Here is a 72089-nt window from a genome sequence, read left to right on the forward strand (position 1 = left end):
GTAATGATTCTTGCTTGTATCTCTATTATGCAATCATGTAGGGGACTTGTGGGGAATGTTTTGAATTGTTGTATGCGCTAACCCATCCAATTCAATAACGTTAGGAAGATTTGAAGGTTAATTAGTGCATCACGGTTAACTTGGGGTGTTGAGAATTAATGATTTATTGAAACGCAATTGGAAATCATTTTATTATACAAGTGTAACATATGTGAAGATGAACCCCTTAGCTAGCATTCATTCATTTCAATTCCATCCATATTTTCATCAAATTCATCTTTACAATCTATTTTAATTACAATATGTGTATTTTATTTAATTTCGTCAAATCTAAATTCCCCCTTTACTTTAATGTTCAAATTAGTTAGAAATCAATTTAGTTTGTGTTTATGAGTGTTTTGATTCATTTTATTTCCCAATTTCGTCCAAATTCACCAAAGTGCTCAAAACTGCCTAGAAAGTGATTTTAAGGCAGTTTTGAGTGTTTTGGGTGATGTTTGAGTCTTTTGGTTTGTTTTAGTGTTTCAAGCATTTAGTTTTACATTCTTTGAGTTAGTTTAGTGATGCGAAATATATTAAGCACACAAATTAAACCCTCTTCTGACAATTGTAGCAAAGTATGTAAGTAGGGATCGTTCAAAACCGGGGATTAGGAGGGATTGCTAAACTCTTGAAAACTGACCTAAGAACTCCAAAACAAAGTTAAAAACACTAATTTGGACTCAAAGAATGAAAAACCAAAGTTAAAACACTAAAACAAAACAAAAACTCAAAACAGCAACTAGAAGACTCAAAACTGCCTAAAAACCACTTTCTGGGCAGTTTTGAGCACCTACACTAATTTGGACGAAATTGGTTGAAAACTTGACTCAAAACACTTAAAAACATGAACCAAAACAATTTCTAACTAAATTGAGAGTTCAAAGTAAAGGGGGATTTGATTTGGACGAAATTAAAGTTGAGAAAACAGATTGCAAAGTAAAACTGATTTTGAAACGTTTTTGGGGTTTTTAATGGATGATGGACTAGTTAGGGGTTCTTTCTCCACACATGACAAGTATGCAAATGACTCGATTTCCAGTTATTCCTTCATAGAATTATGAATGACAATGCCCCAAATTAACCGTGACATCACTAGTTAATTCTCAAGTTTTCCTTGTGTTATTGAATTGGATGACATCATACGACAACCCAAAGTATTCTTCAAAAGTTCCTTACATGACATCATAATAAAGATACAATCAAAGATCATTACGTTCAATGAAAACTATAAGCATTGACAAAGCACTTGTGACTATGACATCATGACACTTATGCTAGGAATTGAACTTAACGCGATTGTGACTAGCAACCTTCACTACTTGTGAATATAAGTGTGTGACAATTATGTGAAACAAACTTATATTCTAGCATCATATTCATGCAAGCCAATTAAGTGTCGACCCCTAATTAACAAACACAAATACGTTATTACTCGCACAGTTAAGCCAATTGCATTCGAGATTCAAGAACTCATAACTGGAATTTATCAAATCAACTTGCACACATAGTTATGGCTTCGAAATCACCCCTAACCAATAGGGGTTTAGCCACTCATGTTCATAGCAAAATGAAAGGAAAATAAATTAAACATTGAAATCATAAAACGAATTACACCTAGAATGCACCAACGACGAAGCTTGAGCATCCAAGAGTCTTTCCTTCTTTCTCCTTGCTACGGCACAAAGGTGGATGGGATGGTTGGGATGTGTTTTAGGATCAGGGATTATGGAATTGGATGGAGGATAGGCACGGCAAGGTGTAGTGTTTGGCTGGAATTGTGTTTCTAGGATTTTAGGATGTGTAGAGTGGTGTGGCTAGATGAATGGACGAAAATTGGGTGAATGAGTGATCCCCCCAAGTGCCTTGCTGCAAAGCCTTATTTATAGGGCTAGGAAAGGTTTTGAACTTAGTTGAAACCAAAAGGTTTTTTGTACCAGAAATTCTATACATGAAACACTTAAAGGATATATGTGTGTAGCTTGGACAAGGTAGGAGACAAGATAGGACGGCTAGGAGACAAGGTAGGACGGCTAGGAGACAAGCTAGGACGGCTAGGAGACAAGCTAGGACGGCTAGTGACAAGCTAGGACGGCTAGGAGACAAGCTAGGACGGCTAGTGACAAGCTAGGAGACAAGGTAGGACGGCTAGTGACAAGCTAGGACGGCTAGGAGACAAGCTAGGACGGCTAGGAGACAAGCTAGAAATTAGGCACCATGTGTGAATAGATAAAGCCTTCTAGAAATAAGGTTTTTTTAGGCCCCCTTGCAGCTCCCTAACTGAATTCAAGCCTTCAAATTCGTCCATCCTCATGCCTCCATGCTTGCACTATCCAATCTTGGCCCAAAAATGCTCTAGAGTGCTCCAAATTGCTTCTTTTTGCATACTTTGACACTAAAACCTGAAATTGCACGAAAATGACTTTAAACACTTAAACTAACTAAGGAAAAACAACATAAATGCATGAGAACAAGCCAATTAAGTCGCACAAAAATGCTCCTATCAAATTCCCCCACACTTAGCTTTTGCTAGTCCTCGAGCAAAACAAAGAAATAAAACAAGACAAAACAAACAAACATAATCTAAACCTTCCAACGTTTGCCTCAGGGATTTCCAATGCACATGACATGTTAAAGATTATCATTCCCACAGATTTGAGTCAATTTAACACTTAAGCACATGATTAATCATAGTCACTACTTACTAGTTCACAATTAACCAATTAAAACAATGTTTTGAATGTAGTAACATGCCTTAGAGAATTCCTTCTATCCTTAATAGATTTGCACTCTATTTTCACTCAGATTTTCTAACTACACACCCTATACTAGTTATATGTGAGAGAATTGATGTAGATATAAAAACGAATGCTCACATATATGTATCACAAAGAACGCAATTTCCGGAGTTAATAGGCATGTTTAGATATGATCTCATGAATGGAATGCTACTACTTAGATGCGAGAACCAGTGACACCATATGCTCATACCAAATTCAAACTCAACAAATTGAAACACATAACACTCAAGATAGAAGTTTAAGGGTTGCAACGGGGCTTGGGGTATTGGTTAACAAAGAAAGGATAGGGAAAACAAACGTTACTTCAAGCATTAGTAAGCAAAGTAATGAAATTAAGACTTAGAATTCACTTAGTTTGCAGAAATTAACTTAAAAACACAAGGGGAAGACTTTAAACAACTTCTTGGGGCCGAATTCAACTTTTTGGACCATTTCTTCAACAAACAACACCTTGGAACTCTTTTTCTCATGTTGTTCAACTCTTTTCATACTTTTTTTTTTTTTTTACGAATTTTTCTTTTCTTTTCTTTCTACTTTCCCCACACTTGGTTTCTGCCATAAAGGAATTCCATTTGAATCATGCTTACTATACTTTAAGAACGAGGGTATGGATAGTCCTAATCTAGGCTAGGTGAGGGTAATGTGGGTTAACAAAGAAAAGGCTAAACAAGGCTCAATGGGGTTAACAACTAAACATATAATGGAGTAGGGCACACGGCTTTTTGGCTAAAGTGGTGGTCACTGATAGGAGCATATTCATGCGACTTAAATGGCTTGTTCTCGTGCATTTACGTTATGTTTCTTTAGTTATTTTAGTCCTTTATGCTTCTTTTGTGTGTTTTCAGGTTCTAAGGGCAAAGTATGCAAAAGGATGCCTTTTGGAGCCTTTTGGAGCAAATTAGAGATTGGAATGGATATCATATGCTTGGAGCCAAGAGGATGGACGAAATTGAAGGATTCCTCCTCCATTGCAGCCACATGCACATTCAATCATTCCCACCAAAACCTTGCACATGCTTTCCCATTTCATTATTCATTCACCTTGCAGCCACTCCACATGCATTTCTAGCTTTTCCTTTGCATTCCCCCTTTAATCAACACATGCATCCACTCACCAAGAAATCATTCATTCCACATGCACCCAAAACACCACCAGAAATCATCATTGCCGTGGGTACCTATCCCATTTCAGATTGTCATTCCACTTCATTGCACATGCATCTTCATAATTCAACACATGCATTCATTATTTATTTACTTTGCATCCTTTAATTTAATCACATGCACATTCAAACAAACACAATCATTCCAGCCATACCTTGCATTTTCAGATTGTTCCTCCATCATTGCACCACAATGCAGCCACATGCACTTGTTCCTCTAACATTTCAGCCACTTGCACTCCCATTCTCTCCCAAAACCGTGCACATGCCTTCTCCTTGCATTTCCACCCATTCCACATGCTATTTCAGCCACATGCACTCATAATCATTCAACCAACATGTGCACATGCAACCTAGCTGTCATGTTCCCCCCATTTCACCTATAAATACTCATTCATTCACACTCATTCATACACATTCATTTCACAACAGAAATTGGTCCCTTGGGGCCGTGCCTTTCACAAAGTCCATCCATTTCTTCCATAAACTCATCCATTGCAGAAATGTAGACCATCAAACTCCCTTGTGCCGTGCTCTCCCTTACAATCCAAACACCATCCTTCCATTTCCACCACTCCTCTTCCATATCTCCACCACTCCCCAAACCATTCACACCATCAAACTCACCTTAGACCTTGTGCCACAACGAAGAGGAAGAGAAGAGTGCCTAAACGTTCATACAATTCAAGTTTGAGTTGTTGGAATGTTTAGGTGTTTCTTTGATTTCAATGTTTAATTTCAATGCTCTTTGTTTTGTACGAATGAGGAATGGAAGATAAGAGGGCCTAAACGTTCATACAATTCAAGTTTGAGTTGTTGGAATGTTTAGGTGTTTCTTTGATTCTCTTTGTTTTGTACCATGAGGAACTAAACCCCCCTTGGTTAGGGGGTGATTCGAATATATGTTTATGCTTGCATTTTGATTTGAATACTTCTAATTGCGTTTCATAAGTTGTGGATTCAATTTGTTTAACCGTTTGATTGATAACTTATTTATGTATGTTTATTGAGAATGCGCGCTTAATTTTCATGCATGAATATGACGCTAGAATATAAGTAAGTTTCACCTAATCGTTATGAACTTATATTCACAAGTAGTGGAGGTTGCTTATAAACAATCGCGTTAAACAAATTCTTGGCATAAGTTTCATGCAATCCATAGTAACGAATGCCTCGTCAACACTTATAATTTTCATAGAGCGTAATGATTCTTGCTTGTATCTCTTCTATGCATTCATGTTGAGGACTTGTGGGGAATGTTTTGAATTGTTGTATGCGCTAACCCATCCAATTCAATAACGTTAGGAAGATTTGAAGGTTAATTAGTGATAGAAGCATATTTAGGCGACTTACTTAGCTTGTTTTCGTGCATTTATATTATTAATTCATAGTTGTTTTAGTCGTTTAAGCCATTTTCGTGTGTTTTTAGGTTCATATGGCTAAGGAAGCAAAAAGATGCATTTTGGAGCATTTTGGAGCAAAATTGGACTTGGAATGGATAGCTTATGTTTGGAGCAAAAGGAATGGACGAAATTGAAGGATTCCTAATCCATTGCAGCCACATGCATTCACATGCATAAATCAGCCACATGCATCTCCCATCACCATATCAGATTTCCATCATATTCACATGCATTCCATCCTTTAAAACATTGCACATGCACTCCCTTTAATTAATTAAGCCACATGCACTCCCATCCATTTCATCATTGCAGCCAACACATGCTTTCACATGCATTTTCAGATTGTCCCCTTGCACATGCAGCCACATATTCATTGCACATGCAATTCCAACCCACATGCATCCTTTAATCATTCAAACATGCAGCCACATTCCCTCCTAGCTGTCATGTTCCCCCCATTTCACCTATAAATAAGCATCCATTGCATTCATTCTCATTCAACTCTTCCATATTCCAGAAATTCGTCAAAACCTCTCCACACCCTTGCAGCAGCCACCAAAACACTTTTCTCCTCCATTGCAGCCACTCCAACCACTCCCCAAACCATTCACACCATCAAACTCACCTTAGACCTTGTGCCACAACGAAGAGGAAGAGAAGAGTGCCTAAACGTTCATACAATTCAAGTTTGAGTTGTTGGAATGTTTAGGTGTTTCTTTGATTTTAATGTTTAATTTCAATGCTCTTTGTTTTGTACGAATGAGGAATGGATGATAAGAGGGCCTAAACGTTCATACAATTCAAGTTTGAGTTGTTGGAATGTTTAGGTGTTTCTTTGATTCTCTTTGTTTTGTACCATGAGGAACTAAACCCCCCTTGGTTAGGGGGTGATTCAAATATATGTTTATGCTTGCATTTTGATTTGAATACTTCTAATTGCGTTTCATAAGTTGTGGATTCAATTCGTTTAACTGTTTGATTGATAACTTATTTATGTATGTTCATTGAGAGTGCACACTTAATTTTCATGCATGAATATGACGCTAGAATATAAGTGAGTTTCACCTAATCGTTATGAACTTATATTCACAAGTAGTGGAGGTTGCTTATAAACAATCGCATTAAATGAATTCTTGGCATAAGTTTCATGCAATCCATAGTAACGAATGCCTCGTCAACACTTATAATTTTCATAGAGCGTAATGATTCTTGCTTGTATCTCTTCTATGCATTCATGTTGAGGACTTGTGGGGAATGTTTTGAATTGTTGTATGCGCTAACCCATCCAATTCAATAACGTTAGGAAGATTTGAAGGTTAATTAGTGCATCACGGTTAACCCGGGGTGTTGAGTTTCATGGTTTATTGAAATGCAATTGGAAATCATTTTATTATGCAAGTGTAACATATGTGAAGATGAACCCCTTAGCTAGCATTCATTCATTTCAATTCCATTCAATTCTATCACACATTCACATTTACAATTTGCTTTAATTTACAATCTGTGCAATTTAATTTAATTTCGTATAAACCTCAATCCCCCTTTACTTTATTGTCCAATTTAATTAGAAAGTGTCTTAGTTTATGTTTCTAAGTGTTTTGATTCAATTTATTTCCCAATTTCGTCCAAATTCACCAAAGTGCTCAAAACTGCCCAGAAAGTGATTTTAAGGCAGTTTTGAGTGTTTTGGGTGATGTTTGAGTCTTTTGGTTTGTTTTAATGTTTTAAGTGTTTAGTTTTACATTCTTTGAGTTAGTTTAGTGTTTTATATTGTGTTTTTACGTTCTTGAGTCAAGTTATTACATAAATTCGTCCAAATTTGTGTTTGTGCTCAAATCTGCCCAGAAAGTGGTTTTTAGGCAGATTTGAGTGTGTTTGTGTTGTTTTGAGTCTTTTGGTTTGTCTTAGTGTTTTAAAGTTTAGCTTTGCATTCTTTGAGTCTAGTATAGTGTTTCATATTGTTATTTTACGTTTTTGAGTCTGTTTCCAAGTGGATAACAATCCCTCCTAATCCCCGGTCCAGAACGATCCCTACTTACATACTTACTACAATTGATAAAAAGAGGGTTTAATTTGTGTGCGTATAAATCTCGCATCAAATTTTGGCGCCGTTGCCGGGGATTAGTAAATTTGCTAATCGCTTGGATTGTTCGTTTCTGTTTTGTATTTTAGTTTTAGTTTTTGATTTGTGTTTTGTTTGTTGATTTTAAGTACTAGAGAAGAACAACATGGCACTTGATAATGCTTCTCTTTTGTCACAGCTCATGGAACGGTCCCAAATGCAAAGCGTTGATATATTTGATCTTCAATCAAGGAATAACGTGTTTTCCAATACTTACAATTCAGATTGGAGTGATCATTCAAACTCTATGTGGTGGGAACCTCAACATGTTCAACAAGAAGGATATTGGCAGCCACCACAACCTCATATTCAATATGCCCAACCAAATTCAAGTTCGTCAATAGATTATAATCAAAAGCTTAATGAATTAATTTGTTTGGTGCAGGGCTCACAAAATCAAGAGAATGTGGCTCAACAAGAAGGATATTGGCAGCCATATGAGGAGTTCTATTCAACGCCTATGCAGACACCACAAAGGTTGGACCTCTTGGAAAAGCAAATTGGGCAGATCGCGGAGTTCGTAGGACAGTTTCGAGACCAAGGCGAACTCCCTAGTTCAACCATTGAAAACTCGAAGGAAGATTTTGAAATCCATAATGCTATCACTTTGGGAAGTGCTATGGAGGTTGGAGCTGACCTAAAAATGTCCAAACATAGCCTAGAAGTGGATGAGGAGTTGCAATTTGAGGAAGGGGAATACACCCAACCCACGGCAAGGGTGGAAACACCTTTGCCGGAGGCACCTATTGCTCCTACGCCATCTAATTCAAGTAAGGTTGTTCCAAATTTAATTAATTCTAACCCCATTCCACCTAATATCCCTATTCCTTGCAGGTTCATGAATTCCAAGGAAAAAGAAAGTGAAAAAGACATCTTGGAAGCCCTTCCAAAGGTGCAAAGTAGGGAATATCATGAATTCATCAAAGATGACGTTCTTGAGGCAAACAACCCCAAAGAAGTTGAATTTTATGACACAAGACAAGGACCAATCCTCACATCAAATCTGTCCAAGGGCAAAGTTCCTGAAATGTTCAAAGAAGATGTGTTTATCCTTGAGTTCATGTCGGAGCACATAAGTAAGCCACCTCCTCCAATTTCAATTTTCTTTTATACTAACATGTTGTTAATGATTCAGGCATCCAATCTTGAATTCAAACCAATGCCGGTTCACTTCAAGTATCACCTTCCATTCAAGGACCAATTCCATGCCGTTTGATTTTATTTATGTTAAAAAAAAAAAAAAAAATTATTTATTAAATAAAATACTAAAGATGGAGCTTCACAAAGGTTGTTTACGTGAAGCCCCACTACGAGGCTTTGAAGCAGAAGGCATCGGAGCGGAAGGCATTGGAGCGGAAGGCATCGGAGCGGAAGGCATTGGAGCGGAAGGCATCGGAGCGGAAGACACTGGAGCGGAAGACATAGGAACGGAAGGCATCGGAGCTAGAGCATTCCAGGCCTCAATACTTGGCCAAGCGCTGGATGACCCAGGAAAAAGGTGCCTCTGGAGGAAAGACGAAAACCTCTGACGGTCGCTTTGAATCCGACCTTCAGACTCTTGCAGCTCATCAAGCTTCCTCTTCATGCCCGTCGAATAGTTGTTTGCAAGCACGTGCAAACTTCTATTCTCATACTTCAGCTGCTGGATCTCCTGCTTGAGACTTTCCACCTCTGCCATCAATGATTCCACCTGACGGGAGCGGGCAAGCAGGCGTTGGCCCATGTTGGACACAGAACTCGCACACTGAACACTAAGTGCGAGGGACTCTTGAACGGCCAACTCATCGGACCGTCCTGACAGCAGCCTACTATCTTTTGGAGTGAGGAGGTTCCTAGCTACTATTGTAGCTGTTGTGGCGTCCTGCATCACGGAGTCTTCACCTGTAAGAGGACCGTTAGAAGATAAAAAAGAAGGGCGCCATACGTTACCTTGACGCGGCGCGCCCGTATCACTGCTGAGACTCAATTCTAAGCTAAGGTTCGATGGGTTTGCCATTTTTCAAAAGTGTTCAAAGAGAAGGGGTGGATGGAGTTAAAATTTCAAAGGGCCGGAGACGATGTTCAAGAATGGGAAATCTTCAGAGTGTGTATGTTGGCGGTGATCGATACCTCTATAAGAAGCCAAGGCGACGCGTCGACCGATTCAAAAAGCCGGAATTTCCGGCGAAATTTAGGCGACGCTTTCTCGGCTTTTCAGAAGGCGCGTTCAACTTTGTCAAAAGATTTCTTCTTTTCAGACAACACGTGGAGGCCATCACCGCAACTACACATCTTTAGCCGACAAGCGCAAAGTTCGGCGACGCTTTCTCTGCTTTTCAGAAAACGCGTGCAGCTTTGTCAAAAGGAGCCGCATCTGCACTACCACGTGTCGTTCAGAAAGAGAAGGGGCGTCGTTCAGAAATCGAAGGGGCGCCTGCTCAGAAATCGAAGAGGCGTCATTCTGATATCGAAGAGACATTTGTCGACAAGGGTAAAAGAACAGTACCACCACTTGATATTATCTCTATATATGTCGACCTTCGTCTTTTATGGCAAGGCAAACCTGAAGAAAATGGCCAACTCTCCCTCACCTCTGAGGGCGCACTCCCAGCAAAGCCTTTCGAAATACTCAATTCTTTCTTCTTCCCCAAAGATGATACCAGATGCCTGGAGTACAGATGACCCAGGAGGAAACGGCGGATTGAAGTGTGCTGATTCATTCACCGCTTCTTCAAAAGCAAAGGTATCTCATATCATCAAGGTCAAAAGCAAAAGTATCTCATATCATGCTCTTTCCCTGTCTTTTTCTTTGTCCTTGTTCTTACTCGCATGGCAAAGTAAAAGAAGCAATCAGCCGGCACTTGGAGTCAGTCTTCCGATCTGGAGCCAACTGCTTGGAATCTATTCCTGATTGCTTACCTAGCGTTGCTCTCGAGTAGTCATCTTCAACGGTTGATACACTTCCGGAGAAGGGACCACTTCTACAAAGGGGAGCGAGTAAGGCAAGTGAAAATGATACATTGAAGCATGTGGAGACAAACATAGGCTGAGTTATCCTCCAACCCTTTTCAATACGAATTGGAAAGATTGAACAAAGAAACAGACCAAATGGGTAAGCTCAGACCTTCGGGGAAGACCAAAAGAATCCTCCAGCCCAGTAGCACAAAGGAAAATCAACAAGTGGAGGAGACCCAAAAGAAATCCTGCTGCCCAGTTCAAGAGTAGCACAAAGGAAAATCAACGATGGGCAGAAACCAGTTCAAGAGAAAGCCTGTGGAATCACCAAGATCAATGCCTCAATGCAATTACCAAGGAGAAGATGGAATTTACACTCCATAACCAGATTTGCGTCCCTAAACTCTTCTCTTTGTTAATTACATTCTGCCATGTTTAGTATGCTTAAGTGTTTTTTGTGTGTTTACTTATGTTTTGTGTGAATCTATGCTTAAAACATTTAGGACAATGTTTGATTTAAGTGGGGGGGGGGGGGGGTAACTAAGTATATTTGATGCAAATTCGTGGGATTTTATCACCCATAACTTCAAATGTTGTTCCTTGCTGTTTTAAGGTGTTTTTAAGTTATTTTAGAGTGTTTTAGTATGTTTTGTTTTTATAACCGAAAATCACATAAAAATTTGAAAAACATGTTTTAAAAAAGCCTAAAAAGAGTGTTTTGAGTCGTTTTTGTGTGTTTGTGTCTTAGGGTACCTTCCAACACAATGATAAGGATTTGGTTTGTAATTGCATGACGGTTAAAAAGAGTTATAAACATAGAGAAAAGTTTGATTTACTCTTGGTATATGCTTGGTTATGGTTATAATGTATGACTTCACATGCAATCATAAAAGAAAAATTCGTTTTTGTAACATGCTTGAAGGAAGGAACTCAAACAAACGCTACAACCCTGTGAAACTCGAGCCATTACCTTCTTTGGAGAGTTATAATCTGTGATTCTTTGTTTTCTAAAGTTGTTGCATGATCTCATTATTCCTTGCTTGGTTGCTACTTAGAATGCAATTGTCTCATGATAGAACTAAATGCTAGAACTTATATCCGTTTCATTCAAAGCATGATATTGAATTGCATAACATATATCAAGATGTAGTTGTGTAGTTGCCACCATAGCCAAATAGCCTTACTTCCCATATTTCGTATATGTTGTAAGTTTTACCCCCGTTGAGCCTTGTTTAGCCTTTATTCTTTGTTTACCCACATTATCCTCACCTAGCCTAGTGTAGGACAGTCCACACCCTTGTTCTTAAATAATAGTGAGCATGACTAAAATGAATTCCTTTTGAGTACATTATGAAAGAAAATGAGTGTGGGGGAGAGAATGTTTTGTTCTTAACTGTTTATGTATGTTTTGAGAGGCAAAAGAAAAGAAAAAATTGTGAAAAACATATGAAAAAAAAAGAAAAACAGAAAAGAAAAGAAAGAAAGAAAAAGGAAAAAAGAGCTTGTTCCCCCTTGTTGTTCAAAAGTTGAGTTTTCATTCAAAAGTGAATTCTAAGTTAATTCAAATGCTTTGCTCGCTATTTCTTTAAGAACCTTTGTTTTCCATATCCCTTCTTTGTTAGCCAAACACCTTTAGCCCCGTTTCAACCCTTATGCTTCTATCTTGATCGTTATGTGTTCAATAATGTGGAGTTTGGAATTGATATAAGCTTATGGAATCACTGGTTCTCATCCTAAGTAGTAGCATTCCATTCATGAGATCATATTCATGTCATTATCATAAATCCAGAAAATGCTTTCCTTGTTATAACATATGTGAGTGTTCGTCTACATGTTTACATCAATCTTCTCACATATACCTAGTGTAGGGAGTGTAGTCAGAAAATCTGTGTGAAAAACGAGAGTACATCTAGTGAGGAATTGAGGGAATTCTTGATAGGAGCATATTTACGCACCTTAGTTTAGCTTGTTTGTGTGCATTTATAGTGTTTTTCCTTAGTAAAGTAGTCTTTTAAGCTAGTTCTATGTGTTTTCAGGTTTTAAGGGCAAAGTATGCAAAAGGATGCATTTTGGAGCCTTTTGGAGCAAATTAGAGCTTGGAATGGACATCATATGCTTGGAGCCAAGAGGATGGACGAAATTGAAGACTTGAAGATGATGATTCCTACTTGAGCAAGGTTTCCTAGTTGAAGTAGGAAAGTCCCTAAATGGAAGATGGGTTTCCTAGTTGAATTAGGATTCCTAGGTAAAATGGGTTTCCTAGTTGAATTAGGATTCCTAGAAGAACAAAGTTTCCTACAAGGTTTCCTACTTGATGAAGGAAAGTCAAAATCCAAATGGTCTCAAGTGAAGCAACAAAGAAGTTTTCCAAGTCCAAGAAGGAAAAGGAGTCCAAGATGAAGAAGGAATGACAAAGACAAGGTTTCCTAATCCTAATAGGCAAAGTTTCCATGTACAAAGAGGAGTCCTAAACACTTTAGGACACCTTATCCTAATCCTATAGGGATGCCATGCACTTTACCTTATCTTGGAGGGTTTCTAGAAGCCTTAGATGCCCTATCCTATCTTTGCCGTGGGTTTTATCCAAATCCCCTTAGTTTTTAGGTTTTCTAGAAGCCCTAACATTATCCCTACAAAGGTGCTGCACCCTTATCCTTTTTTCCCTACAAATTTGGCCCTTAAAACATGTTTCTAGGAACCTTATCTTATCTCCTACAAAGGTGGCGCCCCAAATCCTTCTAGAAAGCTGATTTCCCTTGCCTTGCAAGGCATTCTAGAAGCCTTATTGATAGGAGCATATTCATGCGACTTAAATGGCTTGTTCTCGTGCATTTACGTTATGTTTCTTTAGTTATTTTAGTACTTTAAGCTATTTTCGTGTGTTTGTAGGTCCAAAGGGCTAAAGGAGCAAAAAGATGCATTTTGGAGATTTTTGGAGCACTTTTGGGCTAAGGATGGATAGCTTATGCTTGGAGCCAAAGTGTTGGACGAAATTGAAGACCTAATTGGAGCCAAAGTGTTGGAACCTTGTTCTCTTTAGTTTTAGGACATTTAAACCTTTCCTAATCCCAATCATGCCATGCATAACACACATCCATTCTAACACCTTGTCATTGCACATGCATTTCCTTCATTAATTAACCCACATGCTCCCATTACTTATCATAACCACATATCATATCACTTATCACTTATCACTTATCATCATCACTTTATCATATCACTTATCACTTATCATAACCACATATCATATCACTTATCACTTATCACTTATCATCATCACTTTAGCTTTAATTCACATGAACATTCACTCACCACAAACATTTCACATGCTGATTCAATTTGTTTAACCGTTTTATTGATAACTTATTTATGTATGTTTATTGAGAGTGCACGCTTAATTTTCATGCATGAATATGACGCTAGAATATAAGTGAGTTTCACCTAATAGTTACGAACTTATATTCATAAGTAGTGGAGGTTGCTTATAAACAATCGCGTTAAACGAATTCTTGGCAAGAGTTTCATGCATTCATAGTAACGAATGCCTCGTCAACACTTATAATTTTCATAGAGCGTAATGATTCTTGCTTGTACCTCTTCTATGCATTCATGTTGAGGACTTGTGGGGAATGTTTTGAATTGTCGCATGCATCATCCAATTCAATAACGTTAGGAAGATTTGAAGGTTAATTAGTGCATCACGGTTAACTTGGGGTGTTGAGAATTCATGGTTTATTGAAATGCAATTGGAAATCATTTATTATGCAAGTATAACATGTATGGAGATGAACCCCTTGGCTAGCATCCATCCATTCATTCCATTTCATCACATTCATATATACTATCTGTCTTAATTCGAATCTGTACATTTTATTTAATTTCGTATAAAACTCAATCCCCCTTTACTTTATTGTCCAATTTAGTAGAACGTGTTTTAGTTTATGTTTATAAGTGTTTTGATTCATTTTGTTACATAATTTCGTCCAAATTCACCAAAGTGCTCAAAACTGCCCAGAAAGTGATTTTAAGGCAGTTTTGAGTGTTTTGGGTGATGTTTGAGTCTTTTGGTTTGTTTTAATGTTTTAAGTGTTTAGTTTTACATTCTTTGAGTTAGTTTATGTTTATAAGTGTTTTGATTCATTTTGTTACATAATTTCGTCCAAATTCACCAAAGTGCTCAAAACTGCCCAGAAAGTGATTTTAAGGCAGTTTTGAGTGTTTTGGGTGATGTTTGAGTCTTTTGGTTTGTCTTAGTGTTTTAAAGTTTAGTTTTGCATTCTTTGAGTCTAGTATAGTGTTTTATATTGTTATTTTACGTTTTTGAGTCAAATCCAAGTGGTTAACAATCCCTCCTAATCCCCGGTCCAGAACGATCCCTACTTATACTTATACAACAATTTGACGAAAAGAGGGTTTAATTTATGCGCGTATAATTCTCGCATCAAATTTTGGCGCCGTTGCCGGGGATTAGAAAATTTGCTAATCCCTTGGATTGTTTTATTTTCGTTTGTTTTTATTTTATTCCAGATTCTTAATCTTGTTTTGTTTCTTGTTTTAGGTACTTGTTTATGACTCGGAGTTCTCATCCGATTCGTGAACATATCCTGGAGTGATTGGGTTCTTCGTCCGGCTGCAAGACGTAATAGAGAGCGCTACTTGGGAGGCAACCCAATGCACTGAATAAAACAAAGCATGTTCAAAAAAAAAAAAAAAAAAAAAAAAAAAAAAAAAAAAAAAAAAAAAAAAAGATACTAAACATGGAGAAAGATGGAGCTTCACAAAGGTTGTTTACGTGAAGCCCCACTACGAGGCGTCGGAGCGGAAGGCATTGTAGCGGAAGGCTTTGAAGCGGAAGGCATCGGAGCGGAAGGCATCGAAGCGGAAGGCATCGGAGCGGAAGGCATCGGAGCGGGAGGCATCGGAGCTAGAGCATTCCAGGCCTCAAGACTTGGCCAAGCGCTGGATGAGCCAGGAAAAAGGTGCCTCTGGAGGAAAGACGAAAACCTTTGACGGTCACTGTGAATCCGACCTTCATACTCTTGCAGCTCATCAAGCTTCCTCTTCATGCCCGTCGAATAGTTGTTGGCAAGCACGTGCAAACTTCTATTCTCGTACTTAAGCTGCTGGATCTCTTGCTTAAGACTTTCCACCTCCGCCATCAATGATTCCACCTGACGGGAGCGGGCAAGCAGGCGTTGGCCCATGTTGGACACAGATCTCGCACACTGAACACTAAGTGCGAGGGACTCTTGAACGGCCAACTCATCGGACCGTCCTGACAGCAGCCTACTATCTTTTGGAGTGAGGAGGTTCCTAGCTACTATTGTAGCTGTTGTGGCGTCCTGCATCACGGAGTCTTCACCTGTAAGAAGACCATTAGAAGATAAGAAAGAAGGGCGCCATACGTTACCTTGACGCGGCGCGCCCGTATCACTGCTAAGGCTCAATTCCAAGCTAAGGTTCGATGAGTTTGCCATTTTTCAAAAGTGTTCAAAGAGAAGGGATGGAGTTAAATTTCAAAGGGCCGGAGTCGATTTTCAAGAATGGGAAATCTTCAGAGTGTGTTTGTTGTGGTGATCGATAGCTCAATAAAAAAGCCAAGGCGACGCGTCCACCAATTCAAAAAGCCGGAATTTCCGGCGTAATTTAGGCAACGCTTTCTCGGCTTTTCAGAAGACGCGTTCAACTTTGTCAAAAGAATTCTTCTTTTCAGACAACACGTGGAGGCCATCACCGTAACTACACATCTTTAGCCGACAAGCGCAAAGTTAGGCGATGCTTTCTCTGCTTTTCAGAAAACGCGTGCAGCTTTGTCAAAAGGAGCCGCATACGCACTACTACGTGTCGTTCAGAAAGCAAAGGGGCGTCGTTCAGAAATCGAAAGGGCGCCTGCTCAGAAATCGAAGAGGCGTCGTTCAGATATCGAAGAGACATTTGTCGACAAGGGTAAAAACACAGTACCACCACTTGATATTATCTCTATATATGTCGACCTTCGTCTTTTATGGCAAGGCAAACCTGAAGAAAATGCCCAACTCTCTCTCACCTCTGAGGGCGCACTCCCAGCAAAGCCTCTTGAAATACTCAATTTTTTCTCCCCCAAAGAAGATACCAGAAACCTGGAGTACAAATGAGGCAGAAGGAAACGGTCGGTCGAAGCATGTGGAGACAACCACAACAAATACATGTGCTGCTTCATTCGCCGTTTCTTCAAAAGCAAAGGTATCTCATATCATCAAGGTCTAAAGCAAAAGTATCTCATATCATGCTCTTTCCCTGTCTTTTTCTTTGTCCTTGTTCTTACTCGCATGGCAAAGTAAAAGAAGCAATCAGCCGGCACTTGGAGTCAGTCTTCCGATCTGGAGCCAACTGCCTGGAATCTATTCCTGATTGCTTACCTAGCGTTGCTCTCGAGTAGTCATCTTCAACGGTTGATACACTTCCAAAGAAGGGACCACTTCTGCAAAGGGGAGCGAGTAAGGCAAGTGAAAATGATACATTGAAGCATGTGGAGACAAACTTAGGCTGAGTTATCCTCCAACCCTTTTCAATACGAATTGGAAAGATTGAACAAAGAAACAGACCAAAGGGGTAAGCTCAGACCAAAGGGGAAGACCAAAAGAATCCTCCAGCCCAGTAGCACAAAGGAAAATCAACAAGTGGAGGAGACCGAAAGAATCCTGCTGCCCAGTTCAACAGTAGCATAAGGGAAAATCAATGATGGGCGGAAACCAGTTCAAGAGTAAGCCTGTGGAGTCACTATGATCAAAGCCTCAATGCAATTACCAAGGAGAAGAGGGAATTTACACTCCATAACCAGATTTGCGTCCCTAAACTCTTCTCTTTGTTAATTACATTCTGCCATGTTTAGTATGTTTAAATGCTTTTTGTGTGTTTACTTATGCTTTGTTTAAATCTATGCTTAAAACATTGAGGACAATGTTTGATTTAAGTGTGGGGGGGTAACTAATGTTGTTAATGCAAATTCGTGGGATTTTATCACCCATTACTTCAAATGTTGTTCCTTGCTGTTTTAAGATGTTTTTAAGTTGTTTTAGAGTGTTTTAGTATGTTTTGTTTTTATAACTCCGAAAATACCATAAAAATTTGAAAAAATTGTTTTAAAAAGCCTAAAAAGAGTGTTTTGAGTCATTTTTGTGTGTTTGTGTCTTAGGGTACCTTCCAACACAATGATAAGGATTTGGTTTGTAATTGCATGACGGTTAAAAAGAGTTATTAACATAGAGAAAAGTTTGATTTACTCTTGGTATATGCTTGGTTATGGTTATAATGTATGACTTCACATGCAATCATAAAAGAAAAATTCGTTTTTGTAACATGCTTGAAGGAAGGAACTCAAACAAACGCTACAACTCTGTGAGACTCGAGCCATTACCTTCTTTGGAGAGTTATTTTCTGTGATTCTTTGTTTTCTAAAGTTGTTGCATGATCTCATTATTCCTTGCTTGGTTGCTACTTAGAATGCAATTGTATCATGATAGAACTAAATGCTAGAACTTATATCCGTTTCATTCAAAGCATGACATTGAGTTGCATAACATATATCAAGATGAAGTTGTGTAGTTGCCACCATAGCCAAACAGCCTTGCTTCCCATATTTCGTATATATTAGTTTTAACCATGTTGAGCCTCGTTTAGCCTATTTTCTTTGCTAACCACATCACCCCTTACCTAGCCTAGAGTAGGACTTTCCTATACCCTTGTTCTTAAAGTATAGTGAGCATGACTTAAATGAATTCCTTTTGAGTTACATTATGCAAGAAAAATGAGTGTGGGGGAGTAAAAGTTTGTTCTTACGTTTATATGTATGTTTTGAGATTCAAAAGAAAAAGAAAAAGCAAAAAAAAAAAATTGTGAAAAACATATGAGAAAGAAAAACAGAAAAGAAAAGAAAGAGCTTGTTATCCCTTTTTGATCAAAAGTTGAGTTTTCATTCAAAAGTGAATTCTAAGATGATTCAAATGCTTTGCTCGCTATTTCTTTAAGAACCTTTGTTTTCCATATCCCTTCTTTGTTAGCCACACACCCCAAGCCCCATTACAACCCGTGACTTCTATCTTGAGTGTTATGTGTTTCAATTTGTGGAGTTTGGAATTGATATGAGCTTATGGAATCACTGGTTCTCATTCTAAGTAGTAGCATTCCATTCATGAGATCATATTCATGTCATTATCGTAAATCCAGAAAATGCTTTCTTTGTTATAACATATGTGAGATACTAGTCTTTCATGTTTACATCAATCTCTCACATATAACTAGTGTAGGGTGTGTAGTCAGAAAATCTATGTGAAAATAGAGTGCATTCTAGTAAGGAATTGAGGAAATTCTCTAAGGCATGTTACTACATTCGAAATGGTTTTAAATGCTTAAATGTGAACTAGTATGTGGTGACTATGATTAAGAATGTACTTAAGTGTAAAGATGGCTAAAATCTGTGGGAAGAATGATTTTTAACTTGTCATGAGCATTGGAAATCCGTGAGACGATTGTTGGAAGGTGTAGGTTGTGTTTTGTTCGTTTTGTCTAGTTTCGTGATCTTTTGTTGTTTTGTTTTGCTCGAGGACTAGCAAAAGATAAGTGTGGGGGTATTTGATAGGAGCATATTCATGCGACTTAAATGGCTTGTTCTCGTGCATTTACGTTATGTTTCTTTAGTTATTTTAGTACTTTAAGCTATTTTCGTGTGTTTGTAGGTCCAAAGGGCTAAAGGAGCAAAAAGATGCATTTTGGAGATTTTTGGAGCACTTTTGGGCTAAGGATGGATAGCTTATGCTTGGAGCCAAAGTGTTGGAACCTTGTTCTCTTTAGTTTTAGGACATTTAAACCTTTCCTAATCCCAATCATGCCATGCATAACACACATCCATTCTAACACCTTGTCATTGCACATGCATTTCCTTCATTAATTAACCCACATGCTCCCATTACTTATCATAACCACATATCATATCACTTATCACTTATCACTTATCATCATCACTTTATCATATCACTTATCACTTATCATAACCACATATCATATCACTTATCACTTAGTTTTATCCAAATCCCCTTAGTTTTTAGGCTTTCTAGAAGCCCTAACATTATCCCTACAAAGGTGCCGCACCCTTATCTCTTTTTCCCTACAATTTTGGCCTTAAAACATGATTCTAGGAACCTTATCTTATCTCCTACAAAAGTGGCGCCCCAAATCCTTCTTGAAAGCTGATTTCCCTTGCCTTGCAAGGCATTCTAGAAGCCTTATCACCTTATCTCCTTACCTGCCGCACCTAGGAAGCATTATCCCTTTCTATTTCTGATTTCTAAGCCTATTTCCTTGTGGATTTGGGTTATTCAAGTCCATATCTGATTACCCTAGGGTTTTAAGTGCCTATATATACTCATATTAACCCCTAGATCAGATCACCACCTCTCATACACATTCATTAATTCCAGAAATTCGTCCAACCTTCTCCACACCCTTGCCGCAGCCACCAAACACCTTTCTCCTTAGTTTTAAGCTTTGCCGCACCATCCCCTTCCCCTAAACACTACTACACCCCTCCATAACCATCACACATCCATTCCTCCATACAAATACCACCCAAAACCTGTCCCTAGACCTTTGCCGCACCAAGGAGGAGGAGAAGGAAGCTCGGAAGTTCATGCAATTCAAGTTCGTGTCGCTGGAATTTCTAGGTGTTTCTTTTCCTTTGAATTCAATGTTTAATTTCAATTCTCTTTGTTTTGTGCGTATGAGGAACTAAACCCCCCCTTGGCTAGGGGGGGATTCGAAACCATGAACATACTTGCTATATGAATTGATTACTTCTAATTGCGTTTCATAAGTTGTGAATTCAATTTACTTATCTATGTGAATTACATTGATTTGTGTGTGTTGGTTGAGAGTGCACGCTTAATTATCATGCATAAATTGGATGCTAGGATATAAGGAAATTTCACCTAATCGTTATGGAATTATATTCACCAGTAGTAAAGGTTGATGATCTCAATCGCGTTAAGTAAATTCTTGGCATAAGTTTCATGCAATCATAGTAACAAGTGCTTCGTCAATGCTTATGGTTTTCATAGAACTTAATGATTCTTGCTTGTATCTCTATTATGCAATCATGTAGGGGACTTGTGGGGAATGTTTTGGGTTGTCGTATGCAATCATCCAATTCAATAACGTTAGGAAAATCTGAAGGTTAATTTAAGCGAACCTAATTAACTTGGGGCGTTGAGAATTCATGGGTTATTGAAAAGCAATTGGAAATCGTTTTATATGCAAGTATAACATGTGTGGAGATGAACCCCCTAGCTAGCTTCCCATCCATTCAATTCCATCAAATTCGTTTTACAATCTGTTCTAAGTTAAAAAGTTTGTTTTGTTTTTAAATTCGTCCAAAAGCAATCCCCCTTTACTTTGTTGAGTCATATTAGTTAGAAATCACTTTAGTTTGTGTTTTTAAGTGTCATAGGTCAAAGTAAAACCAATTTTCGTCCAAAGTTGTGTCTAGTGTTCAAAACTGCCCAGATTGTGTTTTTAAGGCAGTTTTGAGTGTTTTGGTGCTGTTTTGAGTCTTTTGGTTTGTTGTGGTGTTTTAAAGTTTAGTTTTGCATTCTTTGAGTCTAGTATAGTGTTTTAAACTTGTTTTTACGTATTTGAGTCAGTTTCCAAGTGATTAACAATCCCTCCTAATCCCCGGTCCAGAACGATCCCTACTTACATTCTTCACTACAATTGATAAAAAGAGGGTTTAATTTGTGTGCGTATAATTCTCGCATCAATTCTCTAAAGGCATGTTACTACATTCAAATCATGGTTTTAAATGCTTAATTGTGAACTAGTATGTGGTGACTATGAGTAAGAATGTACTTAAGTGTAAAGATGGCTAAAATCTGTGGGAATAATGATTTTTAACTTGTCATGTGCATTGGAAATACCTGAGACGATTGTTGGAAGGTATAGGTTGTGTTTTGTTCGTTTTGTTTTGTTTTTGGTTTCTTTTGTTTTGTTTTGCTCGAGGACTAGCAAAAGCTAAGTGTGGGGGAATTTGATAGAAGCATATTTAGGCGACTTACTTAGCTTGTTTTCGTGCATTTATATTATTAATTCATAGTTGTTTTAGTCGTTTAAGCCATTTTCGTGTGTTTTTAGGTTCATATGGCTAAGGAAGCAAAAAGATGCATTTTGGAGCATTTTGGAGCAAAATTGGACTTGGAATGGATAGCTTATGTTTGGAGCAAAAGGAATGGACGAAATTGAAGGATTCCTAATCCATTGCAGCCACATGCATTCACATGCATAAATCAGCCACATGCATCTCCCATCACCATATCAGATTTCCATCATATTCACATGCATTCCATCCTTTAAAACATTGCACATGCACTCCCTTTAATTAATTAAGCCACATGCACTCCCATCCATTTCATCATTGCAGCCAACACATGCTTTCACATGCATTTTCAGATTGTCCCCTTGCACATGCAGCCACATATTCATTGCACATGCAATTCCAACCCACATGCATCCTTTAATCATTCAAACATGCAGCCACATTCCCTCCTAGCTGTCATGTTCCCCCCATTTCACCTATAAATAAGCATCCATTGCATTCATTCTCATTCAACTCTTCCATATTCCAGAAATTCGTCAAAACCTCTCCACACCCTTGCAGCAGCCACCAAAACACTTTTCTCCTCCATTGCAGCCACTCCAACCACTCCCCAAACCATTCACACCATCAAACTCACCTTAGACCTTGTGCCACAACGAAGAGGAAGAGAAGAGTGCCTAAACGTTCATACAATTCAAGTTTGAGTTGTTGGAATGTTTAGGTGTTTCTTTGATTTCAATGTTTAATTTCAATGCTCTTTGTTTTGTACGAATGAGGAATGGATGATAAGAGGGCCTAAACGTTCATACAATTCAAGTTTGAGTTGTTGGAATGTTTAGGTGTTTCTTTGATTCTCTTTGTTTTGTACCATGAGGAACTAAACCCCCCTTGGTTAGGGGGTGATTCAAATATATGTTTATGCTTGCATTTTGATTTGAATACTTCTAATTGCGTTTCATAAGTTGTGGATTCAATTCGTTTAACTGTTTGATTGATAACTTATTTATGTATGTTCATTGAGAGTGCACACTTAATTTTCATGCATGAATATGACGCTAGAATATAAGTGAGTTTCACCTAATCGTTATGAACTTATATTCACAAGTAGTGGAGGTTGCTTATAAACAATCGCATTAAATGAATTCTTGGCATAAGTTTCATGCAATCCATAGTAACGAATGCCTCGTCAACACTTATAATTTTCATAGAGCGTAATGATTCTTGCTTGTATCTCTTCTATGCATTCATGTTGAGGACTTGTGGGGAATGTTTTGAATTGTTGTATGCGCTAACCCATCCAATTCAATAACGTTAGGAAGATTTGAAGGTTAATTAGTGCATCACGGTTAACCCGGGGTGTTGAGTTTCATGGTTTATTGAAATGCAATTGGAAATCATTTTATTATGCAAGTGTAACATATGTGAAGATGAACCCCTTAGCTAGCATTCATTCATTTCAATTCCATTCAATTCTATCACACATTCACATTTACAATTTGCTTTAATTTACAATCTGTGCAATTTAATTTAATTTCGTATAAACCTCAATCCCCCTTTACTTTATTGTCCAATTTAATTAGAAAGTGTCTTAGTTTATGTTTCTAAGTGTTTTGATTCAATTTATTTCCCAATTTCGTCCAAATTCACCAAAGTGCTCAAAACTGCCCAGAAAGTGATTTTAAGGCAGTTTTGAGTGTTTTGGGTGATGTTTGAGTCTTTTGGTTTGTTTTAATGTTTTAAGTGTTTAGTTTTACATTCTTTGAGTTAGTTTAGTGTTTTATATTGTGTTTTTACGTTCTTGAGTCAAGTTATTACATAAATTCGTCCAAATTTGTGTTTGTGCTCAAATCTGCCCAGAAAGTGGTTTTTAGGCAGATTTGAGTGTGTTTGTGTTGTTTTGAGTCTTTTGGTTTGTCTTAGTGTTTTAAAGTTTAGCTTTGCATTCTTTGAGTCTAGTATAGTGTTTCATATTGTTATTTTACGTTTTTGAGTCAGTTTCCAAGTGGATAACAATCCCTCCTAATCCCCGGTCCAAAACGATCCCTACTTACATACTTACTACAATTGATAAAAAGAGGGTTTAATTTGTGTGCGTATAAATCTCGCATCAATTAGTGCATCACGGTTAACCCGGGGTGTTGAGTTTCATGGTTTATTGAAATGCAATTGGAAATCATTTTATTATGCAAGTATAACATGTATGGAGATGAACCCCTTAGCCATTCTATCATCCATTCATTCCATTCCATCAAATTCGTTTTACAATCTGTTTAGTTTATTAACTTGTTTTGTTATTTCAATTTTCGTATAAATCTAAATCCCCCTTTACTTTAATGTCCAATTTAGTTAGAAATCAATTTAGTTTGTGCTTTTAAGTGTTTTGATTCATTTTATTTCCCAATTTCGTCCAGATTCACCAAGGTGCTCAAAACTGCCCAGAAAGTGATTTTTAGGCAGTTTTGAGTGTTTTGGGTGGTGTTTGAGTCTTTTGGTTTGTTTTAATGTTTTAAGTGTTTAGTTTTACATTCTTTAAGTTAGTTTAGTGTTTTATATTGTGTTTTTACGTTCTTGAGTCAAGTTATTACTTAATTTCGTCCAAATTTGTGTTTGTGCTCAAATCTGCCCAGAAAGTGGTTTTTAGGCAGATTTGAGTGTGTTTGTGTTGTTTTGAGTCTTTTGGTTTGTCTTAGTGTTTTAAAGTTTAGTTTTGAATTCTTTGAGTCTAGTATAGTGTTTCATATTGTTATTTTACGTTTTTGAGTAAAATCCAAGTGGTTAACAATCCCTCCTAATCCCCGGTCCAGAACGATCCCTACTTATACATATACTACAATTTGACGAAAAGAGGGTTTAATTTGTGTGCGTATAAATCTCGCATCAGTCACTACACAACTTCATCTTGAATATGTGTTATGCTAATCAATACCATGCTTTGAATGAAATGGGCATGACTTCTAGTGTTTGGAACTAAATGATGAAACGCCTTCTAAGTAGCAACCAAGCAAAGAATAATGAGATCATGCAACGATTTTAGAAAACAAAGAATGCACAGATTTTAACTCTCCAAATAAACGTTTAGGTTCAAGCCTCACAAGGTTGTAGCGTTAATTTGAGTTCCTTCCTTCAAGCATGTTACAAAAACTGATTTTTTTCTTTTATGATTGCATGTGAATTCATAAGTTATAACCACAACCAAGCATAAACATAGAGTAAATCAAACTTTCATCCATGTTAATCACTCTCTTTAACAGCCATGTATTTAAAAACCAAATCCTCATCATTGTGTTGGAAGGTACCCTAAGACACAAACAAACACACAAAAACAACTCTTTTTTGGGTTTTTTAAAACAAATTTTTCAAATTTTTCTTTGATTTTCGGATTTTTACTTCAAAACATACTAAAACACACCAAAACTGCTTAAAAACACTTAAAAACAGCAAGGAACAAGTTTTGAAATAATGGGTGATAAAATCCCACGAATTTGCATGAAAAACACTTAGTTACCCCCCCACACTTAAATCAAACATTGTCCTCAATGTTTTAAGCATAGAATCACACAAAGAAACACACAAACAGCAAGTAAAACAACTAAATAGGCAGGTTAGAAAGAATCAACAAAGAGAAGGGTTTAGGAACGCAAATCTGGAATTGGAGTGCTTTCTAGGTCTTCCTTTGTTGAATGGCATGGGTTGCCTCCCAAGTAGCGCTTTCTTTAACGTCTTGCAGCCGGACGAAGAACACGTTCAGGCACCATTGGTGCCCACGGCATGGAGTGAGATCTCCTCCACAACCTGCCCCACGGCATTCTCATAGTATGGCTTCAATCTATGTCCATTGACCTTGAATTCCACCCCATTTCTTAAGCTTTGGACTTGAACTGCACCATGTGGAAAAACATTAGTAACAACAAAAGGTCCAATCCATTTAGAACGTAACTTTCCAGGAAATAAACGTAGATGAGAATTAAAAAGTAAAACTTTCTGCCCAATTGTGAAGGTTTTGCCCCTAATCATCTTGTCATGAAACGCCTTCGTCTTTTTCTTGTAAATGCGGGCATTCTCGTAGGCTTCATTCCTTAGTTCCTCAAGCTCATTCAATTGGAGCTTCCGATGTATTCCAGCAGCATCTAAGTCCAAATTGAACGTTTTGATGGCCCAATGTGCCTTATGCTCTAGCTCCACGGGTAAGTGACAAGGTTTTCCATAAACTAGCCGAAATGGAGACATCCCTAGGGGTGTTTTGTAGGCAGTGCGATATGCCCATAGTGCATCGTCTAAACGCATGCTCCAATCCTTCCGGTTAGGCCCCACGGTCTTCTCCAAGATTTGCTTGACCTCTCTATTTGATACTTCGGCTTGGCCACTTGTTTGTGGGTGATAAGGTGTTGAAACCTTATGCTTGACATTGTACTTCTTGAAGAGTGCCTCAATGGTCCTATTGCAGAAATGTGAACCTCCATCACTTATAAATACCCGCGGCATCCCAAATCTAGAGAAAATGTTAGTCTTGATGAAATCTGAAACCACTCTAGAATCGTTAGTACGGGTAGCTTTTGCTTCTACCCATTTAGAAACATAATCAACCGCAAGCAAAATATAAGTGAAACCAAATGAACAAGGAAAAGGACCCATGAAATCAATACCCCAAACATCAAAGATTTCAACATTGAAGATGGGTGTTTGCGGCATTTGGTCTTTTGCACCAATAGAACCTGTTCTTTGACATCTATCACATGTTAAGCAAAACATTCTAGCATCTTTGAACAATGTAGGCCAATAAAAACCAGATTCTAACACTTTACGAGCTGTCCTTTGGGTACCAAAATGGCCTCCACATGCATAAGAATGACAAAATGCTAGAATTGAGTTAAAATCAGAAGTTGGCACACATCTTCTAATAATCTGATCTGGGCAATATTTCCATAGATATGGATCATCCCACACATAAAATCTTGCATCATGTATCAATTTATCACGTTGGACCTTGCTTAGGGTGTTAGGAACTTGCTTAGTCACCAAGAAATTGACCAAATCGGCATACCAAGGGGTACTTACCTCAATGGACAGAAGTTGTTCATCCGGAAACGTCTCAGAAATGGGGAGGGATTCTTCTTCACGCACCAATCTACTCAAGTGGTCAGCCACCACGTTTTCACAACCTTTCTTGTCCCTAATTTCAATATCGAACTCTTGAAGTAGGAGCATCCAACGAATGAGCCTTGGTTTGGCCTCCTTTTTGGTGAAAAGATACTTCAAGGCTGCATGGTCAGTGAAAACAATTACTTTAGTGCCAATAAGATATGATCTAAACTTATCTAAAGCAAATACAACCGCCAAGAGTTCTTTTTCGGTTGTAGAATAATTCAATTGAGCATCATTTAAAGTGCGGGAAGCATAATAAATAACATGTGACTGTTTATTTTTCCTTTGACCCAAAACAGCACCAAGTGCATAATTCGAGGCATCACACATCAATTCAAATGGAATGGACCAATCCGGGGGAGTTATGATGGGTGCCGTGGTTAGGAGCTCTTTGAGATGCTTGAATGACTTCTCGCATGCCTCGTTGAACTCAAAAGACACATCTTTTTGGAGGAGGCGGCATAGGGGTTGTGCAATCTTGGAAAAGTCCTTGATAAATCGTCTATAGAATCCTGCATGACCAAGAAAAGAACGAACCTCTCTAACCGAAGTAGGAGAGGGTAAGTAGCGTACAAGATCTACTTTAGACTTATCAACTTCAATTCCTTTTTCAGAGATTATATGACCCAAAACAATACCTTGTTTAACCATAAAATGGCATTTTTCCCAATTTAAAACAAGGTTTGTTTCAACACAACGTTTCAAGATTAAAGTGAGATTATCCAAGCATTTATCAAAAGAATCACCAAAAACACTAAAGTCATCCATGAATATCTCAATAATCCTTTCAACATAATCAGAAAATATGCTTACCATACACCTTTGAAACGTGGCAGGGGCATTGCACAAACCAAATGGCATGCGTCGATATGCAAATGTTCCAAAGGGACAAGTAAAAGTGGTCTTTTCTTGATCATCCGGGGCAATGACAATTTGATTATAACCTGAATATCCATCAAGAAAGCAATAAAAAGAATGACCCGCTAACCTTTCCAACATTTGATCTAGGAACGGCAATGGGAAGTGGTCCTTCCTTGTGGTGGCATTTATCTTCCTATAATCGATGCATACACGCCAACCGGTTTGGATTCTCATGGGTACAAGCTCATTCTCGGCATTCTCCACAACCGTCACTCCGGATTTCTTAGGCACACATTGGATAGGTGAAACCCAACGACTATCGGAGATAGGATAAATGACTCCACAATCAAGAAGTTTGATTATCTCCTTTTTCACAACTTCCATCATTGGAGGGTTAAGACGGCGTTGAGCCTCTCTAGTTGGTTTGGTCCCCTCCTCAAGAAATATGTGATGCATACAAGTTGTGGGGCTTATACCTTTGATATCGGCCAATGTCCATCCTAGGGCAGATTTGTACTCCTTCAACACATGCATGAGTTTTTCCTCCTCTTGTGCCGTGAGGGATGATGATATGATGGCAGGCAGTGTCTCATTTTTTCCCAAGAAAATGTACTTCAAATGGCTTGGCAAAGGTTTGAGTTCAAGGATAGGTGCCTGAATTATGGATGGAAGCAACTTGTTAGTCGAAATGGGAATGGACTCTTTTTTAGGAAACTTACCATCATGTATTGGTGATGACTCAAGGGCAGCAACTACTTCAAGAAAATCCTCACTAGGAGGCACGGCATAGGATAGTGTATTTGTGCCGTGGGGTTGCATGGATGTTGCTCCCTTGGTTTTGACTTCTACACCACTTGTAATGACTTTTTCAAGCATATCATCATTCAAATCTTCAAGGTATCCCTGCGCCAAAGAGTCAACAGTATCAATAGAGAAACATGAATGATCTTCACTAGGATACTTAATAGAATCGGAAAGATTGAAATTAACAACTTCCCCATCAAATTCCATGGACAAAGTTCCATTAAACACGTCAATCTTAGTCCGGGCCGTTTTCATGAATGGCCTTCCAAGTAGAATGGGCAGCGAGGGTGCATGATCCGATTCATCCATCTCAATGACATAGAAATCCGCCGGAAAGATCAAATGATTAACCTGCACCAAAACATCTTCCAAAACTCCCTTTGGATAGGCATTAGATCTATCGGCCAATTGTATGATAACACCATCCTTTTTCAATGCTCCTAGGTTCATAGATGCATATATGGAATATGGCATAACATTTATAGAAGCACCTAAGTCAAGCATGGCAGATTCAAATCTAGTGTTACCTATGTGATAGGAGCATATTTAGGCGACTTACTTAGCTTGTTTTCGTGCATTTATATTGTTAATTCATAGTTGTTTTAGTTGTTTAAGCCATTTTCGTGTGTTTTTAGGTTCATATGGCTAAGGAAGCAAAAAGATGCATTTTGGAGCAAAATTGGACTTGGAATGGATAGCTTATGTTTGAAGCAAAAGGAAGGGCTTTGTGACCTGATTTGCAAGCTGTGAAAACAAGAAAAAAACGCTCAAAACACATGCCATATGTGGAAATACCATTTACATCAGATTTGAGCCATTTAACTTACCTTAAATACTTACCTTGTTTGTCATCCTCTCAGCCATGTTTTAAAGTAATGAAAACCTGATTTGGAGGTGGAAAATGAGGAAACAAAGTTCAAAACAAATGCCATTCTCTTTGAATCAGATTCTAGCCTTTTATACACACTTCATTCCAGCCACTCCACATGCATTTCCAACCCACATGCACCTTTAATCATTCAACCATGCAGCCACACATTCACCCACATGCATTTCCACCCACATGCTCTCCCAATTCATCATTGCACATCAACATATTTCAGCACACTCCACATGCATTTCCACAATCACATTCACTTCATCATTGCACCACAAATCAGCCACACATTCACCCACATGCACCCTTTCATTTCTGTCAAAGCACATGCACTCCCACCCTTTAATCACATGCACAAATCAGCCACATGCATCTCCCATCACCATTTCAGATTTCCACCAAGTTCCTAGCTGTCATGTTCCCCCCATTTCACCTATAAATAAGCATCCATTGCATTCATTCTCATTCACTCTTCCATATTCAGAAAACCATCTCATATACACATCCATTCACGCCAGAAATTCATGCTCTCTCTCTAACACAGCCATACTTCACCATTCTTCATATTTTCTGCCCAAAAACACTCCTTGCCTTCCCCTACATCCATCCCTACCCTAAACACATCATTCTACATCATCCATAACCCCCAAAACTCACCAAAACCCCTTGTGCTGCAGCAACTAAAGGAGAAGAGGCCTAAACGTTCATACAATTCAAGATTGAGTTGTTGGGATTTTTAGGTGTTCTTCGTTCTTGTTTTCAATGTTTACCTTGTTATTACTATCTAAGTTTGTTGTAATCATGAGTGGCTAAACCCCTAATTAGTTAGGGGAAAATTTGAAGCCATGAACATGTTTGAAATATGAATTGATTTCTTCCAATTGTGATTTGTTACGTTATGATTGCAATTCAATTATCATGTTTATTAAAAACTTGTTTTTGTATGTTGATTAGGGATGCATACTTAGTCTTCATGCATAAACTCGATGCTAGTTTATAAACGAGTTTCACCTAATCGTCACAAGTTTATAAACATGAGTAGTGAAGGTTGTTAGTCACAACCGCGTTAATTGAATTCTTGGCAAGAGTATCATGCATTCATAGTTACAATTGCCTCGTCAACACTTATAATTCTCATAGAGCATAATGATCTCTCATTGTATCTCTTCTATGCATTCATGTTGAGAACCATTGGAGAATGATTTGAATTGTCGCATGCATCATCCAATTCAATAACATAAGGAAAATTTGAGAGTTAATTAGTGCATCACGGTTAACTTGGGGTGTTGAGCATCATAGATAATGAAAAGCAATTGGAGAATCGATTCATATATAAATGTGTCATGTGTGGAGAATGGACCTCTAACTAATCCATCCATCATCTTGTTTCTCAAATCCGTTTATACAATCTGCCTAGTTTATTAACTTGTTTTATTTAATTTAATTTCGTCAAAACCTTAATCCCCCTTTACTTTAGTGTCCAACTTAGTTAGAAAGTGTCTTAGTTTGTGTTTTTAAGTGTTTTGATTCAATTTGTTACACAAATTCGTCCAAATTCACCAAAGTGTCCAAAACTGCCCAGAAAGTGTTTTTAAGGCAGTTTTGAGTGTTTTGGGGTGATGTTTGAGTCTTTTGGTTTGTTTTAGTGTTTTAAAGTTTAGTTTTGCATTCTTTGAGTCTAGTAAGTGTTTTATATTGTGTTCTTACGTTTCCGTTTATACAATCTGCCTAGTTTATTAACTTGTTTTATTTAATTTAATTTCGTCAAAACCTTAATCCCCCTTTACTTTAGTGTCCAACTTAGTTAGAAAGTGTCTTAGTTTGTGTTTTTAAGTGTTTTGATTCAATTTGTTACACAAATTCGTCCAAATTCACCAAAGTGTCCAAAACTGCCCAGAAAGTGTTTTTAAGGCAGTTTTGAGTGTTTTGGGTGATGTTTGAGTCTTTTGGTTTATTTTAGTGTTTTAAAGTTTAGTTTTGCATTCTTTGAGTCTAGTAAGTGTTTTATATTGTGTTCTTACGTTTTTGAGTCAATTTCACATTGATTAGCATCCCTAGTTAATCCCCGGTCTAGAACGATCCCTATTTGCTCATTTACTACAATTGTCATCCATAGGGTTTAATTTGTGTGTTTAACTATTTTCGCATCAAATTTTGGCGCCGTTGCCGGGGATTAGCAAAATTGCTAATCCCTTGTGTTTTTGCCGTATGTTTTTAGTGTAATTTACCTAGTTTTCTTATTTTGTTTTGTTTTCTTGGTTTAGGTACTAGTGCATGACGCGGAGTTCTCAAACTGTGCATGCACATATCTTGGACTTTAACGACGATTTTGAACGTGTTTTGAGAAGAAAGAGGAGGCATCCCGAACCTAGTGAACCTAGTTCAAGTTCAGAGGCCGAATCTGAGTTTGAAAGTGTGGAAGAAGAAGTTATGGCAGCGGACAATCGGACCATTAAAGAGCTTTCGGCCTCGGGGTTGACCAATGCCGCACCATTATGCATTCAATACCCCGCGGCTGCCCAAGGCAAGACCGATGAATTCGAGTTGAAGTCAAGCTTGTTGCACCACATTCCGAAATACCATGGGCTTTCCATGGAAGATCCCAACAAGCATCTCAAGGAGTTCGAGGTTGTTTGTTCGAGCATGACACCCATAAATGTCGATGGGAACATTCTAATGATGAAAGCTTTTCCATTCTCTCTTGTGGAAAAGGCTAAGGATTGGCTTTATGAATTGGCACCCGGGACCGTTACTTCTTGGGAGAGCATGAAGAGAGCATTCTTGGAGAAGTTCTTCCCTACTTCAAGAGTCATTCTCTTGAGGAAGAAAATTAGCGGAATCCAACAAAGTCAAGGAGAATCTTTTCCGGCATACTACGAGCGTTTTAAAGCCCTTGTTGCATCGTGTCCTCAACATCAAATGAAGGAGGAGCTTCTCCTTCAATATTTCTATGAGGGCCTTCTTCCCATTGAAAGGCAAATGCTCGATGCTTCGGCGGGTGATAGAAGCATATTTAGGCGACTTACTTAGCTTGTTTTCGTGCATTTATATTGTTAATTCATAGTTGTTTTAGTCGTTTAAGCCATTTTCGTGTGTTTTTAGGTTCATATGGCTAAGGAAGCAAAAAGATGCATTTTGGAGCATTTTGGAGCAAAATTGGACTTGGAATGGATAGCTTATGTTTGGAGCAAAAGGAATGGACGAAATTGAAGGATTCCTAATCCATTGCAGCCACATGCACCCATAATCATTCACACCTTGCAGCCACATGCATTCACATGCATAAATTAGCCACATGCATCTCCCATCACCATATCAGATTTCCATCATATTCACATGCATTCCATCCTTTAAAACATTGCACATGCACTCCCTTTAATTAATTAAGCCACATGCACTCCCATCCATTTCATCATTGCAGCCAACACATGCTTTCACATGCATTTTCAGATTGTCCCCTTGCACATGCAGCCACATATTCATTGCACATGCAATTCCAACCCACATGCATCCTTTAATCATTCAAACATGCAGCCACATTCCCTCCTAGCTGTCATGTTCCCCCCATTTCACCTATAAATAAGCATCCATTGCATTCATTCTCATTCACTCCTCCATTTCAGAAATTCATCCATTGTACATACCACAACACAAACCCATCCATTGCAGAAATGTAGACCATCAAACTCCCTTGTGCCATGCTCTCCCTTACAATCCAAACACCATCCTTCCATTTCCACCACTCCTCTTCCATATCTCTACCACTCCCCAAACCATTCACACCATCAAACTCACCTTAGACCTTGTGCCACAACGAAGAGGAAGAGAAGAGTGCCTAAACGTTCATACAATTCAAGTTTGAGTTGTTGGAATGTTTAGGTGTTTCTTTGATTTCAATGTTTAATTTCAATGCTCTTTGTTTTGTACGAATGAGGAATGGATGATAAGAGGGCCTAAACGTTCATACAATTCAAGTTTGAGTTGTTGGAATGTTTAGGCGTTTCTTTGATTCTCTTTGTTTTGTACCATGAGGAACTAAACCCCTCTTGGCTAGGGGGGGATTCGAAATATATGTTTATGCTTGCATTTTGATTTGATTACTTCTAATTGCGTTTCATAAGTTGTGGATTCAATTTGTTTAACTGTTTGATTGATAACTTATTTATGTATGTTTATTGAGAGTGCACGCTTAATTTTCATGCATGAATATGACGCTAGAATATAAGTGAGTTTCACCTAATCGTTAAGAACTTATATTCACAAGTAGTGGAGGTTGCTTATAAACAATCGCGTTAAATGAATTCTTGGCATAAGTTTCATGCAATCCATAGTAACGAATGCCTCGTCAACACTTATAATTTTCATAGGGCGTAATGATTCTTGCTTGTACCTCTTCTATGCATTCATGTTGAGGACTTGTGGGGAATGTTTTGAATTGTCGCATGCATCATCCAATTCAATAACGTTAGGAAGATTTGAAGGTTAATTAGTGCATCACGGTTAACTTGGGGTGTTGAGTATCATAGTTTATTGAAATGCAATTGGAAATCATTTTATTATGCAAGTATAACATGTATGGAGATGAACCCCTTAGCCATTCTATCATCCATTCATTCCATTCCATCAAATTCGTTATACAATCTGTTTAGTTTATTAACTTGTTTTGTTATTTCAATTTTCGTATAAATCTAAATCCCCCTTTACTTTAATGTCCAATTTAGTTAGAAATCAATTTAGTTTGTGCTTTTAAGTGTTTTGATTCATTTTATTTCCCAATTTCGTCCAGATTCACCAAAGTGCTCAAAACTGCCCAGAAAGTGATTTTAAGGCAGTTTTGAGTGTTTTGGGTGATGTTTGAGTCTTTTGGTTTGTTTTAATGTTTTAAGTGTTTAGTTTTACATTCTTTGAGTTAGTTTAGTGTTTTATATTGTGTTTTTACATTCTTGAGTCAAGTTATTACTTAATTTCGTCCAAATTTGTGTTTGTGCTCAAATCTGCCCAGAAAGTGGTTTTTAAGCAGATTTGAGTGTGTTTGTGTTGTTTTGAGTCTTTTGGTTTGTCTTAGTGTTTTAAAGTTTAGTTTTGAATTCTTTGAGTCTAGTATAGTGTTTCATATTGTTATTTTACGTTTTTGAGTCAAATCCAAGTGGTTAACAATCCCTCCTAATCCCCGGTCCAGAACGATCCCTACTTATACATATACTACAATTTGACGAAAAGAGGGTTTAATTTGTGTGCGTATAAATCTCGCATCAAATTTTGGCGCCGTTGCCGGGGATTAGAAAATTTGCTAATCCCTTGGATTGTTTTATTTTTGTTTGTTTTTATTCCAGATTCTTAATCTTGTTTTGTTTCTTGTTTTAGGTACTAGTTTATGACTCGGAGTTCTCATCCGATTCGTGAACATATCCTGGAGTGATTGGGTTCTTCGTCCGGCTGCAAGACGTAAAAGAAAGCGCTACTTGGGAGGCAACCCAATGCACTGAAAAAAATAAAATAAAAAAAAAAATAAAAAAAAAAGTTTCATATATTAAATAAAATACTAAACATGGAGAAAGTTGGTGCTTTACAAAGGATGTTTGCGTGAAGCCCCACTACGAGGCATCGAAGCGGAAGGCATAGAAGCAGGAGGCATCGGAGCGGAAGGCATCCAAGCGGAAGGCATTGGAGCGGAAGACATCGGAGCGGGAGGCATCGAAGCTAGAGCATTCCAGGCCTCAATACTTGGCCAAGCGCTGGATGAGCCAGGAAAAAGGTGCCTCTGGAGGAAAGACGAAAACCTTTGACGGTCACTGTGAATCCGACCTTCAGACTCTTGCAGCTCATCAAGCTTCCTCTTCATGCCCGTTGAATAGTTGTTTGCAAGCACATGCAAACTTCTATTCTCGTACTTAAGCTGCTGGATCTCTTGCTTAAGACTTTCCACTTCTGCCATCAATGATTCCACCTGACGGGAGCGGGCAAGCAGGCGTTGGCCCATGTTGGACACAGAACTCGCACACTGAACACTAAGTGCGAGGGACTCTTGAACGGCCAACTCATCGGACCGTCCTGACAGCAGCCTACTATCTTTTGGAGTGAGGAGGTTCCTAGCTACTATTGTAGCTGTTGTGGCGTCCTGCATCACGGAGTCTTCACCTGTAAGAAGACCGTTAGAAGATAAGAAAGAAGGGCGCCATACGTTACCTTGACGCGGCGCGCCCGTATCACTGCTAAGGCTCAATTCCAAGCTAAGGTTCGATGAGTTTGCCATTTTTCAAAAGTGTTCAAAGAGAAGGGATGGAGTTAAATTTCAAAGGGCCGGAGTCGATTTTCAAGAATGGGAAGTCTTCAGAGTGTGTTTGTTGGCGGTGATCAATACCTCTATAAGAAGCCAAGGCGACGCGTCCTCCGATTCAAAAAGCCGGAATTTCCGGCGAAATTTAGGCGACGCTTTCTCGGCTTTTCTGAAAACGCGTTCAACTTTGTCAAAAGATTTCTGACAAAGCTGAAAACACGTGGAGGCCATCATCGCAACTACACGTCTTTAGCCAACAAGCGCAAAGTTCGGCGACGCTTTCTCTGCTTTTCAGAAAACGCGTGCAGCTTTGTCAAAAGGAGCCGCATCCGCACTACCACGTGTCGTTCAGAAAGCAAAGGGGCGTCGTTCAGAAATCGAAGGGGCGCCTGCTCAGAAATCGAAGAGGCGTCGTTCTGATATCGAAGAGACATTTGTCGACAAGGGTAAAAGAATAGTACCACCATTTGATATTATCTCTATATATGTCGACCTTCGTCTTTTATGGCAAGGCAGACCTGAAGAACCATGCCCAACTCTCTCTCACCTCTGAGGGCGCACTCCCAGCAAAGCCTTTCGAAATACTCAATTCTTTCTTCTTCCCCAAAGATGATACCAGATGCCTGGAGTACAGATGACCCAGGAGGAAACGACGGATTGAAGTATGCTGATTCATTCACCGCTTCTTCAAAAGCAAAGGTATCTCATATCATCAAGGTCAAAAGCAAAAGTATCTCATATCATGCTCTTTCCCTGTCTTTTTCTTTGTCCTTGTTCTTACTCGCATGGCAAAGTAAAAGAAGCAATCAGCCGGCACTTGGAGTCAGTCTTCCGATCTGGAGCCAACTGCCTGGAATCTATTCCTGATTGCTGACCTAGCGTTGCTCTCGAGTAGTCATCTTCAACGGTTGATACACTTCCAGAGAAGGGACCACTTCTGCAAAGGGGAGCGAGTAAGGCAAGTGAAAATGATACATTGAAGCATGTGGAGACAAACTTAGGCTGAGTTATCCTCCAACCCTTTTCAATACGAATTGGAAAGATTGAACAAAGAAACAGACCAAAGGGGTAAGCTCAGACCTTCGGGGAAGACCAAAAGAATCCTCCAGCCCAGTAGCACAAAGGAAAATCAACAAGTGGAGGAGACCAAAAGAATCCTGCTGCCCAGTTCAACAGTAGCACAAAGGAAAATCAACGATGGGCGGAAACCAGTTCAAGAGTAGCACAAAGGAAAATCAACGATCAACAAGTGGAGGAGACCAAAAGATTCCTGCTGCCCAGTTCAAGAGTAGCACAAAGGAAAATCAACGATGGGCGGAAACCAGTTCAAGAGTAAGCCTGTGGAATCACAAAGATCAAAGCCTCAATGCAATTACCAAGGAGAAGATGGAATTTACACTCTATAACCAGATTTGCGTCTCTAAACTCTTCTCTTTGTTAATTACATTCTGCCATGTTTAGTATGTTTAAGTGTTTTTTGTGTATTTACTTATGCTTTGTGTGAATCTATGCTTAAAACATTGAGGACAATGTTTGATTTAAGTGTGGGGGGGTAACTAAGTATATTTGATGCAAATTCGTGGGATTTTATCACCCATTACTTCAAATGTTGTTCCTTGCTGTTTTAAGGTGTTTTTAAGTTGTTTTAGAGTGTTTTAGTATGTTTTGTTTTTATAACTCCGAAAATCACATAAAAATTTGAAAAACATGTTTTCAAAAGCCTAAAAAGAGTGTTTTGAGTCGTTTTTGTGTGTTTGTGTCTTAGGGTACCTTCCAACACAATAATAAGGATTTGGTTTGTAATTGCATGACTGTTAAAGAGAGTTATAAACATGGATGAAAGTTTGATTTACTCTTGGTATATGCTTGGTTATGGTTATAATGTATGACTTCACATGCAATCATAAATGAAAAATTCGTTTTTGTAACATGCTTGAAGGAAGAAACTCATAATAACGCTACATCCCTGTGAGACTCGAGCCATTACTTTCTTTGGAGAGTTATTTTCTATGATTCTTTGTTTTCTAAAGTTGTTGCATGATCTCATTATTCCTTGCTTGGTTGCTACTTAGAATGCAATTGTATCATGATAGAACTAAATGCTAGAACTTATATCCGTTTCATTCAAAGCATGACATTGAATTGCATAGCATATATCAAGATGAAGTTGTGTAGTTGCCACCATAGCCAAATAGCCTTACTTCCCATATTTCGTATATATTAGTTTTAACCCTGTTGAGCCTCGTTTAGCCTATTTTCTTTGCTAACCACATCACCCCTTACCTAGCCTAGAGTAGGACCATCCGTACCCTTGTTCTTGAAGTATAGTGAACATGACTTAATTGAATTCCTTTTGAGTTACATTTTGCAAGAAAATGAGTGTGGGGGAGGGAAAGTTTGTTCTTAAGTTTGTATGTTTTGAGAGTCAAAAGAAAAGAAAAAAATTGTGAAAAACATATGGAAAAAAAAGAAAAAACAGAAAAGAAAAGAAAGAAAGAAAGAAAAAGAAAAAAAAAGAGCTTGTTCCCCCTTGTTGTTCAAAAGTTGAGTTTTCATTCAAAAGTGAATTCCAAGTTAATTCAAATGCTTTGCTCGCTATTTCTTTGAGAACCTTTGTTTTCCATATCCTTTCATTGTTAGCCAACACCCTAGCCCCGTTTCAACCCTTATGCTTCTATCTTGATCGTTATGTGTTCAATAATGTGGAGTTTGGAATTGATATGAGCTTATGGAATCACTGGTTCTCATCCTAAGTAGTAGCATTCCATTCATGAGATCATATTCATGTCATTATCATAAATCCAGAAAATGCTTTCCTTGTTATAACATATGTGAGTGTTCGTCTACATGTTTACATCAATCTTCTCACATATACCTAGTGTAGGGTGTGCAGTCAGAAAATCTGTGTGAAAAACGAGAGTACATCTAGTAAGGAATTGAGGGAATTCTCTAAGGCATGTTACTATATTCAAAACATGGTTTTAAATGCTTAATTGTGAACTAGTATGTGGTGACTATGAGTAAGAATGTACTTAAGTGTAAAGATGGCTAAAATCTGTGGGAATAATGACTTTTAACTTGTCATGTGCATTGGAAATCCCTGAGACGATTGTTGGAAGGTATAGGTTGTGTTTTGTTCGTTTTGTTTTGTTTTTGGTTTCTTTTGTTTTGTTTTGCTCGAGGACTAGCAAAAGCTAAGTGTGGGGGAATTTGATAGAAGCATATTTAGGCGACTTACTTAGCTTGTTTTCGTGCATTTATATTGTTAATTCATAGTTGTTTTAGTCGTTTAAGCCATTTTCGTGTGTTTTTAGGTTCATATGGCTAAGGAAGCAAAAAGATGCATTTTGGAGCATTTTGGAGCAAAATTGGACTTGGAATGGATAGCTTATGTTTGGAGCAAAAGGAATGGACGAAATTGAAGGATTCCTAATCCATTGCAGCCACATGCACCCATAATCATTCACACCTTGCAGCCACATGCATTCACATGCATAAATTAGCCACATGCATCTCCCATCACCATATCAGATTTCCATCATATTCACATGCATTCCATCCTTTAAAACATTGCACATGCACTCCCTTTAATTAATTAAGCCACATGCACTCCCATCCATTTCATCATTGCAGCCAACACATGCTTTCACATGCATTTTCAGATTGTCCCCTTGCACATGCAGCCACATATTCATTGCACATGCAATTCCAACCCACATGCATCCTTTAATCATTCAAACATGCAGCCACATTCCCTCCTAGCTGTCATGTTCCCCCCATTTCACCTATAAATAAGCATCCATTGCATTCATTCTCATTCACTCCTCCATTTCAGAAATTCATCCATTGTACATACCACAACACAAACCCATCCATTGCAGAAATGTAGACCATCAAACTCCCTTGTGCCATGCTCTCCCTTACAATCCAAACACCATCCTTCCATTTCCACCACTCCTCTTCCATATCTCCACCACTCCCCAAACCATTCACACCATCAAACTCACCTTAGACCTTGTGCCACAACGAAGAGGAAGAGAAGAGTGCCTAAACGTTCATACAATTCAAGTTTGAGTTGTTGGAATGTTTAGGTGTTTCTTTGATTTCAATGTTTAATTTCAATGCTCTTTGTTTTGTACGAATGAGGAATGGATGATAAGAGGGCCTAAACGTTCATACAATTCAAGTTTGAGTTGTTGGAATGTTTAGGCGTTTCTTTGATTCTCTTTGTTTTGTACCATGAGGAACTAAACCCCCCTTGGCTAGGGGGGGATTCGAAATATATGTTTATGCTTGCATTTTGATTTGATTACTTCTAATTGCGTTTCATAAGTTGTGGATTCAATTTGTTTAACTGTTTGATTGATAACTTATTTATGTATGTTTATTGAGAGTGCACGCTTAATTTTCATGCATGAATATGACGCTAGAATATAAGTGAGTTTCACCTAATCGTTAAGAACTTATATTCACAAGTAGTGGAGGTTGCTTATAAACAATCGCGTTAAATGAATTCTTGGCATAAGTTTCATGCAATCCATAGTAACGAATGCCTCGTCAACACTTATAATTTTCATAGGGCGTAATGATTCTTGCTTGTACCTCTTCTATGCATTCATGTTGAGGACTTGTGGGGAATGTTTTGAATTGTCGCATGCATCATCCAATTCAATAACGTTAGGAAGATTTGAAGGTTAATTAGTGCATCACGGTTAACTTGGGGTGTTGAGTATCATAGTTTATTGAAATGCAATTGGAAATCATTTTATTATGCAAGTATAACATGTATGGAGATGAACCCCTTAGCCATTCTATCATCCATTCATTCCATTCCATCAAATTCGTTATACAATCTGTTTAGTTTATTAACTTGTTTTGTTATTTCAATTTTCGTATAAATCTAAATCCCCCTTTACTTTAATGTCCAATTTAGTTAGAAATCAATTTAGTTTGTGCTTTTAAGTGTTTTGATTCATTTTATTTCCCAATTTCGTCCAGATTCACCAAAGTGCTCAAAACTGCCCAGAAAGTGATTTTAAGGCAGTTTTGAGTGTTTTGGGTGATGTTTGAGTCTTTTGGTTTGTTTTAATGTTTTAAGTGTTTAGTTTTACATTCTTTGAGTTAGTTTAGTGTTTTATATTGTGTTTTTACATTCTTGAGTCAAGTTATTACTTAATTTCGTCCAAATTTGTGTTTGTGCTCAAATCTGCCCAGAAAGTGGTTTTTAAGCAGATTTGAGTGTGTTTGTGTTGTTTTGAGTCTTTTGGTTTGTCTTAGTGTTTTAAAGTTTAGTTTTGAATTCTTTGAGTCTAGTATAGTGTTTCATATTGTTATTTTACGTTTTTGAGTCAAATCCAAGTGGTTAACAATCCCTCCTAATCCCCGGTCCAGAACGATCCCTACTTATACATATACTACAATTTGACGAAAAGAGGGTTTAATTTGTGTGCGTATAAATCTCGCATCAGCGGGAGGTGCATTGGTGGACAGAACTCCTATGTCGGCCAAGACCCTAATTGCAAACCGTGCTCTAAATGCACAACAATATGAAGGACTTGGGCAAAGGGACCCCCCACGGCAACACTTGAATGAGGTAAGTTCTCAATCCGATATTCAATCTCAGATAGCTAATCTTACTTCTATTGTGTCTCAGATGGCCGAAGGAATGAAGATACAAGGACCGATTGTATGTGGTGTATGTTCTATCCAAGGACACCCTTCGGAAAAATGCCCTCAATTGATTGAGAATGGGGGATGGGAGAGTGCAAATGCCATTGGATTTCCAAGCCACAATCAACCAAGGAATGATCCATATTCCAACACATACAATCCGGGTTGGAGAGACCATCCAAACTTCAAGTGGAGGGAACCTCAACAACCTCAACAACAAGGAGGCTTTAGACAACAACCCCCGGGGTTCTACACCAAGCCATTCGGCCCCAATCCAAACCAAGCACAACCTGCCCAAAACAATCAAGGTACGTCGTTGGGCAATGAAACACTTCTTAAATTACTTACCAATTTGTCTCAGGGGCAAGAGGATCAAACCAAAGCCGTGCAAAACCAAGACAAAAGGGTGGATCACTTGGAGAAACAAATTGGGCAGATTGCGGAATTTGTAGGACAATTCCGAGACAAAGGCAAGCTCCCTAGCTCAACCGTTGTCAATCCAAGGGGAGGGTGCGAATCTGCCAAGGCAATCATGTTGAGAAGTGGTAAGGAGGTCGGAACCACCTCAAGGCCATCCAAAACAAGTCAAGAAGAGGACATGTTGCCGCAGCCTCCTATTGTGCCAAAACCGTCCAACACGCCTAAGGTAAGTCCAAATTCGACTTTGTCAAGTTCTATTCCACTAAATGATAGAAGCATATTTATGCGCCTTAGTTAGCTAGTTCTTATGCATTTATGTTGTGTTTTCTTACTTAATTTAGTGTTTAAAGTCATTTTCGTGTGTTTATAGGTTCATATGGCTAAGGATGCAAAAGGATGCCTTTCGGAGCCTTTTGGAGCAAATTAGAGATTGGAATGGATTGCATATGCTTAAAGCCAAGTAGATGGACGAAATTGAAGACCAAAGGAATGAAAATGAAGAACAAAGAGTTCACATTCATCACCAACACAACCATGCATCCACACTTTCTTTCTCCATCATTGCCGTGCAAAACACCATCATTGCAGCCACATGCACTTGTTCCCCTTTCATCATTCCCTTTATTCTTTCATCATTCCATCCACTCATTCATCAAACCACTCCCATCCATTTCATCATTGCAAACATTCAAACAAACACCACACAATGCCGTGGCTCCTATCCCATTTCCAGATTTCCCCTTTGCATTTCCCCTTCATAAATCAGCCACATGCACTTTAATCATTCAATCACACCAACACACATTCAATCTCCAACCTTTCACATGCATTCCATCTTTTAATTTAATCACATGCACATTCACCTTGCCTTTGCAGAAAATCCACTTCATAACACATGCATCTTGGCAGATTTCACATGCACTCATGCACATTCACCTTAATCATTCACATAGCTTTAATCCACATGCATTTCCACCTAGATTTCCACCTCACAACCACCAGAAATCAACCAAAACCGTGCATTCCCTTTCATTTCTGTCAAAGCACATGCATTTCCACCCTTTAATCACATGCACAAACAGCCACATGCATCTCCCATCACCATTTCAGCTTTCCACCTAATTCCTAGTCATCATGTTCCCCCCATTTCACCTATAAATAAGCATGCATTGCAGCCACAAACAACACACTCTTCCATTTCAGAAAACCATCTCTCATACACATTCATTCACGCCAGAAATTCCTTCTCTCTCTCTAGCACTACCATACTTCACCATTCTTCATATTTTCTGCCCAAAAACACTCCTTGCCTTCCCCTACATCCATCCCTACCCTAAACACATCATTCTACATCATCCATAACCCCCAAAACTCACCAAAACCCCTTGTGCCGCAGCAACTAGAGGAGAAGAGGCCTAAACGTTCATACAATTCAAGATTGAGTTGTTGGAATTTTTAGGTGTACTTCGATTCTTGTTTTCAATGTTTACTTTGTTATTACTCTCTAAGTTTGTTGTAATCATGAGTGGCTAAACCCCTAATTAGTTAGGGGAAAGTTTGAAGCCATGAACATGTTTGAAATATGAATTGATTTCTTCCAATTGTGATTTGTTAATTTGTGATTGCAATTCAATTATCATGTTTATTAAAGACTTGTTTTTGTATGTTGATTAGGGATGCATACTTAGTCTTCATGCATAAACTCGATGCTAGTTTATAAACGAGTTTCACCTAATCGTCACAAGTTTATAAACATGAGTAGTGAAGGTTGCTAGTCACAACCGCGTTAATTGAATTCTTGGCAAAAGTATCATGCATTCATAGTTACAATTGCCTCGTCAACACTTATAATTTTCATAGAGCATAATGATCTCTCATTGTATCTCTTCTATGCATTCATGTTGAGAACCATTGGAGAATGATTTGAATTGTCGCATGCATCATCCAATTCAATAACATAAGGAAAATTTGAGAGTTAATTAGTGCATCACGGTTAACTTGGGGTGTTGAGCATCATAGATAATGAAAAGCAATTGGAGAATCGATTCATATATAAATGTGTCATGTGTGGAGAATGGACCTCTAACTAATCCATCCATCATCTTGTTTCTCAAATCCGTTTATACAATCTGCCTAGTTTATTAACTTGTTTTATTTAATTTAACTTCGTCAAAACCTTAATCCCCCTTTACTTTAATGTCCAATTTAGTTAGAAATCAATTTAGTTTGTGCTTTTAAGTGTTTTGATTCATTTTATTTCCCAATTTCGTCCAGATTCACCAAAGTGCTCAAAACTGCCCAGAAAGTGATTTTAAGGCAGTTTTGAGTGTTTTGGGTGATGTTTGAGTCTTTTGGTTTGTTTTAATGTTTTAAGTGTTTAGTTTTACATTCTTTGAGTTAGTTTAGTGTTTTATATTGTGTTTTTACGTTCTTGAGTCAAGTTATTACTTAATTTCGTCCAAATTTGTGTTTGTGCTCAAATCTGCCCAGAAAGTGGTTTTTAGGCAGATTTGAGTGTGTTTGTGTTGTTTTGAGTCTTTTGAGTCAATTTCACATTGATTAGCATCCCTAGTTAATCCCCGGTCTAGAACGATCCCTATTTGCTCATTTACTACAATTGTCATCCATAGGGTTAATTTGTGTGTTTAACTATTTTCGCATCAAATTTTGGCGCCGTTGCCGGGGATTAGCAAAATTGCTAATCCCTTGTGTTTTTGCCGTAAGTTTTTAGTGTAATTTACCTAGTTTTCTCATTTTGTTTTGTTTTCTTGGTTTAGGTACTAGTGCATGACGCGGAGTTCTCAAACTGTGCATGCACATATCTTGGACTTTAACGACGATTTTGAACGTGATTTGAGAAGAAAGAGGAGGCATCCCGAACCTAGTGAACCTAGTGAACCTAGTTCAAGTTCAGAGGCCGAATCTGAGTTTGAAAGTGTGGAAGAAGAAGTTATGGCAGCAGACAATCGGACCATTAAAGAGCTTTCGGCCTCGGGGTTGGCCAATGCCGCACCATTATGCATTCAATACCCTGCGGCTGCCCAAGGCAAGACCGATGAATTCGAGTTGAAGTCAAGCTTGTTGCACCACATTCCGAAATACCATGGGCTTTCCATGGAAGATCCCAACAAGCATCTCAAGGAGTTCGAGGTTGTTTGTTCGAGCATGACACCCATAAATGTCGATGGGAACATTCTAATGATGAAAGCTTTTCCATTCTCTCTTGTGGAAAAGGCTAAGGATTGGCTTTATGAATTGGCACCCGGGACCGTTACTTCTTGGGAGAGCATGAAGAGAGCGTTCTTGGAGAAGTTCTTCCCTACTTCAAGAGTCATTCTCTTGAGGAAGAAAATTAGCGGAATCCAACAAAGTCAAGGAGAATCTTTTCCGGCATACTACGAGCGTTTTAAAGCCCTTGTTGCATCATGTCCTCAACATCAAATGAAGGAGGAGCTTCTCCTTCAATATTTCTATGAGGGCCTTCTTCCCATTGAAAGGCAAATGCTCGATGCTTCGGCGGGAGGTGCATTGGTGGACAAAACTCCTATGTCGGCCAAGACCCTAATTGCAAACCGTGCTCTAAATGCACAACAATATGAAGGACTTGGGCAAAGGGACCCCCCACGGCAACACTTGAATGAGGTAAGTTCTCAATCCGATATTCAATCTCAGATAGCTAATCTTACTTCTATTGTGTCTCAGATGGCCGAAGGAATGAAGATACAAGGACCGATTGTATGTGGTGTATGTTCTATCCAAGGACACCCTTCAGAAAAATGCCCTCAATTGATTGAGAATGGGGGATGGGAGAGTGCAAATGCCATGGGATTTCCGAGCCACAATCAACCAAGGAATGATCCATATTCCAACACATACAATCCGGGTTGGAGAGACCATCCAAACTTCAAGTGGAGGGAACCTCAACAACCTCAACAACAAGGAGGCTTTAGACAACAACCCCCGGGGTTCTACACCAAGCCATTCGGCCCCAATCCAAACCAAGCACAACCTGCCCAAAACAATCAAGGTACGTCGTTGGGCAATGAAACACTTCTTAAATTACTTACCAATTTGTCTCAGGGGCAAGAGGATCAAACCAAAGCCATGCAAAACCAAGACAAAAGGGTGGATCACTTGGAGAAACAAATTGGGCAGATTGCGGAATTTGTAGGACAATTCCGAGACAAAGGCAAGCTCCCTAGCTCAACCGTTGTCAATCCAAGGGGAGGATTCGAATCTGCCAAGGCAATCATGTTGAGAAGTGGTAAGGAGGTCGAAACCACCCCAAGCACGTCCAAAACAAGTCAAGAAGAGGACGTGTTGCTGCAAGAAGAGGAGGAACAAGGAATAAAGGCCACGGCAAGGGTGAAAGAATCTTTGCCGCAGCCCCCTATTGTGCCAAAACCGTCCAATATGCCTAAGGTAAGTCCAAATTCGACTTTGTCAAGTTCCATTCCACTAAACGTGCCCTTTCCTAGCAGGTTTAGGCAATCAAAGAAGGAGGAGAGTGAAAAGGACATTTTGGAAACCTTTAGGAAAGTTCAAGTTAACATTCCGCTCCTTGATGCAATCAAGCAAGTCCCTAAGTATGCCAAGTTCTTAAAAGAGCTTTGCACAACGAGGAAGAGGATTTCAAACAAGGAGGTGGTCCAGGTAAGTGAAAATGTCTCTGCTGTGTTACAAAGGAAATTACCCCCTAAATGCAAAGATCCGGGTAGTTTTACAATTCCGTGCGTTATTGGTAATACTAAGTTTGAACAATGCATGTTAGACTTAGGGGCTTCGATTAATGTTATGCCATACTCTATTTATGCATCTATGAACTTAGGTGAGCTTAAAAATGATGGTGTGATAATTCAATTAGCCGATCGTTCTAATGCATATCCAAAGGGTGTTTTGGAAGATGTTTTGGTACAGGTTGATAACTTGATTTTTCCAGCGGATTTCTACGTGCTTGACATGGAGGATTCACCCCATTCCACCCCATTACCGATTCTATTAGGGAGGCCCTTCATGAAAACAGCCCGCACCAAGATAGATGTGTTTAAAGGAACTTTAACGATGGAATTTGATGGGGAAGTCATTGATTTCAATCTTTCTGAAAGTATTAAATTTCCTAAGGACGATCATTCTTGCTTTTCTATTGATATAATTGATGATTTGGCGCAGGAATTTCTCGATTCTTTGGAGAGGGATACACTTGAAACAACAATTGCACAAGGAATTGGGCAAAAATCTGGTTTTGCCGTGCCTAGAAGTGAAGATGAGGCCGAGATGGTTGCTGCACTTGAGTCATTGCCACAACACTTTGGTAAGCCTCCAAAACCGAGTCCAATTCCTGTTTCGACTAACAAGTTGTTACCTTCAGTGATTCAGGCACCCATTCTTGAGCTTAAACCATTGCCGGATCATTTGAAGTATGTCTATTTGGGAGACAATGAGACGTTGCCTGTCATAGTTTCCTTATCCCTCACAGCAATGGAGGAGGAGAAATTGATTCGGGTGTTGAAAGAGCACAAGACGGCCATAGGATGGACCTTGGCCGACATAAAGGGTATTAGTCCTACAACTTGCATGCATCGCATACTTTTAGAGGAGGGGGCTAAACCAACCAGAGAGGCTCAACGCCGGCTCAACCCTCCAATGATGGAAGTTGTGAAAAAGGAGATTATCAAGCTTCTAGATTGTGGGGTGATCTATCCTATCTCGGATAGCCGTTGGGTTTCACCGGTTCAAGTTGTGCCAAAGAAATCCGGAGTGACTGTGGTGAAGAATGAAGAAGATGAACTTGTGCCTACACGCATTCAAACCGGTTGGAGGGTGTGCATTGACTATAGAAAGCTAAATGCCGCAACAAGGAAAGATCACTTCCCTTTGCCATTCATTGATCAAATGCTTGAAAGGTTAGCCGGTCATTCTTTTTATTGCTTTCTTGATGGTTATTCGGGTTATAATCAAATTGTCATAACGCCGGATGATCAAGAAAAGACCACCTTTACTTGTCCATTTGGTACTTTTGCATATCGTCGTATGCCATTTGGTTTATGCAATGCACCGGCCACTTTCCAACGATGCATGGTAAGTATCTTCTCTGATTATGTTGAAAAGATAATTGAAGTATTTATGGACGATTTTAGTGTGTTTGGAGACTCATTTGATGCTTGTTTGCATAATCTCACTTTAATCTTGAAAAGATGCATGGAAACTAACCTTGTTTTGAATTGGGAAAAATGTCATTTTATGGTTAAACAAGGTATAGTTTTGGGTCATATCATCTCTGAAAAAGGAATTGAAGTTGATAAGTCTAAAATAGATCTTGTACGTCACTTACCCTCTCCTACGTCGGTTAGAGAGGTCCGTTCTTTTCTTGGCCATGCAGGATTCTATCGACGATTTATCAAAGACTTTTCCAAGATTGCACAACCCCTATGCCGCCTACTCCAAAAGGATGTGTCTTTTGAGTTCAACGAGGCGTGTGAGAAGGCATTCAAGCATCTAAAAGACTTACTCACCACGGCACCCATCATAACTCCCCCGGATTGGTCCATTCCCTTTGAATTGATGTGTGATGCATCGGATTATGCACTTGGGGCTGTTTTGGGTCAAAGGAAAAATAAACAGTCACATGTTATTTATTATGCTTCACGCACTTTAAATGATGCTCAATTGAATTATTCTACAACCGAAAAAGAACTCTTGGCGGTTGTATTTGCTTTAGATAAGTTTAGATCATATCTTCTTGGTACTAAAGTAATTGTTTTCACTGACCATGCAGCCTTGAAGTATCTTCTCACCAAAAAGGAGGCTAAGCCAAGACTCATTCGTTGGATGCTCCTACTTCAAGAGTTCGATCTTGAAATCCGAGACAAGAAAGGGTGTGAAAACGTGGTGGCTGACCACCTAAGTAGAATGGTGCGTGAGGAAGAGTCCACCCCCATTTTAGAAACGTTTCCGGATGAGCAACTTCTGTCCATTGAGGTAAGAACCCCTTGGTATGCCGATTTGGTCAATTTCTTGGTGTCTAAGCAAGTTCCTAGTACCCTAAACAAGTTCCAACGTGATAAACTTGTTCATGATGCACGTTTTTATGTTTGGGATGATCCATATTTATGGAAATTCTGCCCAGATCAGATTGTGCGTAGATGTGTGCCCGAATCTGAATTTAATTCCATTCTTACATTCTGCCATACTTATGCATGTGGGGGACATTTTGGCACCCAAAGGACAGCCCTAAAGGTGTTACAATCTGGATTTTATTGGCCTAATCTCTTTAAAGATGCTAAAATGTTTTGTTTAACATGCGATAAGTGTCAAAGAACAGGTAACATAGGGCCTAAGGACCAAATGCCACAACAATCTCTCTCATTTGTGGAAATTTTTGATGTGTGGGGTATTGATTTCATGGGCCCCTTCCCTCCATCTTTTGGTTTCACTTATATCTTGCTAGCTGTCGATTATGTTTCCAAATGGGTGGAAGCCAAAGCCACCCGTACTAACGATTCTAAGGTTGTTGCAGATTTTGTGAAATCTAATATTTTTGCTAGGTTTGGGATGCCACGAGTTTTAATTAGTGATGGGGGTTCTCACTTTCGTAACCGCACCATTGAAGCTTTGCTCAAGAAGTACAACGTTACTCATAAGGTTTCCACACCTTATCACCCTCAAACCAATGGGCAAGCGGAGGTTTCAAATAGGGAGATCAAACAAGTCCTAGAGAAAACCGTGGGACCCTCAAGAAGAGATTGGAGTTTGCGCTTGGACGATGCATTGTGGGCCTATCGTACGGCTTACAAAACTCCCCTTGGCATGTCACCTTTTCGGCTTATATATGGTAAGCCATGTCATTTGCCCGTTGAGTTAGAGCACAAGGCACATTGGGCTGTGAAAACCTTCAATTTGGACATAGACGCTGCTGGAGTTCATAGGAAGCTCCAATTAGATGAACTTGAGGAGATTAGGAACGAGGCTTACGAGAATGCTCGCATCTACAAGGACAAGACGAAGGCTTATCATGATAAGATGCTTCGTACCAAAACGTTCTCCAAGGGGCAGAAAGTGTTGCTTTTTGATTCAAGACTTCGGTTATTCCCTGGTAAGTTACGTTCTAAATGGATTGGACCTCTTGTTGTTACTAATGTTTTTCCTCATGGTGCAGTCCAAGTCCAAAGCTTAAAAAGTGGCGACGAGTTCAAGGTGAACGGACATAGATTGAAGCCATACTATGAGAACTTTGTGGAGCATGTCGTGGAGGAGACCCCACTCCATGCCGTGGGCTCTAATGGAGCATGAACGTGTCTTCGTCCGGCTGCAAGACGTTAAAGAAAGCGCTACTTGGGAGGCAACCCATGCAATTCAACAAAGGAAGCTCAAGGAATCACTCCAATTCCAGATTTGCGTTCCTAAACCCTTCACTTTGTTGTTTATTTCGAATCTGCCAATTTAGTTGTTTTACTTGCTGTTTGTGTGTTTCTTTGTGTTTTGTGTGATTTTATGCTTGAAACATTGAGGACAATGTTTGATTTAAGTGTGGGGGGGTAACTAAGTGTTTTTTATGCAAATTCATGGGATTTTATCACCCTTTACTTATAGACTTGTTCCTTGCTGTTTTTAAGTGTTTTTAAGCAGTTTTGGTGTGTTTTAGTGTGTTTTGAAGTAAAAATCCGAAAATCACATAAAAATTTGAAAAATTTGTTTTAAAAACCCAAAAAGAGTTGTTTTCAAAGTGTTTTTGTGTGTTTGTTTTTGTTTTAGGGTACCTTCCAACACAATGATGAGGATTCGGTTTGTAATTACATGGCTGTTAAAGAGAGTGATTAACATGGATGAAAGTTTGATTTACTCTTTGTGTATGCTTGGTTGTGGTTATAACTTATGACTGCACATGCAATCATAAAAAAATAAAAAATAAAAAAATAAAAAAAAAATCAGTTTTTGTAACATGCTTGAAGGAAGGAACTCAAATTAACGCTACAACCTTGTGAGACTTGAGCCTAAACGTTTATTTGGAGAGTTAGAATCTGTGCATTTTTGTTTTCTAAGTCGTTGCATGATCTCATTATTCTTTGCTTGGTTACTACTTAGAGGCGTTTCATCATTTAGTTCCAAATGCTAGAACTCATGCCCATTTCATTCAAAGCATGTTATTGATTTGCATAACACAGATTCAAGATGAAGTTGTGTAGTGACCACCACCTTAGCCATATTGCCATGTATCCCATGTCATTTTATGTTTAAGTTAACCCACATTATCCTCACCTAGCCTAGATTAGGACCATCCACACCCTTGTTCTTAAAGCTTAGTAAAGCATGATTCAAATTGAATTTCTTTCGATTTATGTTGGCAGAAAACAAGTGTGGGGGAAGTGTTCTTGTGTGAGAATTTGTGTGCCATAGGCACGGCATGAAAGAAAAGAAAAAGAAAAAAAAAAAAAGGCGTGAAAAGTATGAAAAAGAGTTGAAAAGTTGTGAAAAAGAATTCCAAAGTATTGTTTGTTGAAGTAAGGGTCCAAAACAATGAATTCGGCCCTAAGGAGTTGTCTAAGTCTTCCCCTTGTGTTTTAAAGTTAATTTCTGCAATCTAAATGAATTCTAAGTCTTAAGTACACTACTTTGCTTACTATTACTTGAAGAACGCTTGTTCTCCTTATCTTTTCTTTGTTAACCACTACCCCAAGCCCCGTTACAACCCTTGACTTCATTCTTGAGTGTTATGTGTTTCAATTTGTGGAGTTTGAATTTGGTATGAGCATATGGTCATTGGTTCTCGCATCTAAGTAGTAGCATTCCATTCATGAGATCATTTCTAAACATGCTTATTAACTCCATAAATTGCGTTCTTTGTTATACGTATATGTGAGCATTCGTTTTCATATTTACATCAATCTTCTCACATATAACTAGTATAGGGTGTGTAGTTAGAAAATCTGAGTGAAAATTGAGTGCATATCTTGTAAGGATTGAGCAAATTCTCTAAGGCATGTTACTACATTCAAAACATTCTTTTAATCGATTAATTGTGAACTAGTAAGTGGTGTCTATGATTAAGTATGTTTTCAATTGTAAAGATGACTCAAATCTGTGGGGATGATGATTTTTAACTTGTCATGTACCATTGGAAATCCCTGAGGTGAACGTTGGAAGGTTTAGGTTATGTTTTGTTTCTTTGTTTTGCTCGAGGACTAGCAAAAGCTAAGTGTGGGGGAATTTGATAGAAGCATATTTATGCGCCTTAGTTAGCTAGTTCTTATGCATTTATGTTGTGTTTTCTTACTTAATTTAGTGTTTAAAGTCATTTTCGTGTGTTTATAGGTTCATATGGCTAAGGATGCAAAAGGATGCCTTTCGGAGCCTTTTGGAGCAAATTAGAGATTGGAATGGATTGCATATGCTTAAAGCCAAGTAGATGGACGAAATTGAAGACCAAAGGAATGAAAATGAAGAACAAAGAGTTCACATTCATCACCAACACAACCATGCATCCACACTTTCTTTCTCCATCATTGCCGTGCAAAACACCATCATTGCAGCCACATGCACTTGTTCCCCTTTCATCATTCCCTTTATTCTTTCATCATTCCATCCACTCATTCATCAAACCACTCCCATCCATTTCATCATTGCAAACATTCAAACAAACACCACACAATGCCGTGGCTCCTATCCCATTTCCAGATTTCCCCTTTGCATTTCCCCTTCATAAATCAGCCACATGCACTTTAATCATTCAATCACACCAACACACATTCAATCTCCAACCTTTCACATGCATTCCATCTTTTAATTTAATCACATGCACATTCACCTTGCCTTTGCAGAAAATCCACTTCATAACACATGCATCTTGGCAGATTTCACATGCACTCATGCACATTCACCTTAATCATTCACATAGCTTTAATCCACATGCATTTCCACCTAGATTTCCACCTCACAACCACCAGAAATCAACCAAAACCGTGCATTCCCTTTCATTTCTGTCAAAGCACATGCATTTCCACCCTTTAATCACATGCACAAACAGCCACATGCATCTCCCATCACCATTTCAGCTTTCCACCTAATTCCTAGTCATCATGTTCCCCCCATTTCACCTATAAATAAGCATGCATTGCAGCCACAAACAACACACTCTTCCATTTCAGAAAACCATCTCTCATACACATTCATTCACGCCAGAAATTCCTTCTCTCTCTCTAGCACTACCATACTTCACCATTCTTCATATTTTCTGCCCAAAAACACTCCTTGCCTTCCCCTACATCCATCCCTACCCTAAACACATCATTCTACATCATCCATAACCCCCAAAACTCACCAAAACCCCTTGTGCCGCAGCAACTAGAGGAGAAGAGGCCTAAACGTTCATACAATTCAAGATTGAGTTGTTGGAATTTTTAGGTGTACTTCGATTCTTGTTTTCAATGTTTACTTTGTTATTACTCTCTAAGTTTGTTGTAATCATGAGTGGCTAAACCCCTAATTAGTTAGGGGAAAGTTTGAAGCCATGAACATGTTTGAAATATGAATTGATTTCTTCCAATTGTGATTTGTTAATTTGTGATTGCAATTCAATTATCATGTTTATTAAAGACTTGTTTTTGTATGTTGATTAGGGATGCATACTTAGTCTTCATGCATAAACTCGATGCTAGTTTATAAACGAGTTTCACCTAATCGTCACAAGTTTATAAACATGAGTAGTGAAGGTTGCTAGTCACAACCGCGTTAATTGAATTCTTGGCAAAAGTATCATGCATTCATAGTTACAATTGCCTCGTCAACACTTATAATTTTCATAGAGCATAATGATCTCTCATTGTATCTCTTCTATGCATTCATGTTGAGAACCATTGGAGAATGATTTGAATTGTCGCATGCATCATCCAATTCAATAACATAAGGAAAATTTGAGAGTTAATTAGTGCATCACGGTTAACTTGGGGTGTTGAGCATCATAGATAATGAAAAGCAATTGGAGAATCGATTCATATATAAATGTGTCATGTGTGGAGAATGGACCTCTAACTAATCCATCCATCATCTTGTTTCTCAAATCCGTTTATACAATCTGCCTAGTTTATTAACTTGTTTTATTTAATTTAACTTCGTCAAAACCTTAATCCCCCTTTACTTTAATGTCCAATTTAGTTAGAAATCAATTTAGTTTGTGCTTTTAAGTGTTTTGATTCATTTTATTTCCCAATTTCGTCCAGATTCACCAAAGTGCTCAAAACTGCCCAGAAAGTGATTTTAAGGCAGTTTTGAGTGTTTTGGGTGATGTTTGAGTCTTTTGGTTTGTTTTAATGTTTTAAGTGTTTAGTTTTACATTCTTTGAGTTAGTTTAGTGTTTTATATTGTGTTTTTACGTTCTTGAGTCAAGTTATTACTTAATTTCGTCCAAATTTGTGTTTGTGCTCAAATCTGCCCAGAAAGTGGTTTTTAGGCAGATTTGAGTGTGTTTGTGTTGTTTTGAGTCTTTTGAGTCAATTTCACATTGATTAGCATCCCTAGTTAATCCCCGGTCTAGAACGATCCCTATTTGCTCATTTACTACAATTGTCATCCATAGGGTTAATTTGTGTGTTTAACTATTTTCGCATCACTAAACGTGCCCTTTCCTGGCAGGTTTAGGCAAACAAAGAAGGAGGAGCATGAGAAGGACATTCTGGAGACGTTTAGGAAAGTTCAAGTCAATATCCCGCTCCTAGATGCCATAAAGCAAGTGCCCAAATACGCTAAGTTCTTGAAGGAATTGTGCACTACAAGGAAGAGGGCGTCACATAAAGAGGTAGTAAGGGTAAGTGAGAACGTTTCCGCTGTTCTACAAAGAAAGTTACCACCAAAGTGCAAAGATCCAGGTAGCTTTACAATCCCTTGTATTATTGGTCAAACTAAGTTCGAACATGCTATGTTAGACTTAGGAGCTTCAATTAACGTCATGCCATACTCTATTTATGCTTCAATGAACCTTGGCGAATTGAAAAATGATGGTGTGGTTATTCAGTTGGCCAATAGATCTAATGCCTATCCAAAGGGCGTATTGGAAGATGTCTTAGTGCAGGTGAATGATTTGATCTTCCCGGCGGATTTCTATGTCCTTGAAATGGAGGAAACCACCCATGCTCCATCCTTGCCGATTCTTCTTGGGAGGCCATTCATGAAGACGGCCCGAACTAAGATAGACGTGTTTAAAGGCACTTTAACAATGGAATTCGATGGGGAAGTGATTGATTTTAATATTTCTGAAACTATGAGATTTCCTAATGATGATCACTCATGTTTCTCTATTGATATTCTTGATTCTTTGGCGCAGGCACACCTTGATCAATTACATGGCGATGCACTTGAAACAGTCATTACAAATGGCATCGAAATGAAGGATCACATGGATGTCACCATAACAAACCACGGCACACAATTGAACACCCATGCCGTGGCCTTTGATGAAGATGTAATTGAGACCGTGGCAGCCCTAGAGTCATTGCCACGGCTCCAAGGTAAGTTCCCTAGTTCAATTTCAATCCCAATTTCGACTGATAAGTTGCTTCCTTCTATAGAACAACCACCTACACTCGAGCTCAAACCGTTGCCAAATCACTTGAAGTATGTGTTTTTGGGCGAGCAAGACACATTGCCCGTCATTATAGCTTCATCACTCACGGCACAAGAGGAGGAGAAGTTGGTGAGGGTTCTCAAAGAGCACAAGACGGCAATAGGGTGGACTTTGGCTGACATCAAGGGTATAAGTCCTACCACGTGCATGCATCGAATTCTCATGGAAGAAGGCGCCAAACCATCAAGGGAAGCCCAACGTCGACTCAACCCACCAATGATGGAAGTAGTGAAGAAGGAAATCATCAAATTGCTTGATTGTGGCGTCATCTATCCCATCTCAGATAGTTGTTGGGTTTCACCGGTCCAAGTGGTTCCTGATGCGAAATTTATACGCACACAAATTAAACCCTCTTTTTGTCAATTGTAGTATAAGTATAAGTAGGGATCGTTCTTAACCGGGGATTAGGAGGGATTGCAAATCACTTGGAAACTGACTCAAAAACGTAAAATAAAGTTAAAAACGTTCACAAAGACTCAAAGGACTCAAAACAAGTTCAAAAGACTCAAAACTGCCTAAAAACACTAACTAGGCAGTTTCTGACCTTAAACCCAATGTTGGACGAATTTAAGATTATGGTTTGATTCAAACGTAAAAACACAATATAAAACACTATACTAGACTCAAAGAATGCAAAACTAAACTTTAAAACACTAAAACAAACCAAAAGACTCAAACATCACCCAAAACACTCAAAACAGCCTTAAAATCACTTTCTGGGCAGTTTTGAGCACTTTGGTGAATTTGGACGAATTTTGGGAAATAAATTGAATCAAAACACTTTAAAACATAAACTAAACAAAGTCTAAACACTAAAGAACAAGAAAGTAAAGGGGGGTTTTAAATTGACGAGAATTGAAATAACGAAACAAGTTAATAAACTAGACAGAATGTAAAGATGAATTTGATGGAATTGAATGGATGGGAACCTAGCTAAGGGGTTCATCTCCATACATGTTATACTTGCATAATAAAATGATTTCCAATTGCATTTCAATAAACTATGATACTCAACACCCCAAGTTAACCGTGATGCACTAATTAACCTTCAAATCTTCCTAACGTTATTGAATTGGATGATGCATGCGACAATTCAAAACATTCCCCACAAGTCCTCAACATGAATGCATAGAAGAGGTACAAGCAAGAATCATTACGCTCTATGAAAATTATAAGTGTTGACGAGGCATTTGTTACTATGATTGCATGAAACTTATGCCAAGAATTTGTTTAACGCGATTGTTTATAAGCAACCTCCACTACTTATGAATATAAGTTCGTAACTATTAGGTGAAACTCACTTATATTCTAGCGTCATATTCATGCATGAAAATTAAGCGTGCACTCTCAATAAACATACATACATAAGTTATCAATCAAACAGTTAAACAAATTGAATCCACAACTTATGAAACGCAATTAGAAGTAATCAAATCAAAACGCAAGCATAAACATATATTTCGAATCCCCCCCTAGCCAAGGGGGGTTTAGTTGAATTTAAACATTGGAATCAAAGAAACACCTAAACATTCCAACAACTCAAACTTGAATTGTATGAACGTTTAGGCATTCTTCTCTTCCATTCCTCATACGTACAAAACAAAGAGTATTGAAATTAAACATTGAAATCAAAGAAACACCTAAACATTCCAACAACTCAAACTTGAATTGTATGAACGTTTAGGCCCTCTTATCTTCCTCTTCGTTGTAGCACAAGGTCTAAGGATAGTTTGATGGTGTGAATGGTTTGGGGAGTGGTTGGAGTGGCTGCAATGGAGGAGAAAAGTGTTTTGGTGGCTGCTGCAAGGGTGTGGAGAGGTTTTGACGAATTTCTGGAATATGGAAGAGTGAATGAGAATGAATGAATGTTGTGTGAAGTGTGTATGGTATTTATAGGGAGAAAGAGAGGGAACATGACAGCTAGGAACTTGGTGGAAATCTGAAATGGTGATGGGAGATGCATGTGGCTGATTTATGCATGTGATTAAAGGGTGGGAATGCATGTGCTTTGACAGAAATGAAAGGGAATGCATGTGCAATGAGTGTGGAGTGAATGATTGAATGCATGTGGCTGATTTATGAAGAGTGAATGCATGTGGCTGATAGGTATGAATGATTATGGTTGCATGTGGGTGGAAATGCATGTGGGAATGCATGTGCAAAGCTGGAAATGCATGTGGAATTAAAACTAGAGTGAATGATGATGAATGCATGTGGATTAAAGAGAGAGAATGTGGTGTAATGATGAAGTGGAATAAGTGCATGTGGATGTGGCTGATTTGATTTATGGAAGATGCATGTGGATTAAAGATGAGTGAATGATTATGGGTGCATGTGGATGAATGTGCATGTGCAAGGTTGTTGTTGTGATAAGTGATAAGTGTATGATATGATAAGTGAATGATATGATAAGTGAATGATATGATAAGTGGATGATATGATAAGTGGTGAATGATAAGTGATGATATGTGGGAGTGTGGCTGAAATGAAGAAGTGGAATGTTGGAATGTTATGCACGGCTAAGGATATAGGAAAGGTTTAAATGTCCTAAAACTAAAGGGAACAAGGTTCCAACACTTTGGTCTTCAATTAGGTCTTCAATTTCGTCCAACACTTTGGCTCCAAGCATAGGCTATCCATCCTTAGCCCAAAAGTGCTCCAAAAGTCTCCAAAATGCATCTTTTTGCTCCTTTAGCCGTTTGGACCTACAAACACACGAAAATAGCTTTAAAGTACTAAAATAACTAAAGAAACATAACGTAAATGCACGAGAACAAGCCATTTAAGTCGCATGAATATGCTCCTATCAAATACCCCCACACTTATCTTTTGCTAGTCCTCGAGCAAAACAAAACAAAAGAAACCAAAAACAAAACGACACTGAACAAGAAAAACACAACCTAAACCTTCCAACAATCGTCTCAAGGATTTCCAATGCACATGACAAGTTAAAAATCATTAGTCCCATAGATTTTAGTCATCTTCACACTTAAGTACATTCTTAATCATAGTCACCACATATTATTTCACAATTAAGCATTTAAAACCATGTTTTGAATGTAGTAACATGCCTTAGAGAATTTGCTCAAATCCTTACAAGATATGCACTCGTTTTTCACACAGATTTTCTGACTACACTCCCTACACTAGGTATATGTGAGAAGATTGATGTAAACATGTAGACGAACACTCACATATGTTATAACAAGGAAAGCATTTTCTGGAATTATTAACATGTAAATATATGATCTCATGAATGGAATGCCACTACTTAGATGCGAGAACCAGTGACACCATACGCTCATACCTAGTTCAAACTCCACAAATTGAAGCACATAACACTCAAGATAGAAGTCAAAGGGTTGTAACTGGGCTAGGGTATTGGCTAACAATGAAAGGTGAAGGATAAACAAACATTCTTAAAGCAATAGTGAGCAAAGTATTGAATTAGGCACTTAGAATTCCCTTTAGAACGCAGAAGTTAACTTTGAACACCCAAGGGGAAGTCACAAAACTTAGGGCCATATTCAAACTTTTTGGGCCTTTTCTTCAACAATCACACTTGTGAGTCCATTCTCACTTATTTTCACTCTTTTTCTTTCTTTTCTTCTTCTTTTTCTCACATTTTTTTTTCTTTTTCCCGTGCCTCCTTTAAGACTTAGGCACATACATACACACAAAAATCCCTTCCCCCACACTTATTTTCTGCAACGTATTAATCAAAAGGAATTCATTATCCGTCATGCTCACTATGCTTCAAGAACAAGGGTACGGATGGTCCTAATCTAGGCTAGGTGAGGATGATATGGGTTAACAAAGAACATGGGCTAAACAAGGCTCAACGGGGTTAAAACTTACAACAAGTACGAAATATGGGAAGTAAGGCTATTTGGCTATGGTGGCAACTACACAACTTCATCTTGATATATGTTATGCAATTCAATGTCATGCTTTGAATGAAACGGATATAAGTTCTAGCATTTAGTTCTATCATGATACAATTGCATTCTAAGTAGCAACCAAGCAAGGATAATGAGATCATGCAACAACTTTAGAAAACAAAGAATCACAGAAAATAACTCTCCAAAGAAGGTAATGGCTCGAGTCTCACAGGGTTGTAGCGTTTGTTTGAGTTCCTTCCTTCAAGCATGTTACAAAAACGAATTTTTCTTTTATGATTGCATGTGAAGTCATACATTATAACCATAACCAAGCATATACCAAGAGTAAATCAAACTTTCATCTATGTTTATAACTCTTTTTAACAGTCATGCAATTACAAACCAAATCCTTATATTGTGTTGGAAGGTACCCTAAGACACAAACACACAAAAACGACTCAAAACACTCTTTTTAGGCTTTTTAAAACATTTTTTTTCAAATTTTTATGTGATTTTCGGAGTTATAAAACAAAACACACTAAAACACTCTAAAACAATTTAAAAACACCTTAAAACAGCAAGGAACAACACTTGAAGTTATGGGTGATAAAATCTCACGAATTTGCATCAACAACATTAGTTACCCCCCCCCCCACACTTGAATCAAACATTGTCCTCAATGTTTTAAGGATAGATTCACACAAAACATAAGTAAACACACAAAAAGCAACTAAACATACTAATCATGGCAGAATGTAATTAACAAAGAGAAGAGTTTAGAGACACAAATCTGGTTATAGAGTGTAAATTCCATCTTCTCCTTGGTAATTGCATTGAGGCATTGATCTTGGTGATTCCACAGGCTTACTCTTGAACTGGTTTCTGCCCATCGTTGATTTTCCTTTGTGCTACTTCTTGAACTGGGCAGCAGGATTCTTTTGGGTCTCCCCCGAAGGTCTGAGCTAGGTCTGAGCTTCCTCCTTTTATCTGTTTCTTTGTTCAATCTTTCCAATTCGTATTGAAGAGGGTTAGAGGATAGCTCAGCATATGCAGTTGTTGCTTGTCTCCACATGCTTCAATGTATCATTTTCACTTGCCTTACTTGCTCCGTTGAAGATGACTACTCGAGAGCAACGCTAGGTAAGCAATCAGGAATAGATTCCAGGCAGTTGGCTCCAGATCGGAAGACTGACTCCAAGTGCCGGCTGATTGCTTCTTTTACTTTGCCATGCGAGTAAGAACAAGGACAAAGAAAAAGACAGGGAAAGAGCATGATATGAGATACTTTTGCTTTTGACCTTGATGATATGAGATACCTTTGCTTTTGAAGAAGCGGTGAATGAATCAGCACATGTATTTGTTGTGCTGTTTCCTCCTGGGTCATCTATACTCCAGGCATCTGGTATCATCTTTGGGGAAGAAGAAAGAATTGAGTATTTCGAAAGGTTTTGCTGGGAGTGCGCCCTCAGAGGTGAGGGAGAGTTGGGCATTTTCTTCAGGTTTGCCCTGCCATAAAAGACGAAGGTCGACATATATAGAGATAATATCAAGTGGTGGTACTTTTTACCCTTGTCGACAAACGTTTTGATCCCGCAAATCCGGCTTTTTGAAATAGTGGCGCCTCTTCGATCTTTGAATACGCCTCTTCGATTTCTGAGCAGGCGCCCCTTCGATTTTTGAACGACGCCCCTTCGCTTTCTGAACGACACGTGGGAGTGCAGATGCGGCTCCTTTTGACAAAGCTGCACGCGTCTTCTGAAAAGCAGATAAAGCGTCGCCGAACTTTGCGCTTGTCGGCTAAAGACGTGTAGTTACGATGATGACCTCCACGTGTTTTCAGCTTTGTCAGAAATCTTTTGACAAAGCTGAACGCGTTTTCTGAAAAGCCGAGGGAGCGTCGCTTAACTTACGCCGGAAAATCCGGCTCTTTGAATCGGTGGACGCGTCGTCTTGGCTTTTTATAGAGCAATCGATCACCGCCAATATACACACTCTGAAGATTTCCCATTCTTGAACATCGTCTCCGTCCCTTTGAAATTTTAACTCCATCCACCCCTTCTCTTTGAACACTTTTGAAAAAAAATGGCAAACTCATCGAACCTTAGCTTAGATTTGAGTCTCAGCAGCGATCCGGTTGCGCCCCGTCAAGGTAATGTATGGCGCCCTTCTTTTTTATCTTCTAACGGTCTTCTTACAGGTGAAGACTCCGTGATGCAGGACGCCACAACAGCTACAATAGTAGCTAGGAACCTCCTCACTCCAAAAGATAGTAGGCTGCTGTCAGGACGGTCCGATGAGTTGGCCGTTCAAGAGTCCCTCGCACTTAGTGTTCAGTGTGCGAGTTCTGTGTCCAACATGGGCCAACGCCTGCTTGCCCGCTCCTGTCAGGTGGAATCGTTGATGGCAGAGGTGGAAAGTCTTAAGCAGGAGATCAAACAGCTTAAGTATGAGAATAGAAGTTTGCATGTGCTTGCAAATAACTATTCGGCGGGCATGAAGAGGAAGCTTGATGAGCTGCAAGAATCTGAGGGTCGAATTCACAGTGACCGTCAAAGGCTTGCGTCTTATCTCCAGAGGCACCTTTTTCCTGGGTCATCCAGCGTTTGGCCAAGTATTGAGGCCTGGAATGCTCTAGCTCCGATGCCTTCCGCTTCTGTGCCTCCTGCTTCTATGCCTTCCGCTTCTATGCCTTCTGCTTCTATGCCTTCTGCTTCGACGCCTCGTAGTGGGGCTTCACGTAAACATCCTCTGTGAAGGCTCCATCTTTCTCCATGTTTAGTATCTTTTTTTTTTTTTTTTTTTTTTTTTTAACATAAATAAAATCAAACGGCATGGAATTGGTCCTTGAATGGAAGGTGATACTTGAAGTGAACCGGCATTGGTTTGAATTCTAGTGTAGGTGCCTGATTCATAAAAAACAGCAAGTTAGTATAAAATGCAATGGAATTTGGAAAAAAAAACTTACTTGTTTTGTCCGACAAGAACTCAATGACAAACACCACTCCTTCGAAAGTTTCAGGGATATTGGACTTGGCCAGATTGCAAGTGATGGTTATGACTTGTCCAATGTCATCAAATTTAACTTCTTTGGATTTTGTGGTTTCAAGAACGTCCTCTTTGATGAATTCATGACATTCCCTACTTGTCACCTTTGGAAGGGCTTCCAAGATGTCTTTTTCACCTTCTTCTTCCTTGGAAGTCATGAATCTGCAAGGAATAGAGATATTAGGTGGAATGGGGTTAGAACTAAGTAAATTTGGAACAACCTTACTTGAATTAGATGGCGTAGGAGCAATAGGTGCTTCCGGCAAAGGTGTTTCAAATCCTCCCTTCGGATATACAATGGTTGAACTAGGGAGTTCGCCTTGGTCTCGAAACTGTCCTACGAACTCCGCGATCTGCCCAATTTGTATTTCCAAGTGGTCCAACCTTTTGTCTTGAATTTGGCCCTCCTTGACTTGATTTTGTGAGCCCTGCACCAAACAAATTAATTCATTAAGCTTTTGATTATAATCTATTGACGAACTTAAATTTGGTTGGGCATATTGAATATGAGGTTGTGGTGGCTGCATAGGCGTTGAATAGAACTCCTCATATGGCTGCCAATATCCTTCTTCATGAACATGTTGAGGTTCCCACCACATAGAGTTTGAATGATCACTCCAATCTGAACTGTAAGTATTGGAAAACACGTTATTCCTTGATTGAAGATCAAATATATCAACGCTCTGCATTTGAGACCTTTCCCTGAGCTGTGACAAAAGAGAAGCATTATCAAGTGCCATGTTGTTCTTCTCAAGTACTTGAATTAAACAAAACACAAATCAAAAACTAAAACTAAAATACATAACAGAAACGAACAATCCAAGAGATTAGCAAATTTGCTAATCCCCGGCAACGGCGCCAAAATTTGATGCGAAATTTATACGCACACAAATTAAACCCTCTTTTTGTCAATTGTAGTATAAGTATAAGTAGGGATCGTTCTTAACCGGGGATTAGGAGGGATTGCAAATCACTTGGAAACTGACTCAAAAACGTAAAATAAAGTTAAAAACGTTCACAAAGACTCAAAGGACTCAAAACAAGTTCAAAAGACTCAAAACTGCCTAAAAACACTAACTAGGCAGTTTCTGACCTTAAACCCAATGTTGGACGAATTTAAGATTATGGTTTGATTCAAACGTAAAAACACAATATAAAACACTATACTAGACTCAAAGAATGCAAAACTAAACTTTAAAACACTAAAACAAACCAAAAGACTCAAACATCACCCAAAACACTCAAAACAGCCTTAAAATCACTTTCTGGGCAGTTTTGAGCACTTTGGTGAATTTGGACGAATTTTGGGAAATAAATTGAATCAAAACACTTTAAAACATAAACTAAACAAAGTCTAAACACTAAAGAACAAGAAAGTAAAGGGGGGTTTTAAATTGACGAGAATTGAAATAACGAAACAAGTTAATAAACTAGACAGAATGTAAAGATGAATTTGATGGAATTGAATGGATGGGAACCTAGCTAAGGGGTTCATCTCCATACATGTTATACTTGCATAATAAAATGATTTCCAATTGCATTTCAATAAACTATGATACTCAACACCCCAAGTTAACCGTGATGCACTAATTAACCTTCAAATCTTCCTAACGTTATTGAATTGGATGATGCATGCGACAATTCAAAACATTCCCCACAAGTCCTCAACATGAATGCATAGAAGAGGTACAAGCAAGAATCATTACGCTCTATGAAAATTATAAGTGTTGACGAGGCATTTGTTACTATGATTGCATGAAACTTATGCCAAGAATTTGTTTAACGCGATTGTTTATAAGCAACCTCCACTACTTATGAATATAAGTTCGTAACTATTAGGTGAAACTCACTTATATTCTAGCGTCATATTCATGCATGAAAATTAAGCGTGCACTCTCAATAAACATACATACATAAGTTATCAATCAAACAGTTAAACAAATTGAATCCACAACTTATGAAACGCAATTAGAAGTAATCAAATCAAAATGCAAGCATAAACATATATTTCGAATCCCCCCCTAGCCAAGGGGGGTTTAGTTGAATTTAAACATTGGAATCAAAGAAACACCTAAACATTCCAACAACTCAAACTTGAATTGTATGAACGTTTAGGCCCTCTTCTCTTCCATTCCTCATTCGTACAAAACAAAGAGTATTGAAATTAAACATTGAAATCAAAGAAACACCTAAACATTCCAACAACTCAAACTTGAATTGTATGAACGTTTAGGCCCTCTTATCTTCCTCTTCGTTGTAGCACAAGGTCTAAGGATAGTTTGATGGTGTGAATGGTTTGGGGAGTGGTTGGAGTGGCTGCAATGGAGGAGAAAAGTGTTTTGGTGGCTGCTGCAAGGGTGTGGAGAGGTTTTGACGAATTTCTGGAATATGGAAGAGTGAATGAGAATGAATGAATGTTGTGTGAAGTGTGTATGGTATTTATAGGGAGAAAGAGAGGGAACATGACAGCAAGGAACTTGGTGGAAATCTGAAATGGTGATGGGAGATGCATGTGGCTGATTTATGCATGTGATTAAAGGGTGGGAATGCATGTGCTTTGACAGAAATGAAAGGGAATGCATGTGCAATGAGTGTGGAGTGAATGATTGAATGCATGTGGCTGATTTATGAAGAGTGAATGCATGTGGCTGATAGGTATGAATGATTATGGTTGCATGTGGGTGGAAATGCATGTGGGAATGCATGTGCAAAGCTGGAAATGCATGTGGAATTAAAACTAGAGTGAATGATGATGAATGCATGTGGATTAAAGAGAGAGAATGTGGTGTAATGATGAAGTGGAATAAGTGCATGTGGATGTGGCTGATTTGATTTATGGAAGATGCATGTGGATTAAAGATGAGTGAATGATTATGGGTGCATGTGGATGAATGTGCATGTGCAAGGTTGTTGTTGTGATAAGTGATAAGTGTATGATATGATAAGTGAATGATATGATAAGTGAATGATATGATAAGTGAATGATATGATAAGTGGATGATATGATAAGTGGTGAATGATAAGTGATGATATGTGGGAGTGTGGCTGAAATGAAGAAGTGGAATGTTGGAATGTTATGCACGGCTAAGGATATAGGAAAGGTTTAAATGTCCTAAAACTAAAGGGAACAAGGTTCCAACACTTTGGTCTTCAATTAGGTCTTCAATTTCGTCCAACACTTTGGCTCCAAGCATAGGCTATCCATCCTTAGCCCAAAAGTGCTCCAAAAGTCTCCAAAATGCATCTTTTTGCTCCTTTAGCCCTTTGGACCTACAAACACACGAAAATAGCTTTAAAGTACTAAAATAACTAAAGAAACATAACGTAAATGCACGAGAACAAGCCATTTAAGTCGCATGAATATGCTCCTATCAGTTCCCAAGAAGTCCGGAGTCACGGTGGTGAAAAATGAAGAAGATGAACTTGTGCCTACACGCATTCAAACCGGTTGGAGGGTGTGCATTGACTATAGGAAGCTAAATGCGGCAACAAGGAAAGATCACTTCCCTTTGCCATTGATGCGTGATTTATACGCACACAAATTAAACCCTCTTTTTGTCAATTGTAGTATAAGTATAAGTAGGGATCGTTTTTAACCGGGGATTAGGAGGGATTGCAAATCACCTGGAAACTGACTCAAAAACGTAAAATAAAGTTAAAAACGTTCACAAAGACTCAAAGGACTCAAAACAAGTTCAAAAGACTCAAAACTGCCTAAAAACACTAACTAGGCAGTTTCTGACCTTAAACCCAATGTTGGACGAATTTAAGATTATGGTTTGATTCAAACGTAAAAACACAATATAAAACACTATACTAGACTCAAAGAATGCAAAACTAAACTTTAAAACACTAAAACAAACCAAAAGACTCAAACATCACCCAAAACACTCAAAACAGCCTTAAAATCACTTTCTGGGCAGTTTTGAGCACTTTGGTGAATTTGGACGAATTTTGGGAAATAAATTGAATCAAAACACTTTAAAACATAAACTAAACAAAGTCTAAACACTAAAGAACAAGAAAGTAAAGGGGGGTTTAGGTTTTGACGAATTTAAACTAAAAGAACAGATTGTAAGTAAAAGCAAAATGTAAATGTGACAAGAAAGTAAAGGGGGGTTTTAAATTGACGAGAATTGAAATAACGAAACAAGTTAATAAACTAGACAGAATGTAAAGATGAATTTGATGGAATTGAATGGATGGGAACCTAGCTAAGGGGTTCATCTCCATACATGTTATACTTGCATAATAAAATGATTTCCAATTGCATTTCAATAAACTATGATAGTTAACACCCCAAGTTAACCGTGATGCACTAATTAACCTTCAAATCTTCCTAACGTTATTGAATTGGATGATGCATGCGACAATTCAAAACATTCCCCACAAGTCCTCAACATGAATGCATAGAAGAGGTACAAGCAAGAATCATTACGCTCTATGAAAATTATAAGTGTTGACGAGGCATTCGTTACTATGATTGCATGAAACTTATGCCAAGAATTTGTTTAACGCGATTGTTTATAAGCAACCTCCACTACTTATGAATATAAGTTCGTAACTATTAGGTGAAACTCACTTATATTCTAGCGTCATATTCATGCATGAAAATTAAGCGTGCACTCTCAATAAACATACATAAATAAGTTATCAATCAAACAGTTAAACAAATTGAATCCACAACTTATGAAACGCAATTAGAAGTAATCAAATCAAAATGCAAGCATAAACATATATTTCGAATCCCCCCCTAGCCAAGGGGGGTTTAGTTGAATTTAAACATTGGAATCAAAGAAACACCTAAACATTCCAACAACTCAAACTTGAATTGTATGAACGTTTAGGCCCTCTTCTCTTCCATTCCTCATTCGTACAAAACAAAGAGTATTGAAATTAAACATTGAAATCAAAGAAACACCTAAACATTCCAACAACTCAAACTTGAATTGTATGAACGTTTAGGCCCTCTTATCTTCCTCTTCGTTGTAGCACAAGGTCTAAGGATAGTTTGATGGTGTGAATGGTTTGGGGAGTGGTTGGAGTGGCTGCAATGGAGGAGAAAAGTGTTTTGGTGGCTGCTGCAAGGGTGTGGAGAGGTTTTGACGAATTTTTGGAATATGGAAGAGTTGAATCAGAATGAATGCAATGGATGCTTATTTATAGGTGAAATGGGGGGAACATGACAGCTAGGAGGGAATGTGGCTGCATGTTTGAATGATTAAAGGATGCATGTGGGTTGGAATTGCGTGTGCAATGAATATGTGGCTGTATGTGCAAGGGGACAATCTGAAAATGCATGTGAAAGCATGTGTTGGCTGCAATGATGAAATGGATGGGAGTGCATGTGGCTTAATTAATTAAAGGGAGTGCATGTGCAATGTTTTAAAGGATGGAATGCATGTGAATATGATGGAAATCTGATATGGTGATGGGAGATGCATGTGGCTGATTTATGCATGTGATTAAAGGGAGTGCATGTTTGGTTGTTGTTGGTGCAATGATGGAGGAACAAGTGCATGTGGCTGAAATGTGGAAGGTGTGTGGCTACTTCAAGTAGGAATCCTTGTGACATCAACTCTTCAATTTCGTCCATTCCTTTTGCTCCAAGTATAAGTTATCCCTTCCAAGTCCAATTTTGCTCCAAAATGCTCCAAAATGCATCTTTTTGCTTCCTTAGCCACTTGAACCTAAAAACACACGAAAATGGCTTAAACGCCAAAAACAACTATGAATTAACAATATAAATGCACGAAAACAAGCTAAGTAAGTCGCCTAAATATGCTCCTATCAGCCATTCATCGATCAAATGCTTGAAAGGTTAGCCGGTCATTCTTTTTATTGCTTTCTTGATGGTTATTCGGGATATAATCAAATTGTCATAGCGCCGGATGATCAAGAAAAGACCACCTTTACTTGTCCATTTGGTACTTTTGCATATCGTCGTATGCCATTTGGTTTATGCAATGCACCGGCCACTTTCCAACGATGCATGGTAAGTATCTTCTCTGATTATGTTGAAAAGATAATTGAAGTATTTATGGACGATTTTAGTGTGTTTGGAGACTCATTTGATGCTTGTTTGCATAATCTCACTTTAATCTTGAAAAGATGCGTGGAAAGTAACCTCGTTTTGAATTGGGAAAAATGTCATTTTATGGTTAAACAAGGTATAGTTTTGGGTCATATCATCTCGGAAAAAGGAATTGAAGTTGATAAGTCTAAAATAGATCTTATACGTCACTTACCCTCTCCTACTTCGGTTAGAGAGGTCCGTTCTTTTCTTGGCCATGCAGGATTCTATAGACGATTTATCAAGGATTTTTCTAAAATTGCACAACCACTATGCCGTCTCCTACAAAAAGAAGTGGCGTTTGAATTCAATAAGGAGTGCTCGGCATCATTCAACCAACTCAAGGAGTTGTTGACCACGGCACCCATTATTGTTCCCCCGGATTGGAGCCTCCCGTTCGAGCTTATGTGTGATGCGTCCGACTATGCTTTAGGAGCAGTTGTAGGACAAAGAAAGGACAAGAGGCCGCATGTCATCTACTATGCCTCACGGACGTTGAATGATGCTCAACTTAATTATTCCACAACCGAAAAAGAACTCTTGGCTATTGTATTTGCATTAGATAAGTTTAGATCATATCTTCTTGGTACTAAAGTAATTATTTTCACTGACCATGCAGCCTTGAAGTATCTTCTCACCAAAAAGGAGGCTAAGCCAAGACTCATTCGTTGGATGCTCCTACTTCAAGAGTTCGATCTTGAAATCCGAGACAAGAAAGGGTGTGAAAACGTGGTGGCTGACCACCTAAGTAGAATGGTGCGTGAGGAAGAGTCCACCCCCATTTTAGAAACGTTTCCGGATGAGCAACTTCTGTCCATTGAGGTAAGAACCCCTTGGTATGCCGATTTGGTCAATTTCTTGGTGTCTAAGCAAGTTCCTAGTACCCTAAACAAGTTCCAACGTGATAAACTTGTTCATGATGCACGTTTTTATGTTTGGGATGATCCATATTTATGGAAATTCTGCCCAGATCAGATTGTGCGTATCTGTGTGCCCGAATCTGAATTTAATTCCATTCTTACATTCTGCCATACTTATGCATGTGGGGGACATTTTGGCACCCAAAGGACAGCCCTAAAGGTGTTACAATCTGGATTTTATTGGCCTAATCTCTTTAAAGACGCTAAAATGTTTTGTTTAACATGCGATAAGTGTCAAAGAACAGGTAACATAGGGCCTAAGGACCAAATGCCGCAACAATCTCTCTCATTTGTGGAAATTTTTGATGTTTGGGGTATTGATTTCATGGGCCCCTTCCCTCCATCTTTTGGTTTCACTTATATCTTGCTAGCTGTCGATTATGTTTCCAAATGGGTGGAAGCCAAAGCCACCCGTACTAACGATTCTAAGGTTGTTGCAGATTTTGTGAAATCTAATATTTTTGCTAGGTTTGGGATGCCACGAGTTTTAATAAGTGATGGGGGTTCTCACTTTCGTAACCGCACCATTGAAGCTTTGCTCAAGAAGTACAACGTTACTCATAAGGTTTCCACACCTTATCACCCTCAAACTAATGGGCAAGCGGAGGTTTCAAATAGGGAGATCAAACAAGTCCTAGAGAAAACCGTGGGACCCTCAAGAAGAGATTGGAGTTTGCGCTTGGACGATGCATTGTGGGCCTATCGTACGGCTTACAAAACTCCCCTTGGCATGTCACCTTTTCGGCTTATATATGGTAAGCCATGTCATTTGCCCGTTGAGTTAGAGCACAAGGCACATTGGGCTGTGAAAACCTTCAATTTGGACATAGACGCTGCTGGAGTTCATAGGAAGCTCCAATTAGATGAACTTGAGGAGATTAGGAACGAGGCTTACGAGAATGCTCGCATCTACAAGGACAAAACGAAGGCTTATCATGATAAGATGCTTCGTACCAAAACGTTCTCCAAGGGGCAGAAAGTGTTGCTTTTTGATTCAAGACTTCGGTTATTCCCTGGTAAGTTACGTTCCAAATGGATTGGACCTCTTGTTGTTACTAATGTTTTTCCTCATGGTGCAGTCCAAGTCCAAAGCTTAAAAAGTGGCCACGAGTTCAAGGTGAACGGACATAGATTGAAGCCATACTATGAGAACTTTGTGGAGCATGTTGTGGAAGAACTTCCCTTGGGTGCCGTGGGCTCCAATCTGGAGTGATTTGGGTTCTTCGTCCGGCTGTACGACGTTAAAGCAAGTGCTACTTGGGAGGCAACCCATGCATTTAACAAAAGAAGACCTAGAATGCACTCCAATTCCAGATTTGCGTTCCTAAACTCTTCTCTTTGTTGCTATTTCGTTTCTGCCATGTTAGGTTGTTTAGTTGCTTTTTGTGTGTTTACTTATGATTTGTGTGAATCTAAGCTTAAAACATTGAGGACAATGTTTGATTTAAGTGTGGGGGGGTAACTAAGTTTATTTAATGCAAATTCGTGGGATTTTCTCACCCATTACTTAAAATGTTGTTCCTTGCTGTTTTAAGGTGTTTTTAAGTTGTTTTAGAGTGTTTTAGTATGTTTTGTTTTTATAACTCCGAAAATCACATAAAAATTTGAAAAACATGTTTTAAAAAGCCTAAAAAGAGTGTTTTGAGTCGTTTTTGTGTGTTTGTGTTTTAGGGTACCTTCCAACACAATGATGAGGATTTGGTTTTAAATTACATGACTATTATAGAATGTTGTAAACATGGCTGGAAGATGATTTATGCTTTGGTTTATGCTTGGTTATGGTTATAGCTTATGAATTCACATGTAATTACAAAGAGAAAATCTTTTTTTTTTTTTTTTTTTTTTTTTTGTAACATGCTTGAACGAAGGAACTTAAACTAAAGATACATCCTTGTGAGACTTGAGCCTATAACGTTCTTTGGAGAGTATAAATCTGTGATTTCTTGTTTTCTAAAGTCGTTGCATGATCTCATCATTCTTTGCTTGGTTACTACTTGGAATGCATTTCATTATAGTTCCAAATACTAGAACTCATGCCCAATTCATTCAAAGCAGGATATTGATTGCATAACATACAATAAGATGAAGTTGTTAGTCAAGCCAAAGCCAAAAACCCTATCCCTTTTCACATGTATTGTAGGATTACCCCTTTTGAGCCTTTTCAAGCTTATTTTCTTTGTTAAACCACATTATCCTCACCTAGCTTAGATTAGGACTTTCCATACCCTTGTTCTTAAAAGATAGTGAAGCATGACTTAGAATGAACTCCTTTTGATCAATATATTGCAGAAAACGAGTGTGGGGGAAGATAATAGGGCACGGCAAAGAAGAAAATAAAAGAAAAAAAAAAGTGGTGAAAAGAAAGAAAAAGAGTTGAAAAAGAAGTAAGAATGATCTCACAAGTGTTGGTTATTGAAGGAAGGGTCCAAAAGAGTGAATTTGACCCTAATTGTGCATGAATCTTCCCTTGTGTTTAAAAGTTGATTTCTGCCATTAAAAGTGAGTTTAAGTGTCAATCTCATTACTTTGCTTCCTATTGCTTTAAGAACCTTTGTTTGTCCTTTGCTTTTCCTTGTTAGCCATTACCCTTAGCCCCGTTACAACCCTCAACTTCTATCTTGATGTTATGTATTCAATATGTGGAGTTTGAATTTGGTATGAGCATATGGAATCACTGGTTCTCGTTCTAAGTAGTAGCATTCCATTCATGAGATCATATTCATGTCATTGTCGTAAATCCAGAAAATGCTTTCTTTGATATAACATATGTGAGTGTTAGAATTCATATTTACATCAATCTTCTCACATATACCTAGTGTAGGGTGTGAAATTAGAAAATCTGTGTGAAAATAGAGTGCATTCTAGTAAGGAATTGAGGAAATTCTCTAAGGCATGTTACTACATTCCAAATGTGTTTTAA

Source organism: Pyrus communis, chromosome 4 (assembly GCF_041283825.1).
Source record: "Pyrus communis isolate YQ-2024b chromosome 4, ASM4128382v1, whole genome shotgun sequence".
Taxonomy (NCBI): domain Eukaryota; kingdom Viridiplantae; phylum Streptophyta; class Magnoliopsida; order Rosales; family Rosaceae; genus Pyrus; species Pyrus communis.